The sequence below is a fragment of the Dermacentor variabilis genome, chromosome 2, assembly GCF_050947875.1.
Source record: "Dermacentor variabilis isolate Ectoservices chromosome 2, ASM5094787v1, whole genome shotgun sequence".
NCBI lineage: Eukaryota > Metazoa > Arthropoda > Arachnida > Ixodida > Ixodidae > Dermacentor > Dermacentor variabilis.
The window spans coordinates 113,711,448-113,766,466 of record NC_134569.1 but is presented as its reverse complement, the minus strand read 5'-3'; the positions used below and the strand labels follow the sequence as shown (position 1 = coordinate 113,766,466).

At 46.0% G+C, this 55,019-nt stretch overlaps 1 protein-coding gene across 3 annotated transcripts; it reads left to right on the top strand.

Moving 5' to 3' along the window:
• Positions 1-10,849: 10,849 nt before the first annotated feature.
• Positions 10,850-45,026, top strand: LOC142570944 (salivary anticoagulant protein P23-like). 3 transcript variants are annotated; one of them, XM_075679246.1, is made up of 5 exons: positions 10,850-10,978; positions 14,403-14,465; positions 24,573-24,691; positions 40,251-40,433; positions 44,371-45,026. In XM_075679246.1, exons 1-5 carry the CDS (start codon positions 10,870-10,872, stop codon positions 44,677-44,679), a joined length of 783 nt encoding a protein of 260 aa, XP_075535361.1. In that variant the 5' UTR covers positions 10,850-10,869; the 3' UTR covers positions 44,680-45,026. The 3 variants fall into 3 exon arrangements, with proteins under 3 accessions (XP_075535361.1, XP_075535363.1, XP_075535362.1); XM_075679248.1 differs by lacking the exon at positions 10,850-10,978 and adding an exon at positions 13,529-13,555; XM_075679247.1 differs by lacking the exon at positions 10,850-10,978 and adding an exon at positions 13,606-13,627.
• The last annotated feature ends 9,993 nt before the right edge of the window (positions 45,027-55,019 follow it).

Below are 55,019 nucleotides of genomic sequence, written 5' to 3'. Positions count from 1 at the left end.
TGTTTGTGGAAAGAACTGCTATGAGCAAGTGATAATGTTACACGGGGATATGTTGAACTTATTGTGGCGGACTCTAAGGGGTGGAAAAAATGGCGTTGGCTGTATTCAGATGAGCAGAATAGTTGTGTTGTGATAGTATATGTACCAAGATCAGAATCAAATTTTATTATCCCAAAATTTGGGAGGCACCCAGAGAAAAAGCTGCACAACAAGAACAATGACTGAGTCTGGGACCTCTGGCTGCATGGTATATGACATGGGAGGCAGGAAATAAAAAAAAGTACCTAACAGCAAGCGAAGATAAGCATACAAGCGCAATATCGTATTGCATTGTATTTTCACGCAGAGAAGTGCTCAAAAAGGAAAATAAACATAAAAACACATGTAAAAGATAGTAGAAACTAACGTAACACCAAGGAAGTCGTTCATTTCTGTGGCACTCTAAATTCGATTGTAATTCTACAAGATGAAGCGAATGTTGCGATTCTGCCCTGTTTCGAGGAAGGAGAAAGATTAGGAATATTATTTTATAGAAAGGGTAGTGAGGTCGGCCTGAGCTCATCCGCTCTAACTTGCTACTCTGCACGGGAGAAAGGGAATAAAGGAAAGGACGGGGGATGGAGGATGATGATGACAAGAAGAGGCGTGCGATGAACGCTGGTCATCACAGCAGTATACTTGAGTCAGACTTGAGTCCAGTCCTGTGTCAAGCAGAAATAGCACTGTGGCCCGTACTGTTAGTGCACCACGTGTAGCGTGAAACCAAATACCCAGGAAAAAGTCATCCGACAACGGTTTCGCAATGATGGCTGCCAGAGAAAAGGCTAAAGTCTGCCGCTCGACCATGTACGCTGGACAAACGTAAAATATGTCTTGTTGCGGCTTGAGGGGGTGTTTGGGCAAGGTATACACTAAGCCCATCGACGAATACATCCGGTAGCAAGAATGAAGGAGAAAGAGTTTGTTCTATCTAGAAGAGGTTGCTAATTATGTGGAAGCCAAGGTAGTGGACCGTTGTTAAAGATTGCAGTCGAAAACCTCTCAGTACTTATCTTGTAAAGGTGCTGTTAGAGCGGGGAAATTCGCATAGCTTCGCATTTGGTGACATTGAGCCCTATTTGCCAAGTGTGACAACAATAATGGTTGTTATTTACGGCACCCTGAAAGCACGTGACATCAGAAGTGTTAGTAATTTCGCGATAAATAACGCAGCCATCTGCGAGAAAACGAAGCGTGACGATATGTAAATAGCTAAGTTGTTTATGTGCCTAAAGAAAAAATTCGCAGCCATTCTACTCTGTGAATGTGGGCTACCAGCGGAGCTGTAAAAAAGACAAGGCGCACCACTGAGTGGAACAGTTTGCTTATTTTGGTACTTCTCTCTTCCGAAGAAACGCACCTTCGAAAGCCGTACACCAGGCCGGGTGGCTGCTTGGACCCGTATTAATGCCAGTAGGGGTGTGGTTGTGTAATATTAACCGCACCCTCTCTACAGCCGAGCCATGCGCCCAATACACTGGGCCAAGACCGCGGTGAAGCATACTATCTACGTATCGGAGGAGATGTGGGAAGTTGCCAGCGAGTGCAAAATTCTACCGACGAGAGCTTAGTATGTGGATCCTTCTAGAGCTTAGTATGTTTGTCGGTGGTGCCTCATTTAGTTAAATGAGACACCTTGGTACAAGGGGCGGGAAGGTGAGCTCCATACTATTCGATGTTTTATTATCAGTCGCTCTCATGACCTCAAATCCATTTCGATTGTGTAAATGTTCATGGACACGACCAAAACCATTTGGTGTTCGCTATCTTTCATAAGAAAAGTGCAGTGAGAAGTGAATTCGCGTAATTCAAAGGAGCTGCAGGACAGTACATGCAACGTAGTACGGTTCACAAATTTTTGGCAAGGCAATATGTTCATGGAAAGTGTCGCACTTCCTGCAATTATGATGCAAGCTCGCCTGCATCATCATCAAACAGTAAAATGACTCATCTGTTGAAATGAATCAACACTGTTGTAGGCGTAATGAAATCAACTGTTAAATGGCAAGAAATATAACCTGTCAGTTGTTGCCAGTGACAGTGAATTCCAGTAAATGTATAAAGACATATTGTAAGCTATAATGTATTGATTACACGACAAACATGAGAAAGTTGAATTTTGACTAACTAAAACCATATTATTTATTGGGGTTACTTACATAAAACCACAATATTTGTGCGAATAAATCAGTTAACAGGCCATTTATATCTTGCCAACTAAACCATTGAAGAGGGATAGCCGATGATGAATGGGTACAGTTAGTATTTTTGAAAGTGACCGGCAAATTCGCGGCGTTCTAGTTTTTTGATGACAAACTTGCAACAGGGCTGGGGGAGAAAACATTAAGGCGTAATTTCATGTAATATTTTGAGGCATTCTTTTTCAGAAAGGATGTGTACAAGCATGATGCTGAAGTTCTGCTTTGTATTACTAGCATCTCTCAGCTACGGTGACTTTCTGGAGCATATTTGCATGCTTTCTATTTTTTATTAGACTTTTAATGTGAGCAGCATAAAACAAACAGAACACCATTTGAGGGCCTGTCGGTCACAGAACGAGCGCCAAAAAACCTTCAAGTACGCTGAGCCAGGCATACGAATGTGCTTATCTCTGGAATACATTTCAGCCTGTCTTTTTACTTATCCGTCACTGTAGTATCTTCCCGAAATTCGCGGAGCTTTTAAATTACTGTCGAAATAATTAAATTTCAGTGAAACTCGAAACAATGACAACGTTTCTTTCATGATAAAAATGCTGGACTTAGTTTACCTACTCAACATGGAGACTGCTTCGAAGACGGCAAACAAATGTATGGTTATGTAAGGATATAGGAAAAAGCGGTCAGTCTGACCAATCACTTATTATGCAGCTCCCTCTCTTTCTCTTCCGCCTGTCACAAGGCTCACTGGCTTGACCTATTGGCACTACTCGCCGCGGTGGCTGAGCAGCTAAGGTGTTGCGTTGCTAAGCACTAGGTCGCAGGATCAAGTGTCGGCCGCGGCGGCCACATTTTGATGGGGGCGACATGCAAGAACGTCCACGTCCCGCGCATTTTTGGGCACATTAAATATCCCCAGGTGGTGAAGATCAATCCGGAGTCCCTCACTATGGCGTGTCTCCTAATCAAATCCTGGTTCTGGCTCGCAAAGTCCAAGAATTCAATTCAAACTGCCGCCCCCTCTCCTATAGCCGTCGCCGAGGGAGAGGGCGACGGGAGAAAGGAGCGATGTCCTCACCAAGCAGTCAACCACTCCATATATATATATATATATATATATATATATATATATATATATATATATATATATATATATATATATATATATATATATATACTATGTCAGACATCGTTTGCAGCGCTGCCGAAGGTACGAGGCATACATAAGCAATAGACTTGCGTAGCGGATAATAGTTGCGGACGTAACTGTCTGATCAAGATTAGTGGTGAGTTGACTGTGTTTTGTTTTTGCTTGGCCTAAGATACGTTACAGCGAAGCATGACATGTTAGGACCTTTGCGCACGCACATCGTCTACCGCGAATTCAGTACCCGCTGAGCAGACGACGCGGCGGGAAGAAAGAAATCTCGACGGACATTCGGCCTTCCTATTGGCTAAGGAGTCTTGCAGCTTCCACAGTGCTGCAAATTACCTCTGATATGGAGTATAAAGACTTCAAACGTCCCAAAAATCTCGCACAAAAACACCTGCGCCTCTGGCAACCGTGGGCTTCACGATTCCACGCTCCCTTGTCACTGGTGTCTTTGTGTCAGTGGTGAAAGCCTGACCACCAATACTCAACCGCCACGAAAGCGGGCGAAGCAGCCAAATGAACCTATTCAATTTACGCCAGAGCCCAATGACTCTTGTCGATGTCTTCTTAGAGAAGCTTATTCAAAACTTACGCATGATGTTGCGCAAGTGAACGTAACGCTACGGCTACTTCCTTGTGGCCTCACGGCCTCAATTTAAGGTATCGCTTCCTTGGCCCCACTTGTCACTTCGCAAGAAGTATAGACTGCCGACTAACCCGGTCTGCAACGTTGATTGAGTAGAATGTTGTGATCTTGCACAACTGTGTTCCACGTGAGAGCACGAAGGTGACATCATTTCTGACATGTCTGAGATACAGGCCTTCCTTGTGCAACGTACCCTGCAGCATTGTGCGACGTATCTAACCCGAGTATCCCCCCCCCCCCCTCCCGACTAATACTGGCTCAACACTCATTTCACAGGCGTGAGTGATTGACGGCGGCTGTAAATAAACTCGAGTATGAGTAAACGGAATAGCCATTCAGTTTTAGTGGACGTGAATATAAACGTTGGGGAATTTCGGTGAGAGTGAGTGGATGTGAGTGAGTTTCGGTGAGTAGAAGGCGGGGCAAGTAAGAACCAAAATGAGTGCCGACGAATGCTAGTTCAAATATGTGTGAATGAGCAGAGGGCACGGCGAAAGCATTGGTGAATGATTACGAATGAGGTACACTGCCAACTTAATGTCTGGCAGGTGTTGATGAACCGCATCACTAACCGTGGCCTGGAGGTGAGCATGACACGTGGCGAGATCGATGGCCTCGATCATGCCGTACACGGGCGAGGTGGTTGCCGTACGGCTGACTTTTATAGCGGAAATAACGCCATCTTCTGCCCCCTCACAGTGCAGGGACTCAACCTCACCTGCACTTCATTGGTATGTTTCTTGGATCTCTAACACGTTCATGCCACTGCTTGTGAAATCTGAGAAACTCATTTACAAGGGTATATCAGCTCGAAGATATTCCTCTTCACTGCCGCCTGCTGGATGACACCTGCCTCGATAACAGAGCTGGCTTCGAGATTTAACAATCGTCATCAGTTCCTGCTGTGAAGGACGTCCACTCCAGAGCAGTCGAGTAGACGCTGCATGTTAAGGTTAAGCAGATTTAAAGAGGACTCTTCTTCTTTTTCGTGTTCCCGTACTTCGCGCACGAAAAGAGCAAAAAATAATAATCAAGGGATATTGGAGTGGCGTCTTTAAATCGAAATCGGTAATTTAATCAGTTCGCTTACCTATGACGGCAACGGAATCGTTTACATGAGATAGTGGATGGATGGTGAAAAAAACCAGGACACGAGCTAATACAGCTTTTCGTTCGTATAGACTACTTGTCATCGCTTGGCCGCCATTGTTAATTATATATGCCCAACATCGAGACTGGCATGTACCTGCTCTGGACAGTAGTTCTAACGTAAGATGTCTTTTTTGTGAATATGGGCCTTAGCCCGCATAGGGTCGGTTTGATTGTGAATCATTAATTACTCGATGAGCTTATTTCTCAGTCTGGCACAATCAGGCTGCCCGAGCGCCCTCAGATCCCTATCCGCGAAGTAAACACACTGATGATAGCAGCAATTTTTACTGTACCACTGATATCTTCAACTTTCGTACCTTGAGCAACACCATATGTGAACCTTACTTTGTATAGCACCATCGATTGGCCAAGCTGACCACCTTGTCGCACTAAAGGAAGGCAAACGTAGACACTCTGTTCACCATTCGGGAAACCATCTGCGTCAATGTAGCTGTAAAAAACATGGCGTCTTTCTTCGAAGCTGGCACTTATACCGGTCGGGACAGGACTTTCTTAACGCTCCACAACGGGAGATTTCAAGTCCACGTTAGGGACGAAAGCAGCGTGAGTGTTAACGAGGGCTGCAGCCAGAAATTCAAGGACGAGATCTCTGCCAGAGTGAAGAAGGAGCTAATAAGCATTCTTGACTTCGACTACAAGGATCTGCAGAGCCATGCTCAGCAGATCCAATGGCATGCTGTAGGGTCGGTCAGGTTTCCCAAGGACCCATCGGATCACGTTCCCCAAGGCTTTCAATAAGACACGCGAGGTGGTTAGAATGAAATAACCGGCCTTTGCTTAGTCATGACACGAAGGGAGCGGTCCCGCTATCGTGCGTAATCATGCGGTCTTGGTCTTTTATCTGAAACTTTCGGCTTATTTTTTTATGAGGACACTAGTTCTATCTTTTTTACTTATCTCCAGTTTAATCATAGAGGGCAAGCCAAATACATGGCTTATGCGAGAAAACCACCTGCCGCCTTACAATTCTACCGCGATGCGCTTCAACAGCCGCAACAATTGCCATCGCCATGGAACATCCCATCAGTACACATATCGTCATAGACACCCTTAGAAATCACCTTCGTCACGCTTTCCGACTCCAGCCTGAGTGCCTTGCTTCCCTCTCAGGAAGTAGACCAGATGCAACTTTTTCGATCATTGTAGCCTCGTACGGATCCTCTCATCCGTCCGATTTCACGCGTGCAGCAAGATCGCCTTCTCCTTTGAGGTATCTCCGACAGCCACAAGTGCGGCTTTCCATCCCAGGAGCTGGAAAGAAGTCCGACTTGCGAACTTGTTCCCTGAACCAAGCCGCTCTACGTGTACTGCGTGATTCATACTCCAATCGAGTTCACGTTTATACAGATGGCTCTTCGACTCTAACCAGCTCTGCTGGTGCGGTAGTCTTTCCGTCAATGTCAATCTTCGAGAAGTTCAAGATAAGCCCCGTCACAACATCGACAGGATCCGGAATTTTCGCTCTCCGTAGCGCAGTGCTATATGGGCAGCAGCAATCACCAAATAAGTGGTATATATTAAGGGATTCAAAGACATCCCTGCAATATGATATGAGCTCTGTGCCGCAGCCCACACTTTGTAGCAGAGATACGAATACGCTACCATCAAGCGGTGGACGGAGGCAACAACATTGTATTTCAGGGGCTTCCCGGGCACTGCAGCATTACTGGCAATGCAAGTGCCGACAAAGCTGCCCGTGAGAGACATGATGTATATGAAAGAACCTCGATACCATTGTCGAGAACGGATGCAGCGTGGCACCTCAGTGGTCTTGCCCATATTATTACTGTAAGGAAATGGAACACACTGGAGTCGACCAACTGGCACCTGTATGCCACGGACCCGCTTATGATATTGCAACTTTTACTTGGTTATAACCATCGGGAAGAAACGCTACTGTGCCGCTTGCAAGTAGGAGTTTCTTTTACAAACGCCTAGTCGCTCTTAACTGAAATGGCGGAAAGTCCCAATTGCAGCAGATGTTGTGTCGAAGAAACGACCTAACATGTCCTGTGTGACTTCCCTACATACGAATACGAGAAGAGTGTCCTTCGTACAGCTTTGGAGAAGTTAGACGACCATCCTTTCACAGAGTAGATCTTGGGCCCGTGGCCTCGTGCGTCTGTTATGTGAAATGCCACAAATGCGCTGGTGCGTTTCTTGAAATGCACCAGCCTGTATGACCATCTGTGACTGGCTCAGTGATGAACGCTTGTGTGCATAACAGTGAAAAGTGTGAACTTCTTACTTCATTCTCTTCTTTCAATCCCCTTTCCCCCTTCCCCAGTGCAGGGCAGCATACCGGGCTCAGCCTGGTTAACCTCCCTGCCTTTCCCTTATGATTTCTCTCTCTCTTTCTCAGTTACTCTCTCAAGGTTTATTGTTCGTTTAAGACATACATCACCATCGGTAGATCACCATTATCAGAGTAAGTCAAGCAGCCATACATCATCTCGATTTCATGAGACGTTCGCTTCACGAGGGTGGTTTGCAGGGACCCCTACTGAGTGGGTTTACAGAATATTAGCAATAATCTGTTGAGGAAAATTCAAGACGAAGCTATAAGAGTAGGTAAGCTTTAGAAATTGACGCCCAGAAAAATATAAGGCGCCACCGACTGCTTCAATGAGCTACACACTGAAGTCTGAGCCTTTTGCGGCCTGCATGCAAAAATAATCCGTAACGAATGCGAGTGTACCTTCACATCTCTATCTCGCGCCTGAGATGCGACACCTCAGTTGGGTCGTTTACTGCATGAGACACATGACGGCCAAGTTTCTTTGGACTGTCTGCAGTGAGAAGCAGTATCGCTTCTAAGAAAGGAACCATTCGGCGTCCTCTTTGCAATAGAAAAAAAAAGAAAAACAAAGCGCTTCATCAGCGCAAACACGCCAGAACTGGAACGAAAGATAGTAGGCAGGAAATAAGGCGCAACATTCATAGAAAGAAACAGGAGAACAGGAGCTTTTAGCTACGGGGTGGGTTTAACAAGGACGATAACAAAAGGAAACAGGAACTCCGTAATTGTTCTAATGACGTCCGTCCCACGCACGTGCCTACGATTTATACTAGACTCGCGTTCGCCTACGACATCCAGCATTCCTACCAATAGGCCCGTTGTAATGACCGTGTTGTTTGTAGTTCTGTTTTATTATCGGGTAATGCGAAGCGCTTTTCTTTCTGAAGGTCATGGACTTAGAGCTACTGTAGTGGCATGAGTTGATGTCTGTGGGGACTACTGCACCTCCTCTATTTTTGGAAGCCTACCTTTAGCATAAAAAATATATAGTTATACATATGCAAACACATTTACCTGCAGGTCTTGAAAGACGAAATGGCTACACGTTGATTGTAACTGTGTTACTCAATCACCCGACTGGCTGCGTAACAGGCGCAGATCAAGAGTAGAGGTCACCGTCATCGAAACAGTTAAGGAACAGGGGGCGGCGGGGTGGGTGGAGGGGGCTGAATGCACGCTCAGTTTCGACCACTAAAGCGCTACATTCCAAGTGGTGGCCATGTGTCAGAAAAAGTGCCGGTAATAAAAGAAGAGTTTAATATCTAATGGAGTGGCACAGGTTTAGGACAAACCTTTCAAAAATGCAGAAGTTCTATACGGTTACTTCTGCATCTCTGAATAAATCACCGAAAAAAGGAAGGACGGAGGCGTGTTGTAGTCACGAAATTACGGTCAGTTGCTATCTGTCTATTTGTACTCTTACAGCGACCCAGTCACCCAAGTTGTCTACCAGCTTGGGCCTTTAGTTATGTGTTCGCGAATGTGATGCCGTCGCGGTCGATGCATCTGCGTCATTCATGCTTCGTCATTCGACTTTCGCCGTGCAGCCGTAGTCGCGCATCTACGCCAACCCAGGGACACAAGTTGCCCAATAGCTTGGACCAGTAGGTACGTGCTCGCGGTCATTGCATCGTCATCAATCGAGCTTCTTCATCCTATTCCCTTCATACCGTCGCCGTGACGCGATTATTGCAGTACAGTTATCATGTCCTCATTGTCCTTCTTTGTGCTCATAGCATTGACATGCCATCGTCACTGTGTGGTCGTGATGACGTCACGGTTGTTGCATCGTCGTTATTCTAACTTCGCCATGCGACTCTTATCATGTCGTCACCGTCGCACAGCCATCGTCATACAGCTGTTACGCCGTCGTCGTCACGCTGTCGTCTTGCCATTGCCATCACTTCAGAAAAAAATGATCTTGTTGTCGTCATACCGCTGCTATCGTACCACATTCGCCGTTCCATCAACGTCATTTTTCGTCCTTCTGTCATAGTCATGCTGTAGTCCTTCAGTCGTGATTGCGCCGTCGTTGTCAGGTCGTGGTCTTCATTGGCTAATTGTCAAGAAGTCATGGTCATGCATTGGCTGTCATACCATCGTCTTCATGCCATCGTGTTCTTTCCTTCATCTTCATTCCAGCTTCGTCATCCGGTTTTCGTCATACCTTCGTCGTCCTGCCATTGTCGTTATGCCATCTGCGTCATCTCACTGTCTTCATGCCGCCGTCCTCACGCTGTGATCATACCATCGTCATTATTTCAGAACGGCGATCTCATGGCCATATACCGGCTTCCAGGATCTCCTTTTCTAGGTCAGCCAGTGCCGCGCGAGATTCATACCAGCAAATTTTTCTTAAAATCCACTAGGTGTGTTTGTTCTTTTATGCGTAGCTTTATTGAATGCATTATAGTGCTAAAAGAAGAAAGCCTGTGAAGGAAAGAGACCGTCCAGTTTGACGCGCCGGCACGACATGTCCAATCTGCCTTGAGTTCGACTTCCAGCTTCATGCAAAACTGAGAATGTAGGCCGGGTATTATGTTTTAGAGCGCCTTTGGTGACTGTTGCCACGATTCATAATATGCAATTGTCTACCTTAAAAAAGAAATTCCATTTTACATTGGCGGCCGTGCCAGCCTTTTCTTTCACATGCGTTCAAATGCGAGTTTGTTGTTGAATATAATTAAACTATTAAATCAGATTGCCTATGACGGCTCACAAACCTACCCGAGAAATGCTACATAACACCGTATCGGGGGCCTAGGGGACGCGTATTCGCCTAGTATACGGGAAGTGCAGGGTTGGAATCCCCGTACCAAGGGAAACACACCGCACTTTCTATTGAGTGGCAATGTTCCCCAGCGTGGTGGCCTGCTTGGGGAGGTTCTCATCTCGAAAGAAGGGCCTAAGGGATTTAGAGCTACCTGAGTGTCCCTCGTCCAACCACAGGCTTAATGCTGGGCAGAGCATTCGCGTTGCTTTGGGAGGCAGATGAGAGCTGTAAGCGGGTGTCTACCAGTAATATAGGTGCAAGCGCGCTCCTGGACGGGCTCTTGGTCAATGCGGGACCTCAACATGTGTGAAATATAGGAACATGTTGGGAAATCGCCGGCACGGTACCAGCAGGCATCCTTTTGAGAGTTACGTATGGCTTTTGCACAGCAAGTGCAGCTGTGGCACAGCTACACTTGCACAACTACAAGTGTAGCTGTGGAAGTGTACATTCTGGTGGCGGTCTGTGCGAACCTCTCCCAAACAACGTCATCGTGAAAAGACGGGCGCCAGACCGGGGGACTGCGCGTGCCCGTGCGACGTAGATCTAACCACGCCTCCTCCGCAGCCAAACATTGAGGTCTACGCAATGAGCCGCGGCAGCGGTAATGGGCACTATTTGATATCCATGGAGAGGGCGAAAGTTTTAAAAGAAAGGAAAAGCCGCCCGGCGAGAGCTCTGTGTCCGTTGAGCTTGGTTTTGCCGAACGAGGCGTCTTGGTACGAGTGGCTGGAAGGTGAGCTTTATTCTTTTTATCGTTTCATGCGCAGTCACATGTATAACCTAAAATTCATTCCGATAATGTACAAGTTTGTGGACATCATTGAAAGCCCATGGTTATAGCTAAATTTGCAGAGAAAATTTTAGCGAAAAGCCTGAACTTGCCTATATTGAAGTAAGTCTATCTCGAAGCCCTTCAACCAAAGTGCATTCAAACTGGCACAGCTTTTACTTTTACTGCCAAGCTATTATTGTGACGTGGGCGCGCTGCACTGCCCAGGTGGCGCTGCTTAACACCGGTCATCAACGCCCTCCTTGCCACATTTGCCGGTTTGGGGTAGTAGAAAACGCGAAGTCCTGCTGATGCCTGCAATACGCCGCGTTATGCTTTCTCATCGGAGCTGCGCTTCGCCGGTAATTCTGGAAAATTTCGCGAATAGGAGACCCCTTCCGTCGCGAAGGAAGCAAAATTAAGTGCCCGGCCGAATGCGTACACTGTCCAGGAACAGTTTTAGACACAGTTTCACTTCACTGTCGCTTTCGAGTATGTACCGCTAAGTAGCGCGATATCATGCTGCAACGGCACATTGTCATAGTATGTCTCTATTCACTTACAACTCTGAACAAATCATTAAGAAATAAATAACCTGCTATAACGTTCTCACTGTGAAAGAGCTTGACTGCTTCTTTATGCGTGTCGACGTTGGCTGCCGTTGGACTGCCGGACACAAGCGTGCTTATGCAGAAAAAGTACATTTCTATAGAATAGCAGCTTGGGCATGTAGGTTTTCCCTCCTGGTGTTAACAGCGCGAAACGTAGACACAAAAATGTTTTATGCCTGTTTTCATGGTCTTCAGAAGAAATTGGAGCCAAGTTTTACCATACCATATAATACCCACTAAGTTAGCATATTGAGGAAATGTGCAAAATATATCGGCAATGCGCAAACAATTTTCGAAGGGTTTGAGCTAATAAGGGGCTAAATGAAAATTGTTATACTCTTGTTTTCAGCCTGTTTAAGGGCGTTATATGAAACATTTGGGACGTTTATCTGTTTCCATGAGAGAACAAAAAAATAAGAGCACTGATGCCATATTTAAACAAAATAGAGGAAATTATATGGGTGACGTTTGCTGAAAGCTTGAAGTGTGCAGGTTAATTACGTGCTTTGAAAATTTGAAAATAATTACTGAATACTCAAGCTTTACGACTTTTTATGCGTTATGTGAGGTACATAGTTATTTTCCAGGTGACCTTGCTGGACTAAACATTGCAGGTTGCTTAAAATGGGCGAAAATAAGGGGCACGTTAAGGGTGATGTATTGGCAAAGTTCTAAATACGTGGATTAATGCAGGCTTTGTCAGGGGTTACGTATGCAAATGCTCCAAAACGCTATTATTGTTTTTTACGAGTGGCGCAAGAATTTGCCCACTGCCCTGGCATCACTACAAATGCACCAAGGTCAAATTTAGCGAATACGAAGGAATCCAATGGGAAATTTGTGTCCATAGTTAAATATGTGTGGATTAAATGCAACCTTTGTGAAACATTTCTTTATGGAGCGCTCTAAAAACATTATATTGAACTATTATGCGACGTTTCCCCGTGTACTGAGGCTACTTTATGTTATACCAAGTTGATATTCGGTGAAAATGGGTGCTATGTTAGGGACAATGTGTAGCAAAACTTTAACCTTCGTCATCTAAATAAAATTGCTTAAAAGAACTTCTGAACCATCTTTTCTTATTCATCATGTACGAGGTTCGCAGTAGGTTACCCCGGTGTCCCCGGTAAATTAAGCAAGGCAACTTATTCATATGCGTTTAAAATAGGGGCAACTTAGGGGTAACATGTAAGAGAAGTTCAAAGTGTGTGGACTAGTTGCGGCCTTTGCAGTAAATTACGTACGTAAGTGATCCGGAGTGCCTTTTACGAACAACGCAGAACTTATCCTGCTGCCCTGGGAGAACTATGAACGCGACCAAGATCAAATTTAGCGTAAAAGGGCTGGGGAAGGGTGACATTATGACCAGTCTTCTGGCAAAGTAAAATGAGTGCGGATGACTTACTGCTTTTATAAAATTTCCTTACCACTTGCCCGAAAACGTTACATGAGGACAAGGTTTCAAATGAGCCAGTCATATACGGCGATTGTTTTAAAGTATATGATTTAATCACAAACAACTGAAGTTCTTTTTTAGTTTATTGCGATAAGAATAGCATGGAAAATTAAGGCTCATTTCTGCTGTCGGCGTCATGGTCCGTATAAAGCCCAAGGGCGATAACATCGTTGACGCGTGCCGTATGGTATAAGTGCGAACGAAAATGTGCGAGGTTGAGGCGAGAAATAGCGGCTCAATCTGACGCGCCCAAGGGAGGAAAGTGGGTAGGAAGCGCGCAGTCTTCCGTCGCGCGCAAGGCAGCGAGGGGAGGGGAGGGAAAGGGGGCATTCTACTCCTGCCGCCGCCGGGGCCCTATCTTGAAAGCGATCTGCGATCAGTACGGAGTCGAGGTGCACCGAGGGCTTATAGCTTCGTGTGCGCTCTTGTTCTAACCACTAAGTTCGCGTTGAAGCGAGACGCGACACGAAGGTCAGTTCGTTTGCTGCGGCTGCCGCGTTTTCTCGCTCCCGCGTTGTGACAGCGAGTGTGCCCAGTCATCGAGTAAGATGAGTTCATGTTTGCTTGCGCACGCGTTACATCATGCTTGTTAATTTAGTTAGCAAGCGAATGTTTGCAAGTTTACGGCCGATGAATCTACTATCCTTACTTCGTATAGCTGCCTACTAATTTGCTATCGCAATCGATGCTTCGTCTTTCGGTCAAAACTGCATCTATTTTTGTGACTGGTCGAAAGAAAGAAGCTTCGCTGGAAATTGGGCTGGCGATTCGGCAGCGCGCCGTAAAAGTTTCTCATTTTTTAACAAGGCTCAGTTTTTATTAGAAGTGTCACACCCTACGCGAATCTTATGCTATATTGTCTACATCTTCATAAATCAGTAAAACAACATTACTTTCAAGGCACAACCCTTGTGGCGTAATAAAATAAACTGCTGAAGGGCAAAAAATATGAATGGTATGTTGCTGCCAGTGCTAGCTTATCTAGTACATAAAGACGTATTGCAAGATATAATATATTGACCACGTGACAAGAAAGACAGAGGTAAAATTTCATTAACAACAAGCATAATATTTATTGGCGTTATTTATTTAAATTCACTATGTTCATGTGACTTTATCAATCAAGAGGGCATTTCTCGTACTGAAAAATTCAATTGCAGAAGAATAGATGGCGATGAACGCAGTTTATACCTTTGAAAGCGACCTGTTAATTCACGGCGTTCTTATTTCATAACAATATCGCAACAAGGGCGGAGGACATGGCTTCGCGGCGTGATTTGGATAATATTTTGATGTCTCTCTCTATATATTTTTTCAGATAGGATACATACAGACATCATGCTGAAGTTCTGCATTTTCGTGTTGGCATCTGTCTGTTGTGGTGAGTTTCTGAAGCATTTGCATGTTCTTCATTCTTTCACACGACTTTCATTGTATGCGAAAAATCTTGCATGCTCAAATGGATCACGGTCAGTTATAGGCTAGACACCTAAGGCAAATGCATAAACTCCAATGTCCCAATTGCTTCAGCGGTATTGTATCATGTCTTACCAGCCCCACAGAAATATAACCAATGCAATAATGTTTGCCAGATGCGCAGTGTCACAAAACGCACGCCGAAAAGTACCCTCGTACGCTGTGCGAAGCACACGAATGTGTGTGTGTGTGTGTGTGTGTGTGTGTGTGTGTGTGCGTGCGTGTGCGTGTGTGCGTGTGTGTGTGTGCGTGTGTGTGTGTGTCTGTATGTGTGTGTGTGTTCACAATATGTTTCAATTGCTCTCTTTATTAACGAGTCAATGCAGCCAGCGTTATCACGGTCTGTGAAGGGAAATTTGCAAACATCTTAAATTGGCTGACAGATCTGTCCTTATTTATTTATTTATTTATTTATTTATTTATTTAATTATTTATTTATTTATAGATACTGCGCTCTTAAACACAAGATCATTACAGGTCTGTGTACATATCTGTAAAGTAACGTATTGAGACAGAAATGAAATACATTGACGCAAAGGCTTCAGCAACACTTATACATAACAAAAAATTGTTCAGCAATGTCGTCATGCGCAAGACCCTAACAAAATAATAATTTCAATACATGATTTACAAGCACCGAATATGGCTCAACACGCATACACAAAACAACAATCAATAATTATTGAATATACGCCTCAAACACTAACAATGAATTCTTTGTTACTACATCATCAGCAAGGTTGTTCCAGTCGATTATGGTTCTAGGAAAATATGAATATTTTTGCGTTAGTTCCTGCTAATAATGGTTTTACTGAGAGAGAATGTCGCATTCGTGTAGCGTAACCACTGTAATAACTAATTATTTGCGACGTGTCAATAATGTATTGCCCATTTACCAACTGAAAAAAGAATTTCGAGCCACAAATACGATTCCTATTAGGAACAGACGGTAAACCGCTTTTTCTTAGAAGGCCCGTGATGAATACGCATCCATAGAAATTATAGATAAATTTCACTGCTTTTTTTAACCTTTTCCAATTTGGGACTGCTAAATTTAGTGAAGGTGTCCGAGATTATAACAGCATATTCTGTCTGCTCGTACAATAGCTCTATAAGCAAGTAAGCGAGTTTCAAGGGCAGCATACCATAACGCCCGCCTTAAAAGGAACAGTTTACGAAGAGAATTAGCAGCGACAGTATCAATAGGGAGTTTTAGAATAGGGGCCCCAATAGTTTGGGGCCCCAAAGAGCTTTGCGGGTGTTAGCGTTGGGGCACGTAGGAGTGAAGAGCTTTAGAATAGGGTTTGACGTTTGCGGATAGTGTCTTGCGCTGACAGCGCCACTACGGCGTCAGAGAAAAACTATTAGAAATAATTAAATAAAATATACCATTTTATGATAGGAATAATAATTTTTACTAGCGTGTATTCGCGTTTAAGCACAATTTAGAGGTTATTCTCTGTAAGCATCAAACAATTAGTTGCGCTTAGTTTTGAGCAAACCAACTTTACTAGCCTTCACCAGCCAAGCTTAGCCGTGTTAGGCCTACGAGCCATAATATCCACAATCGAATTCAAAATCAGAGGCGTCTAATGAGTCAATCTTCATAACACACGCTAGTTGAGAGAAAGCGATAACCGCACTCACTTCTCCTAGCTTGCGAACTTCACGCGTTACCGCGAATCGAACCCAGTTTTGTGCTAGGTTAGAGCCGTCGCTTCGATGGGTGCCGCCATGTTTGCCGACGCAAAGCTTTTGGGGCCGCTATTTGGGCTCCCGCTAAATCGGTGAAATAGCGTTCCCAACGCAAAACCCAAACGGAGTTTGCGTCTTGCGCATGCGCAGTGGCTTGGACGCTATTTCTTTGGGGCTCAAAAACGTTTGGGGCCCCTATTCTAAAACTCTCTAGTATGTTCTCTCCGAGAAAGGTCATTAGAAATCCAGAGGCCTAGATACTTGTAGCATGGGACTGCGGAAAGTGCGTGATTAGTAATACCATACTGGTAACAGAGAGGGTTCCTTTTAAGTGTTATTCTCATATATACTGTTTTATCAAGATTTATTACCATTTGCCACATGTCACACCAACGTTTTACTTTTTGACGGTCATTATTTAGCCGAATTTGATCCTCAGTAGAATTTATTTTTTCATGAAGAACATAGCCATCAGCCTATAACTGAACGCGGACAGAAAGATCACAGACAATATCATCTATAAAATAGGAAACAAAAGCGGTTCAAAAGCAGGTCCCTAGGGGACTCCGGACTCGATCGGAATGTTGAGGGAGTGGGCATTATTAAAAGAAACAAACTGACACCGGTTTGACAAGTGGGAAGGAAGGAAGGAAAAAGTGGAGAAGGAAAGGCAGGGAGGTTAACCAGTTTAGCTTACCCGATTTGCTACCCTACACATGGGAGGCAGATGGGGGGATGAAAGATGGGGAGGAGAGAGAGAGCACATAACACTGCACACACATTGTCAGTTACAGTCCGTCACTCTTGCGCGGTACGTGACATCACTGCCACAACCGCTTGTCCAAGCCCGTCTCTTTCAAGAACCGAAGTAGTTTCTTCGTCGCCTTCAGCTGCAATATCTTCTGTCGGCGATATGTGAAAATAATTGCAACTGACAATGGTGTATTGTCAAGGTGCGCTAGAACGGAAGCCATGGGACTGTTTCTGAACATTATATTCAGGACAATCGCACAGAATGTGTTCTAGCGTCTCCTCACAAAGACAGGCATTGCAGAGAGCATTGTCGGCCATTCTAATACGAAATGAGTAAGATTTCGTGAAGGCCACACCTAGCCATAAGCGATAAAGCAGAGTGGCCTCTCTTCGGCGGAGTCCAGTTGGCATACAGAGATGCATCAAAGAGGGCAGGTCGTATTGACGATTGCTCCGGTTGGTCTGGCTGCTTGGTGTGCACCATAGAGAGAGCGTCATCTCCTGTTCAAGCACTCGAAGTCTGCTGGCTGCGTAGGACCGTGAAAGTGGTATGGCCTCTTCGTGTGTCTTCAAGAACTGCCCGAGCTGCATTATCGGCGTCTTCGTTTCCTATGACGCCGCAGTGACTTGGCAGCCACTGAACGTCACGTCACGTGGTGTCCTTTTTCATGTGATGTATGGAGTAGGCATCTAATATCAAACTCGAGCTGTTCGAATGGCCCGCGAGGCAGAGCTGATATCACAGATTATAGGGCTGCCTTTGAGTCACTGAAGATTGACCATTGTCGAGATGGTACCCGATTGACGAAACACAGTGCAGCGCGAAGAGCAGGTAGTTCCGCAGATGCCGATGTCGTTGGGTGGTCAGTCCTAAAGCTGATGATAATAGCTCTTGCTGGGACAACCACAGCACCGGACGAACGCTGGATTTTTGTGGAACCATCAGTATAGATATATACGCTGTCCGCGTACTTCTCGCACAGAAGAAGCAGAGACAGTTGTTAAAGCACATGCACTTGTCAAACCAGCCCCACAGTCCATCTCAGTGTACCAGGAAACGGGAAAATGTCTGAACTGTCGTCGCTGGTTGACAACTAAGCCTCGATCCAGGCTATTAGATTGTTATTTGTTATTATGAAACTTAATTTATGAATAAGCTTTCTGTGCGAAACCATGTCGAAAGCCTTGCCAAACTCCAAAAATATTCCATCAATTTGTTTGCCTTTGTTACTTGCTTCTGAAAAATCGTGAATAGTTTCTGCCAGCTCTGTATATGTCGAGCATCCCCTTCTGAAGCCATGTTGGACTTTCGATATTACGTTATGTCCTTCTAGAAATTCAGTTAAATGTTTATAAATAATATGCTCAAGTAGCTTGCATGCAGTAGACGTAAGTGAGATTGGCTGATGGCTTTGTATACTTTTTTTTGTCACCACGTTTATGCAGTTTATTTCTTGTGACTTTCCAGTCACCAATATCGCACATAAATATTTGGAGCACCCTTCAGCATACTGCTTTAGAAAGGCATTTGGAATGTCATGTGGACCGGACGATTTCTTCACATCACGTTTTAACAATAGATTAAACACTCCATTTTTGTATACGATAACATCAGGGGTAGGACGTATAGAATTATTTAATGGTGGTAGATGACCATTGTCACCAGTGGAAGCAATTTTGTAAAAGGTGATTAAAGGCAATGCACGCTGTATTATCATCCCCCTACACAAGTGCCATCAATTAAAGACATGTCAGTTGAGCCAGAACTTGGAGTAATCACCTCCCAAAATGTCTCAGGCGAAATTTTAATAAATAATGGGAGTTGAGTACAAAAATAGCTTCGTTTATCAAATGCGATCTGGGGTTGTGCAAGGGACAGCTGGCTTTTCCCGTTTCTTCAGGCGTTTTAGCCTACGCTGCAAATGCAAAGTTTCTCTGTTAATCCAAGGACGGCGGTTACACGACTTCTTGGTTATCATTGGAATGAAAGGCTGAAGACATTCATGAAAAATGTTTTTGAAGACAACCACAAATCGTTCATAGTGCTTGGATTGTGTTCAAAATCTTCGTAATAAAATTCCGGTACGTCAATAATAGATTCATTATCTGCCCGTTTAAAATTTGTAAGGCTCTTAATATCAGCTAGGAGGTTTAATAAATCATCTTTTAGTGCCAATAAAACTGCCTTGTGGTCTGGTATACCTGTCACAACACCGCAGGAGGCGTTTGCTGCAATTAATTTATTTTATTTGAATAATGAATGAATGCTACCCCTTATAACAAGGAGAACGAAAATACATGCAGATTTGTGCTGGATTCTTGTAGGCTCATTTACAATCTGCATAAGATCCAAATGAAATACCAGGTCCAGCATTTTACTCTCCATCAAATTGAATGATTGGTTTGAAAAATTGGACCAATCACTGTTTGGGAAAATGAAATCACCGGCCATAATTATTCTATCTTCTGCTTTTACATGACACTGAAAATATTCTTTTAAGTGGTACAAGATAGCGACAGAAGAGCTCGGAGACCTATACACAGCTCCAAGAATAAGCTTAATATTACTCGAATAAAGTTTACAAAACGTGCCACCGATTCCAGTAATGTCAGGTAGCCTCATGAATGGCAACGATGGTTTAAATAATACAGCAACTCCTCTACATCTTCTGTCGCGATCTTTCTTAAATACCTTATAGTTATTTGGAACAAATTCGTTGTCATATACATCCTCGCTTAACCATGTCTCAGTCATCACCACAACGTCAGAGTTCTGTGCAAGTAAGAGACCCTGCAAGTGAGACTCTGCAAGTGAACGACTTTGTTCACAACACTACGACAGTCAACATTTAAAACTCGCAAACATCCTGCTTTTGGTTTGTTATATCATTTAGCTATAGAAATCTGATACCGCTTGTTTGACGCTTTGTCCCAGGTGATTAATGCCCCATCCACACTGAATTTATCAGACTAACTTTACCTTGGCCCCTTTCGCCCTTTCTTGTGCAGAACTTTCCCATAGTTTCTTCCTTATTTCACGAACGCCAAGAGAGGTCCTCGGAAACTGATATTTTAGAGCCTCTGAGTTTTGGGAGAGCCCTTCAGTAATGAGATTTTTTCACGATAATCCAGAAATCTCAAGATCGCGGGACGATAACCATAATTTTTCCTTTCCATTTTTTACTTTCCCAGCCATTTACACAATTCTATTCCAGTAACAGTTGCATGAAGCTTTTCAAGAAAAACAGATTCCTTTATCTTCGTGGCCAGACTATCAGAAGTTTCAGTGCTTTGTTCTTCAATGCCATAAATAATCAAATTATTTATTGGACCCTATTTTCTAATTCACCCACTTTGTTTAAAAAGCTTGAAACATTTTGTTCCAATTCAGCCTCAGTGGTCTTAAGGACACTTACGCCTTCCTTGAATGCTCCAAGAGAGGTCACTTTAACTTCTAAACCACTCAAACGCTCATGTAAACTTGCTACATCCTCTTCAAGCTTTCCTTGTTTAGTCAAGACAGCATTGATTGAAGTAGTAATGTTATCCTTCCCCGTTAGAAGTTTACAAGAATTTGCTCTTTTGTACGTTTGTATGAACGGATGTCAATAGCTGGATTTCACCTGCACATTGAAATGAGCGAGTCAGAGGAGCAGCTTGTTTGCGTGAAATTCTGTGTAAAATTTGGAAAATCTAATACGGTGAAATATGAAATTCTAAAAATAGCTTCCCGAACTTCAGCTTCAGGGAAAATTGCAACACAAGAGTGGCGGAAACGTGCTAAAGAAGACCGTCTATTTCAAAAAGTACTTCCCCTGTGGAGGAAGTGGACAACGCAATTCGTTACAGCGTCAACGTATATTACTCCAGCTAGATTAGGGACATATGTTATCATGCTTTACTTTTTGAACTCAACTATAACTAATTTTACAGAGTATCGACACCTACAATGTCCTTAGTACAGAAATTTCTTCAGAACTAGTAAAACTGAAGTACCTTTCTATCGATTACGGTGTTGGACACCTTCCTTAAAGTGTTATCGATACAGAGCTTCGCTGGCCTCCTCCCTACTGTGCCCATTCTGTAGAGATGAGGCAATTGATCATTTTTTCTTATGATGTCATCGACTGGCAAATGCAAGGAAAATATTTTAGAACAACATTTAGACAAACAAGAAATGAATTTTTAAATACCTGAAATTCTTTCTCTCAGAGCTTATTCTTTTGGGCAATATCGCAGGGATGCTTCCTCAGGTGTTAGACTTTAAAATTGTTTCAAATAAGATATTAAGCTCTATTGCTAATTCTATGACTTATTTTTCATTGCTTTGAATCTTCCCAATCATTTCAATTGTCTTCTTGGCATTATTATTCGCGTTATTTCAATTCCATCCAAATCTTGGCCAAACACCAGTAATGAGTATGGGCATACTCCTTTAATGTATTTTTCTGGTGTGAGCCATAAGATAAGGACAAACAAACAACCATTCTCTGACAGCTCGAGAAGTAGCTGAAGAGCCTGACATCTCAAAAGCTGCATTCGATGAGGTTCTAACCGACATCTTTGGGTACGCGCCGCTTCGCAGCAAAATTTGTGCTGTGGCACTTTCCAAACGAACAAAAACATACGATACTGTAAACATCACACATAGCTCGTGGGACGGGCTATGTGTGATGAAAAATTCGGGAGAAACACGGGCGGGACAATTTTCCCACGACCAAAGAAAGCGCGACATGTTTTTCGAAAGATGAAAATCAGTAGTTCCGAAGCTGTCAGTTACTATAAGTTTTATCCGCAAGAAAAGACCGTTAATAAAGAATGCTATCCGAAAGTTTGAAACATTCATCATCATAATCATCATCAGCCTGGTTACGCCCACTGCAGGGCAAAGGTCTCTCCCATACTTCTCCAACAACCCCGGTCATGTACTAATTGTGGCCATGCCATGCCTGCAAACTTCTTAATCTCATCCGCCCACCTAACTTTCTGCCGCCCCCTGCTACGCTTCCCTTCCCTTGGGATCCAGTCCGTAACCCTTAATGACCATCGGTTATCTTCCCTCCTCATTACATGTCCTGCCCATGCCCATTTCTTTTTCTTGATTTCAACTAAGATGTCATTAACTCGCCTTTGTTCCCTCACCCAATCTGCTCTTTTCTTATCCCTTAACGTTACACCTATCATTCTCCTTTCCATAGCTCGTTGCGTCGTCCTCAATTTGAGTAGAACCCTTTTCGTAAGCCTCCAGGTTTCTGCCCCGTAGGTGAGTACTGGTAAGACACAGCTATTATATACTTTTCTCTTGAGAGATAATGGCAACCTGCTGTTCATGATCTGAGAATGCCTGCCAAAAGCACCCCAGCCCATTCTTATTCTTCTGATTATTTCCGTATCATGATCCGGATCCGCCATCACTACCTGCCCTAAGTAGATGTATTCCCTTACGACTTCCAGTGCCTCGCTGCCTATTGTAAATTGCTGTTCTCTTCCGAGACTGTTAACAATTACTTTAGTTTTCTGCAGATTAATTTTTAGACCCCCTCTTCTGCTTTGCAGCTCCAGGTCAGTGAGCATGCATTGCAATTGGTCCCCTGAGTTACTAAGCAAGGCAATATCATCAGCGAATCGCAAGTTACTAAGGTGTTCTCCATTAACTTTTATCCCCAATTCTTCCCAATCCAGGCCTCTGAATACCTCCTGTAAACACGCTGTGAATAGCATTGGAGATATCGTATCTCCCTGCCTGACGCCTTTCTTTATTGGGATTTTGTTGCTTGCTTTATGGAGGACTACGGTGGCTGTGGAGCCGCTATAGATATCTTTCAGTATTTTTACATACGGCTCGTCTACACCCTGATTCCGTAATGCCTCTATGACTGCTGAGGTTTCGACAGAATCAAACGCTTTCTCGTAATCAATGAAAGCTATATATAAGGGTTGGTTATATTCCGCACATTTCTCTATCACCTGATTGATAGTGTGAATATGATCTATTGTTGAGTAGCCTTTACGGAATCCTGCCTGGTCCTTTGCTTGACAGAAGTCTAAGGTGTTCCTGATTATATTTGCGATTACCTTAGTAAATAGTTTGTAGGCAACGGACAGTAAGCTGATCGGTCTATAATTTTTCAAGTCTTTGGCGTCCCCTTTCTTATGGATTAGGATTATGTTAGCGTTCTTCCAAGATTCCGGTACGCTCGAGGTCATGAGGCATTGCGTATACAGGGTGGCCAGTTTCTCTAGAACAATCTGTCCACCATCCTTCAACAAATCTGTTGTTACCTGATCCTCCCCAGCTGCCTTCCCCCTTTGCATATCTCCCAAATCTTTCTTTACTTCTTCCGGCTTTACCTTTGGGATTTCGAATTCCTCTGGACTAATTTCTCTTCCATTATCGTCGCGGGTGCCACTGGTACTGTATAAATCTCTATAGAAATCCTCAGCCACTCATTGAAACGCTTGAAATTGAGGAGGGAAAGCTCGAAGGCTTCTTAAGAACTGCACCCGACGCTCTATCATGATAATGCACACGCCCCCACATATCTGTTCATAGGAGAGTTTCTTTTTTTGTTTTTTGCACACGTTTCGACGATACTTCTACCCGAACTTCCATATTCACTAGTCTTGTCCAGCAAACTTTTTAAGCTTTGAACGCTATTAGCTCCCGCTGTCAGCGACCTTCAAGTTACCGTGAGCGAAAAGCCAGAGCCGTCATCCGGGCACTGAAACGAGATCCCCCCACCCTTTTTACAGGACCGCATTAAATACTCTAGTTACTTCGAAACAGCTTACAAAAAACATTGCATCCGGTTTCTTCCTAATATTTGTTCACAATATCCCTGAAGCTATAACTTCTAGTACGCTGAAGTTTTATCTGTCACTTCCAATCCCGGCGTTTCAAAAGGCAGATACGGGACACTATACAGTTGATTGTCATCTGTTGGCACTGAAACAGAGTTACCTGCGCTCTCTTCAATGCCAGCGGTCCATGAGCCCCCGCGCGTCCTGCACGACTGCAACGCCGCCAGCACGCGGCAGCGCCCAAGTCAGTAGCGTCCGGTGCACCGCGGATGGCTGTTTGACCGAGACGAGACTTGCAATGAGCAATGAAGTTCTGTCTGCGACAGGAAACTGTTGCGTCCATATGGAGCCGTGCACAGTATGGTGTGGTGCAGTGTGGTGCGGTGGGGTGTGTCGTTGCGCACATGCACTACATCCATTTTGATTTGTGGCTAATATCATCACCACCCAATCTGCTCTTCTTTTTTGTTGCCTACGCTGAAGTGTGCTTTCAGAGGACACATTGCGGTGCTGATGCTGTTATTTACTCGGTGTACGACAACGTGGACGTTCATCGCACTAAAGCTGACGTGGACGCGAGCAATGTGGAGCACCTACCAGAGCTGCAAAGTTGCGCCACGCTCACACAGGACACATATCATCTTAAATCGGGATCAACAAAAAATCCAATTTCTTCCTTGGTCAGGAAATGACATTTCAAAAAAAAAATATTTTAAATCTATATTAAGCGACGTTTCTTTCTCTTCTTTTCATCCCATTTCAGCGTCGTCGACTGGCGTCATTGAAGCCAACACTTATGTGGACACCATTTTGAGGGAAAAGATGCCACTCCTCGTGAGGGGATCGCCGCAGCTTGCGGTCATCGGAGATTTCAGTTTCAAGGTACTTGCACGAGTGCTGCTCTAGGACAGTGTTTTTCAGTACAGATGGAAGCGAGTAACTTAAGTTAAACTGCGCGTCTCGCGGATGGGTTGTGATTTAGAAAAAGAGCAAACAAAGACGGTATACGCAGAGAGGTCAACCAGACGAATGACCAGTTCGCTCCTCTGCACTGATGCTAAGAAATAGGGAGAGCAGAAAGAGGAAAAACGGGGAAAAAAGCGAACTTGTCGTGCACAGCGGGAGAATGCACTGGTTGGTTGTAAACGGTCCCTCAGGCCGGTGCACTTCAAGAACTGATTTAGCGCGTGAAGAGCATTTTGCGGCAGCAACTGATGTGACCATGGTCCGAGTATCATTCACTTAGATAACTGACTCGAACACAGCCGATTTTAAGTTGTCCGGAAAGGCAGGCGCGCGAAGTCGTGCCGAGGAGAGGTGCACAAGAGGCACTCAGTGATTTTCTCGTATCAACGTGAGTTGTACGTCGGGCTTTCGACCGTTTCAGTACAACAGGGGCAAGCATGCGCAATCACCACTTACAGCCATAAGTGGTACAGAAACGTTGCTTCCCTGAGATTTCTCTTGGTGACTGCTGCGTCATTTCCCGCCTGGGCAGCGTGGAGCACTTCCAAATGATCACTCGTGTGTTGCAGTTTCGCCTTACAAAGATGGCGAGCCTTTTTTTAATTAAAAAGCCTTTTTGTAGTGTTGTTATAGCAAGGCGTTTGGTCATTGCGCCTTATAGGCTTATATGACACACGTGTGCTGCCTAATTTCATGCATTAACTCTTTTGGGAGTTGTCTGAGTGTGCGTAAGCATTGCGCCACTTGCTCGCCTCCGCGCTGCCTGGTGCTATTACCAATGTTATGAAACTTGATCTGACTAGTATAAACGACAGCACCGCTGCGACACGGACTGCTGCGGATGGCGCGCAAAGTGAATTGATGAGGCAAGCAGACTACTGCAGGTGGTGGCATCAGGTGTGCTGATGACGTTCCGATCATTATCAGCCGTTGTGGCACTGTGGCGCCTTATCATTCCGCGTCGAACGGTTATCAACCGTGACCAACCGTAATCCTGTGGTGGCTGCGTATGACGCAGCTGCGCGGCCGCCTACCTTGAAAGCGATCTACGATGGAGACAGTGCGGCGAGTGCTGATAGCTTCGTGCACGCTCTGTTCTTGCCGCTGATTTCGCGCTGAAGCGAGAGGCCGCACGAAGGTCAATTTGTTCGCTGATCCGGGCTCTGTATTGAAGGCGATCGCCTCACGTGACTGACTGACTGACTGACTGACAGACAGACAGACAGACAGACAGACAGACGGGCGTTTTTCCTCATTCGGTAGGCATAGAAATAGTTACGTATTTAATATTCTCCCATCTTCTGCGACATCACTCGTTTCAAACTCATTCAAATACGTGTCAGAGTAGCTGTAGAGATTTTTTTTTCATTTATGACGTTGAATTTAGCGTTCTTACAATAAGGAATGAGCTCTGATTCCGCAAAGTTACAGTGAAATGTCGAGGTCATGTTGAGGTCAAATTGCAACACCCCATGGTCACTATTCTGTCTTATCCTCTAAGTATAGAGGATAGGAATTTTCGTTGCGCTGAAAGAAACTGAATCCAGAGTATTCAAACATTGACCAGCATTGTATCTGGCTGCGTAATGTAAAGGTATCTGTCTGTGTAATGTAAACCAAGTGCACTGATATAAGAACATTTTTTCAGCATTTACAATAAAATCTATTCGTCACAGGAAAAGGCACACTCCCCGAAATACCGGAGCAAAATGCCCCAACAAAATCATAGGACACGTAGGAAAAAGGCAATTAACATGACTTACAGCGCCGTGGTAAACAAACGCTGAAGCAGAATTTGACAAGCGGTATAGGCAAGCCCCCACTACAATTCTCGTGCTTTTTCAGTTCACGCACAGTCATACTAATTATAACTTGGGGACCACATCAATGCGGAGAGACGGGATGCTCTGCGATACAGCTATCAGTATGCCGCCATCACGACTTGCTTTTCTATGATGCGGTACCTGTCGGAACTAAGAAATCGTTGCTGAGAAATTTAACGCAAATTAAGTTGATCTGGCTTGTTTATTGCACTTCTAAAGTTGTCGAAGATAACAGGGACGGACAAGTAAGGAGCGGCAGTGATAGCACTTCCCCTCGCTGATTATTATGGGGTTGTGCGTTGCGACTGCAAGTTACGGACTACTTCCTTCCTCAAGTGTGACCGAGTGTTGGTAGAGGGTACACGAGCTGGATAATGTGCTTAATTATCACAGTTATTTTAGGCGCGAGTTGTATTACCGTGAACTTCCTCTCGAAGCCCGTCATCATGTCGATGATAAAGTTACTACGCGTTACTTACAAGTAGGGGCCCTATAACGTAAAACTATTCTAATATGTTTTTATTCGTATCTCCTGAGGTCAAATTGGCGTAAACGCCGACGCAAGCATCGGGCGGTCACTCGCAGGGTTGTCTGAACGAACCAATCAAGCGTTCTCCTTGTTCAAAGGAGGTCACTTTTGTTTGCTTAAAAAACGAATAACATTGCCTGCACTGAGCGGCTCGTCTTATCTAATTGGCTCACAAGAGGCGAGGAGCACGCTCAAATGGAGAGGCATTCGATGAGGCCGAGCCACTGCACTGGCTATCGATAACAGGATGAAGAGGGTGGTGCCGGCGTCTGCGATTGGTCCGCTTTCTCTTACTTAGCTTCCGGTGTGTCGTCGAAAATCGCGTTGGCATGCAACGGAAGCTTAAGAATGACACTAAAACGGATACTCAGCAAGAAAAAGTTGGCAGAACGAGGTCTTAAACGTGCCGAAAGTTCTCGAAAACGTTACACGGCCACGCAAAAAGTTTTGTTACACGCAAATAAACCCATGCTCTCCGGCAGGGGCGAGTAGCCAGTGCCGGAGCGATCGGCGGCAGCCATCTTTTATTCCTTTCGGAACGGGGCAGCCTGCGGCTATTCAGAAGAAAATTCAGTTTTGTTCGGCATATTAATGCATCTTTAACGTGTACACGTCACTTTGACGCGTAAGCTTTTGCGGTTTTGTGACGTCGCGTAAGAGGCAGGTGAAGTGGGTGTGGCCCGAAAACTTTTGACCAATATCCGAGGGCTAACGCCAAAAAGGAGTCGAATCAGAAATAACTATTTCTTTTGTTCGGTCAAATTATGCATAGTCAGTGTGTACAGGTCATATCAGATGGGGAACTATCGCGGTTTTCGTGACGTCGCGTGACAGACAGGTCAAGTGGGGGTGGTCCAAAAAAGCTTTTGACCAATCGTGGTGGGCTGATTGCAAAATTGGAATAGAAAGTTTGGAATAGCTTTACGTTATAGCGCCCTTGAAATAGAAAAGTTTGGAATAGTTTTACGTTATAGTGCTCCAGCTTATTGGGACGTGTTCTAGAACACTGGCGAGAGAGACAACGATTTGGCATGTTGAGTTAGCTGCTTCTCAGCGTGCCTAGTAGTGAGTGAAAAGCCATCAGGTACACATACGTCACTCTCCTTTAGTGTTGAGTTGCCGACCAGGGAGAGGCGGACTTCGATAACCGAAGGCACTTGCTATGGATACCGGCACACACTGGATTGAGCACCACCAACGAAGCGGCTCACCGCGTTGCTCGAGGCCTCACTCACCGAACACCATCGGAGGAAGAGCTCCCACGGGGTACTGCAAACGTCTGGGCGTGGGAGGATCGTATGACCAGGTTTCACGACATCACGACACACTACCAGTTACAAAGACGCGTATACCCATTCCCTCACGCTAGGTTAGACAGGACGCAAGCAGCACACTTCAGACAACTACAAACGGATTCTTACAGAAACCCCAGACTCATGCACGCCATGTATTCAGGCGTGTACACTAGAAACAGATACACATCGTGTGGTGAGGTTGCCACACTTAATCCCATGTTATGAGAGTGTCAGGAGTTAACAAACAAGTCGGGCAGTGCCGACCCCTCCGTCTCTTCCACCACCAGCCTCCGTTCGCACTGGAAGACCACACTGCTCAGTTCGAACCTGACAGCACAATTCTGGGCCGTTCAGAAAGCCGAGGAAGCCGCTTCGAGACAAGGTCTCGGAACCGCGTCCGCGGCGGGTCCCCAGACCCACTAAAACAGGCCGGACTCAAATCTTATTGATTTGAAAATAAAGTTTACACTCACTCGGTATTTGAATCGGCTGAACTTTACAACTACCGGTTTGCGTTTGCCCGCGCAAAACGTCCTACGCAGGCGATGAGCGTGTTCAGTTATGTTCGGGGTCGCATTGGGATCTAAGAGTGCAGCGATAATGCTCATAATCTTTACTTCTGTTTAACGCCACGTCTCACTGCTATTCATGACGCCACGGAAGGTCAGGTTATCTCAGCGCATTTTGTCCTCGAGATCATTAAACCATAACAGCTAATCGTCTCGTTGATTCATACGGCACCAAATAGTTTTGAAGGTAGATTGAATAGAACTTTCAATATTAGGCACGACAGCAATGTTCGCCCCAACCTTGGACATAGCCTCGTTCAGGGTGACCACCTGCTTTCCAAATGATTCTTCTGCCATCTTAATTTCGTTGATGGCGGCTGACAAAACAGCAATCTGTTTTTTTTCGCTGTCCATTTTACGTCATTAGTCGAATTAGCGCAGTCAGCTCACTCGACAAGCGCGAGATTGCTCTCGATGTCCCTGCCAGCAGATTAAAAGACCCACAGTATGTACAAATTTGCTAATCGCGTTGTACCGAACATGAGGGCACAGAAACAACAATAAGTAACGGTTCCCAGAACATCTGGCGTAGATTGAATACGTTCTATTATAAACTTGAAGAACGGGAAGACGTGAAAGGCGAACCACCATGTCACCGGCATCCACGTCCAATGAACCGCGTGAGGGCGATGGACCTTTTTAAACACTGCGTTACGCTCTGTGTTTTCCACAATGAGGCTGCCGTCATGCGTCGTAAGAAGACACCACCGACGAAAACGCAGCCGTCTGCGTGCAGGCTGGAGCGGTCACCATGCGCTGCAGGACCAGCCGCAGCAGAACGACTGCAGAATCTGTCGTCCAAGCTGAGCGAAAAAAAAAAAAAACGGGCTGCGGCAGACTGTAGAATGTGAACCCCCGGAGGGTGAACCACTTTGCCACCGGCGCCGCTCAGACACCCTTTCACGCTATGTCCGAAAATCTATATATAGCTGAAAAAAGAAAGACTGAGACAACTCCGCAACTTTATACCGACTGAAGACGTCGCAGTCCTGTGAAGTGCATCTGTTAGTGCATCTGAAGCCGACAAATATGATGCACAAGTTTACAGATTACGTTAAATTCTTAGGACGTTCACGAGAGTTTTGCAAACTTCCCATGTACAAGCCAACTATAGTGTAATTTTTCAGAAAGGCGCATATTACATCAATATATTGCGCCTTAGGTGTCATGCAACATTGGTGCAATCGAAATTTTTGTGATGTCAATTTTTTTTACTCATGGTTTACAGTGCTGCAACCTCGATTCATCAGTTCTTCATGACAATTTTCTGACGTTCAACCAGTTCTGTAAAATGTTGACGGCATAAATAAAAACACAAAATGTCTGACGTTTACGATACTCCTTAATGCAAAATTTGAGCGCAGCTATACACGTGTTTCTCACTTCGCGGTATATTGAGGCAAAGAATTTGAGACCAAAATCACCGCTCCGACTGGCAGTGGGCCAGTGTCGTCAGTGCCTTCGCAGAGGAAGGGCCAGTATGGGAGCGCTGGCATGATGAGCGGCAACAGAGCCAGTTGTGGAAGAAGACGACGACGAATGTTCGAGCAGCGGCAAGCGCACTCGCCCGGTTACGCTGACGCTCAACCCAGGAATGGGCGCCTATAGGAGCTGCGCTCTAAATAAATCCAAGGACACCTAAGCCCTTCGCATGAGTTGTGAAGGCGAAAGCATTAATCTCAGCTCGAGCACCGCTGGACGGTCCTTCGCGTTATGAACTCCTCGCGGGCAAGCGAGCGCGTTGAGACGCTGGGCCAACGCCTCCTAGATAGCCCAAGGCCGGTGCGCTTCGATCCAGGCCGTCATCCCCATTAGATTCTATTGCATGAGTGCCACAGAATCTAATGGGGATGCTCCAGAGTAAGCCGCGGTGATTTTGACGTCCCCGCTTTTGCCACGCCAGGCTTGACAACGGAAATTTTGGTCCAAGTAGCATGATGTCATCGAGCAGAGTTCACAGGCTAGCTGTCTACGAGGTGCTGGTTTAGATTAGTGGGCCAGACACTCGGCTTCTTAGCGTGGGGTCGTAGGTTCGTATCTCACTAAGGCGAACTGGGTTCCTCTCGAATTTATTCCTTACTTTTATACATTTGTTTCTTTAAAGAGGTCACCGAGGCGAAGTTAGAACGGAGGCAAGGGCTTGCGCGGACAAGGAACGCACGGATAACACAGGCTTCCGAAGCGCGAGGGCAAAAGTGACGTGGCGTCGCGGCAATGCCCTTTCCCCTTACGCAACACATGGCGAGCCAGCGCTGCAGCAGGTGTTCCCCTTCACCGACTCTGCTCCGTCGAGGCGGGCACGGGATGTGGCGTTGCAGCCAATGGGAATTTTGGTGTCATTTCACTGCTACAAACGCGGCTTTTCGCTTAAAGGGCCATTTGATGCTTTCGCATCAAGAAATATAGAACATCGGTAAAGCCAAACCTTTTATCTTCTTAATATGACAAGTGTTATGAATTACGGCGCATCGGATGCCAAGAAAGACGATTTCTCCGTTTCCATATTTATTTAAATAAGCGCTCGTGAGCTAAAGCTTCTTCGCATCGAGTGACGTTGGGCACTACTCCTGCAGTAGGATTTCAGCCCAGTTATTTAAAAGAAATGACCAACCCTTCCCCTACCTGGAAATGGCTGTAATCGAAGCTTGTCCTCCTTGCACCTGACCTTCGTCACGGTTAAGTAACCCACAGGTAATGGTGCCGCATTGCTTCGGCCTCCCGCTTCCTCAGATCGGGATCTGCTTTTAGTTGCTGTTGGATTCCCTGGAATCGGGCAGCTCTAACAGCAGAATCGGCGCGCCGACGGCGAGCCCTTCCACGGACGAATTCTTACCGCCGCTCGTTGAAGGCTACCTGTTCCTAGGGGGGAACGCACAACACGTGGCCGTCATATCCCTTTTCGGAGACTGCTGAACGGAAACGCAGACGGTGCAGCGCGCGTGAAACCCTTTCCTGCCCTTTCCCTCCCGGCGGAAGCTAAACGGCTATGACTGGTTGAGCGCGTGGTGTGAGCGAGCGCCTATGCAGCTGAAATTCTTGCTAATGACTCGCGCTCCGGCGCCGACGCAGCTGTCAACTCATGAATCCGCCCTTTCCCGAATCCGCTTTGCTCTGGGAGTGACTGTTTTTGTTTTACGTGACCATGATAACGCCATCGAAACTTGTGAGCCAATACAAGCTTCGCTTGAAAGAACACGCGCTTATGAAGGCACAAGAAGAAAACAGAGGCGTGCCTTTCTTATACCCTACTTGTGGGCTTGAGGTCAAACATTAATGTTACTGAAAAACTTGTGCAGGAACCATTGACGATGACTGGCAATGAAAGTGAATAGGCAAACGCGTTTAGAAAGATATTTTGGTTAATAAGGAATGATGCACTTGAAGGCATACATTTGTTCTTGTGAAGATATTTTGTGATCATTGTTGTTTCATTTCTACGGAGAACAAAGGAGTCAAACAAACATATCCGTAACGGTAGTGTAGCTGGCTATGCATGTAACCCGTTTCCATGTGTGTGTTGGAACGAGCGGCGCGAGCACCGGCGGGTTCTGAAAGAGTACTGTTACGTTTCGCCTACGACGCGCGGTTTAGCCGGCGCGGATGCAACGGACGCCGGGGCTTCGTTCAAAGCGGCAGACATTTTGGCCCGTTCGGCGCCGCCGCTACGCCTCCCCGCCAAGCGCGTCCAGGCATGTTCCGATGCCACGTGTCTTCATGTGCGTGTGTGAGTGTATGTGCATATTGGTGCCCACGCTTGTCGAAGCGCGGCAGCCGGGGAGAGGAGCTCCCAACAACTGTGAAGCGAGGGGGTCTGACAGGCGCCGACACGACGTGTGAGCCACCTTCTCCTCCCCATTGTGCCCGACAGGCGCCGACACGACGTGTGAGCCACCTTCTCCTCCCCATTGTGCCCGAACGGCGCCGGCACGACGGCTGCGCCACCTTATCCCATTGTTCCCGAGCGGCACCGTCACGTGCTCGTCTATAGAGGGGTTCCTTCTTGCCCTCAACTGCGAGAGTATAAAAGCAGCTGCCCCCGGACGCCAAAAAAAGGGCTCCGATTTCTTCTGTTGAGTAAAGTGCACTCCCGTCTCTCTACTTCGGTCAACCTGACCGCCAACTCTTTGCGATGTTAGAATAAACAAGTTGTTTTGTTGTTACCAGTCGACTCATGCTTTGCCGGGACCTTCGGATGCTTCCAGTTGTACCCCAGGCCGCCAGGCCAACGCTACCCTTGGGGCTTGCGACCCAGGTGCAACAACGGGCGTCAGCGCCGAGTTCCCAACAACTCGTGCCAGCGGCGCGATTACAACAACTGTCTGCCAGCGGTGAGATCGCGACAACGGAGGCCAGCAGCGAAGAGATGCAGTTGACTGTATGCTGAGCAGCTCAACGACCATCCGGGAGCAGTGCAACGAGCCCTGTGTGATGACTGGTTGCCTGCAGCGGAACGACTGCGCTGAACTCTTGGCTGCGAGGTTTGGTGAGTGCGGGACTTTCTTCTTCTGAGCTTTGCCAGGCTTTTGTTAGTGTTAGAAACAGAGCTGGTAATTGTGGTTGTCGTTGCTGCCGGGTTAGTTTGCGGCAAGACAATAGTAAGCAGTAGAGAAAGCAGCATTCAGAGCAGCCATGGATTTGAAGTCGTTGCGCAAACCGAAATTGCTGGAGCTTGCAAGAGAGTTGGGTCTGGATGTCTCGGACAAACTCAGAAAACCAGAACTGCTAAGGGCTATTCTTGAGTTAGAAGCTGAGGATGACGAGCTGTCGGAATGCCTTGAGACCATTGAGGAAAGGGAGACGGCAAAAAGACAGGAGCGCGAAATTAAAGAACGGAAAGAAAAAGAAGAGCGTGAACGTAAAGAACAGAAAGAGCGAGAGCAACAAGAGCGTGACCGTCAACACGCTTTGGAAATGAAGCGTCTCGAGATAGAGATGGAACGCGCTCGTAATGGAAGTCAGGCACACGGTGCAGGAGAACGCGTATTGTTCAAAATGACTGACCTGATGCGGCCGTTTAAGCTTGGAGAGGACATTGGTTTGTTCCTGGTTAACTTTGAGCGAACGTGCGAGAAGCAGGGGTTCTCTCGGGAAACGTGGCCACAGCCCTTGCTCACTTTGTTACCCGGCGAGGCGGCCGACGTAGTCGCTCGCTTGGATAGAGAGGAGGCAGAGGATTTCGACAAAGTGAAATCGAGTCTGCTAAAAAAGTACAGGCTGTCAGCGGAGGCGTTCCGTCGGAAGTTTCGGGAAAATGAGAAAGGCAAAAGTGAGTTTGCGTACAGGCTTATGTCAAACATGCAGGAGTGGCTCAAAGAAGAGAAAGCGTTTGGTGACCACGAGAAAGTTCTGCAGTGTTTCGGGCTAGAACAGTTTTATAGTCGGTTACCGGAGAACGTGCGGTACTGGGTCTTGGATAGGCCAGACGTTAGTACAGTGGCTAAAGCCGCCGAGCTAGCCGAGGAGTTTGTGACGCGTCGGGCTCGCGGAGCTAAGGACGGTCAAAAGGGTGAATTTGGCTCCAAGTTTGAGAGGCCGAAGTTCACACCCATGAGAGCAAAGGGGAACACGCGTAGTGCGGATGCGAGTGGAAGCAGTGCGACCGAACCTAAGGAGACGGCGGCAGCCGAGGCCGAACGCAGAAAGCGGTTCGAGACGAGGCAAGCGCGCTTGTGTTATACGTGCCAGAAGCCGGGTCACTTTTCGGCGCAGTGTCCGGAAACAACACCAAAAGTTGAGTTTTTGTCATTATGCAGCACTGACGAGAACATGAAGCTTCTCGAGCCTTACATGCGAGACCTCCTCGTGAACGGGAAAGAGTGCCGAGTGCTTCGCGATTCCGCAGCTACGATGGATGTAGTTCACCCCTCCTACGTAGAACCCGATATGTTTACGGGCGAGTGCGCATGGATCAAGCAAGCCGTGGAAGCTCATAGCGTGTGTCTGCCCGTAGCAAAAGTGCTTATTGAAGGACCTTTCGGAGCGCTTGAGACGGAGGCGGCAGTGTCATCTATGCTGCCCCCCCAGTACCCGTACCTATTTTCAAACAGGTCCGATCACCTCCTGCGCGAGAAGGGGCTTTTGTTTGGTGAGGCTAGCGTTCAGGCCTTAACCAGATCGAAGGTTCGGGAGCTCGCTGCAAAGGCGGTAGTTGCGGCGCCGACGTTATCAAACAATGAAAAAGGGTCAGAGGCGCAGCAAGCTGATATTCAGAGCACGCCCGAACTGAATAAAATTGAGTCTGTAACGTTAAAGGCACCAGATACTGGAGAGGAAAATCCCGATGCAGGAAAGTTAGAAGAGCTATCTGCAGATTTGCTCATCGCGCCTACGTCAGACGGACTTGATAGGTTGCTAAAAGTCAGCCGGACGGCTTTGATAGCCGAGCAAAAGAAGGATGGCAGCCTAGAAAACGTGCGCTGCAATGTCAAGGAAGGTATCGCCAGGAAAAATGCGCGTTTTGTGGAAAGAGGTGGAGTCCTGTACCGGAAGTATCTAGACCGCAGGGGAGTGGAGTTCGATCAGCTGATCGTGCCTCAATGCTATCGTCAGGATCTGTTGCGCTTGTCGCACGGGGTTTCGTGGTCCGGACACCTAGGAATTAAGAAAACTAAGGACCGTCTCTTGCAAGAGTACTATTGGCCAGTGTGTTTTCGGGACGCAGACCACTTCGTGAGGTCATGTGACACCTGTCAGCGGGTGGGCAAACCAGGGGACAAATCGAGGGCGCCGTTGAGATTGGTACCTATCATTACGGAGCCTTTTAGACGGCTCGTTATTGATACAGTGGGACCTCTGCCGGTAACAGCCACGGGGTACAGACACATTTTGACTGTGATCTGCCCAGCGACAAAGTTCCCTGAAGCAGTGCCGCTTAAAGAGCTCAGCTCAGTTGAGATAGTCAATGCACTACTGTCCATATTTGCGCGAGTTGGTTTTCCTGCGGAAATCCAATCAGATCAGGGCACAGTGTTTACTAGCGCTTTGACGACAACTTTTCTCGAAAGGTGTGGGGTAAAGCTGTTACACAGCTCAGTGTACCACCCACAGTCGAATTCCGTTGAAAAGCTCCACTCCGTCATGAAGCGCGTGTTGAGAGCATTGTGTTTTGAACATCAAACTGACTGGGAGCTGTGTCTGCCTGGGGTGATGTTTGCATTAAGGACCGCGCCGCATGCAGCTACGGGGTTTTCGCCAGCTGAGCTGGTGTACGGTCGCTCGCTGCGATCTCCGCTTCGCATGCTTCGAGAATCGTGGGAAGGCAGGGGCGACGACCCAGTCGTGGTGGAGTACGTGCTTAAGCTCCTCGAACGCTTAAGAAGGGCACAGGAGTTGTCAGGTGAAGCAATGGCAAAGGCCCAGCAGAGGGCCAAGGTTTATTATGATCGGACCGCCAGGGCCCGTCGTTTTGAGGTGGGCGATGAGGTCATGATATTGCGCACATCGCTAAACAACAAACTAGACGTGCAGTGGGAGGGCCCAGCACGAATTGTTCAGAAACTGTCGGACGTTAACTACGTGGTGAGTCTGCCAGGAAAGCGGAAAACACAGCAAGTTTACCACTGTAATCTGCTCAAACCTTATAGACAAAGGGAAGCAGTGGTGTGCATGATGGTAAACGTTCCTGAAGAGCTTCCGGTCGAGCTTCCGGGACTAGGCTCAGTGACGAACAGGAAAGACACCGATCAGGTCATTAGTGACTTAGTCAGTGGAGCATCGCTGTCGCCTGAGCAGAAAACCGAACTACACCAGCTCTTACAAGAGTTTCAAGGTCTGTTCTCTGAGAGGCCTGGTAGGACTTCTGTACTTACTCATGATATAGAACTTACCTCCCCAGAGCCAGTACGATCCAAGGCGTATCGGGTGTCACCCCGCCAGAACGATATTATGGAGGCTGAGGTAAAGAAAATGCTACAGCTCGGTGTTATTGAGGCAGGTGAGAGTGCTTATACCTCCCCTTTGATTTTAGTTGAGGTACCGGGCAAGGAACCTCGTCCTTGCGTCGACTACCGCAGGCTTAATTCCATCACTAAGGATCAAATTTATCCGATCCCTAACATCGAGGAGCGCCTTGAGAAAGTTAGTAGCGCTCAGTTTATTTCCACCCTAGATCTTGTCAGGGGTTATTGGCAGGTTCCACTTACAGAAGAGGCTAGTAGGTATGCGGCGTTCATTTCACCAATGGGAACATTCCGTCCTAAAGTGTTGAGTTTTGGTTTGAAGAACGCGCCATACTGTTTTTCAAGCCTCATGGATAAAGTGTTGCGGGGACAGCAAGAATTCGCTTTACCGTATTTAGACGACGTAGCGATATTCTCCGCATCCTGGTCTGAGCATATGGCACACTTGCGGGCAGTATTAACCCGCCTGCGCGAAGCGGGCTTGACAGTCAAGGCTCCCAAGTGCCAGTTAGCACAGGCCGAGGTTGTCTACCTCGGTCACGTGATTGGTCAGGGTCGTCGCCGCCCCTCTGAAATAAAGGTGGCCGCTGTGCGAGACTTCCCGCAACCGCGCACGAAGACCGATATTCGGTCGTTCTTAGGTGTAGCCGGCTACTATCAGAGGTACATCCCCAGGTACTCTGATATCGCGGCTCCCCTGACGGATGCTCTAAGAAAAACAGAGCCTCAAACAGTCGTCTGGGACGAGACAAAGGAAAGAGCTTTTAGCGCCCTAAAGAGTGCCCTAACAAGCCAGCCTGTGCTACGATCGCCAGACTATACAAAAGGGTTCGTTGTTCAGTGCGATGCTAGTGAGCGAGGCATGGGCGTTGTACTGTGCCAACGGGAAAATGGAGAAGTAGAACACCCCGTCCCGTATGCTAGTCGTAAGCTGACCAGTCGTGAGCAGGCGTATAGCGCCACCGAGAAAGAGTGTGCATGTCTCGTGTGGGCCGTTCAGAAATTGTCATGCTATCTAGCCGGCTCGAGGTTTATCATTGAGACGGATCACTGCCCTCTCCAATGGCTGCAGACCATCTCTCCCAAAAATGGCCGCCTCCTGCGCTGGAGCCTCGCTTTGCAACAATATTCCTTTGAGGTGCGTTACAAAAAGGGGAGTCTCAACGGTAACGCCGATGGCTTGAGTCGAAGCCCCTAACGTAGGAATCGGCCTCAAAATTGTTTGTTACTGATGTTTTTCTTCCTGAGGCAGTATTTTTAACATATTGCTTTTGTTTAGTGTTTCAAAGTGATGACATGCTTTCTAGTGCAATTTTCCAATTTGTGGACGCGTTCTGAGTGCTGCTAGACTACTGTAAGGAACTAGGCAGTGGTATAAAAGGGGAAAGAGCCTGGCAGGGCTTAGTGAGGGTTGTGCCGTGCTTGCTGACTGAGCGGTTGAGTTTCAGCGTAGTTCTAACGCTGGCCGGGAACGAGAACAAAAGTGTGAACTCTCCCGAAGTCACTTTGCAGTGTCCTGTGCGAACCTGAACGAGAGAACGAGGCCTTCTCTGTGCGCTGCGCTCAAGAAACGTCGAGGGACGCCCGACTTCGGTTATGAGCATCATCGAGCGACATCCCTCCGGACAGCGGATGCAGTCCCCTGACCATCGGGATCTCCTTCCCCCGGCGGGGCGGTCTGTTACGTTTCGCCTACGACGCGCGGTTTAGCCGGCGCGGATGCAACGGACGCCGGGGCTTCGTTCAAAGCGGCAGACATTTTGGCCCGTTCGGCGCCGCCGCTACGCCTCCCCGCCAAGCGCGTCCAGGCATGTTCCGATGCCACGTGTCTTCATGTGCGTGTGTGAGTGTATGTGCATATTGGTGCCCACGCTTGTCGAAGCGCGGCAGCCGGGGAGAGGAGCTCCCAACAACTGTGAAGCGAGGGGGTCTGACAGGCGCCGACACGACGTGTGAGCCACCTTCTCCTCCCCATTGTGCCCGACAGGCACCGACACGACGTGTGAGCCACCTTCTCCTCCCCATTGTGCCCGAACGGCGCCGGCACGACGGCTGCGCCACCTTATCCCATTGTGTCCGAGCGGCACCGTCACGTGCTCGTCTATAGAGGGGTTCCTTCTTGCCCTCAACTGCGAGAGTATAAAAGCAGCTGCCCCCGGACGCCAAAAAAAGGGCTCCGATTTCTTCTGTTGAGTAAAGTGCACTCCCGTCTCTCTACTTCGGTCAACCTGACCGCCAACTCTTTGCGATGTTAGAATAAACAAGTTGTTTTGTTGTTACCAGTCGACTCATGCTTTGCCGGGACCTTCGGATGCTTCCAGTTGTACCCCAGGCCGCCAGGCCAACGCTACCCTTGGGGCTTGCGACCCAGGTGCAACAACGGGCGTCAGCGCCGAGTTCCCAACAACTCGTGCCAGCGGCGCGATTACAACAGTACTTTACGCTGCTGGTATTTCTTGCGTCCACGCCGCGTCGCTCTAACGTATGGCTTCTTTGCCTCACTCCCCACCCCTTTCGCACCCCATAGCTCTGCAACGAATAGGAACATTCAGCTAGGCCGATATGCCACAATGACCGTGAATTGCCCAACTGCGTCTCACCTGTCAGTGTGACGGTGATATTATTTATGGCATGTGACACGTATACGTGTTTCTCGAGGAGAATAGATCGAACAGCTGGCAGAATAGATCGGGATTCACAGGTGTGAGGTACAGAGTTAATGATCGACGAAAGGGGTAAGTGGACCTCAGTATGAAGAACAGTGAGAACCAATGACATTGAGTAGGCTTGCGTTTGAACAGGAGTGAGATTCCGGTTAAAGTGAGCATGGACGCGAGAGACTGAAGAGTGTGGGCAGACATGTGTATATGAGTGAGTGCCGGGGAATAGGAGCAAATTTGAGCAGAGCGTGAGTGGGGGTGCTGGTGAGTGCTATTGTAATGAATGAATTAATTCTGGAGTTGTGGAATGAAACTGTGGGGCCAAAACCACGATTTGATTATGAAACACCCCCTAGTGGTGTACCCCGCATTAAGTTTGACTGCCAGGGGATCTTTAACGTGTCCGTAATGCACGGGACACTGGCATTTTTTTCTTTTCTTGCATTTCGTCTCCGTCAAATTTGACCGCCTCGGCCGGGATTTGATCCCGTGACCTCGTGCTTAGCAGCGCACTACCGTATATCCGCTAAGCCACTGCGGTGGGTAGTGCCGTTCTGGACTATGAACGCGCGTTGAGAGTTTCTGAGTAGAAATGGCTTCAGTAGGAACGCGAGTGAGTGCCGACAAGTGTGCGTGCACATGAGCGCGAAGGGCATGCGAAAGTAGTGGCGGGTATTATATATGAGGTATTTTGCCGGCAGGTGTCAAGGGACCGCACCATCAACCGCGACATGGAGGTGAACATGACACGTGGCACGATCGATCGCCTCGATAACGCCCTGCAGCGGCTGAGTGACTGCCAGGCGCCCGAAGATTATGAAGGACAGACCATCATCTATTGTTACCTCACCGTGCAGGGACTCAACGTAACCTTCACTGCGTTGGTACGTCGCTGCCATCTAGAGCGTCGCCGTGCCACTGCTTGCGAAATCTCGAAAACATATTTATCAGTTCGAAGTTTTTCCTTGACATTGCTGTGAGTTGGATGGCACCTGCCCCGAGAGCGGAGCTGTCCTCGAGATTTGACAATAATTGTTCTCAATTCCTGCGATGAAAGGGTATTTACTCCAGAGCATTCGAGTAGGCGCTGCAAGTGCACGGCAAAACCTATTTTAAAAGGAAGTTGAAAGGAACAATTTACTGGATCTTCGTATTTTTTTTCGTTTCTTGTGTTTCCTTATACAGAGTGTCCCATGTAACTTTAGCCAAACATTAAGAATATCCAAATGCAACGTAGCTGGAAAGAACCAAAGTAATGTTGTTTGCCGTTGCTTGGAGATACTGAGAATTCTTTTTCATTTTACCTAATTGCATCATTAGTCATAATTAATTAATTAACTTCTCAAATATAATAATTAGACAAAAAGTGCCAATGACAACATTGTAGAGCAACATGAAAAACTCCCGATACAGCTCTCTGTTGCTCAATACGTGCTACATAAACGTGTTTTACCGAGCGTGGAAGAAGCCCGCGAATAAACGCAAAGCGCCTCGACCGGCCAGTTGCGCGGCAATTTTGTGTGCATTTGCAGGCTTCTTTCGGGCACGGGCAAACACTTTTATGTAGCACGTATTGAGCAACAGAAAGCTGTATCGGGACTTTTTCATGTCGCTCTACAATTTTGTCATTGACACTTTGTCTAATTATAATATTTGAGAAATTGATTAATTAATAATGACTAATAATCTAATTAGGTAGAACGAAAACAATAATTGGAATATATCCAAGCGACGGCAAACAACATTACCTTTGTTCTGTCCAGCTACGTGGCGTTCGCATATTTTTAATGTTTGGCTAACGTTACCTGGGACACCCTGGAGTATAACCAACCCTTATATATAGCCTTCATTGATTACGAGAAACCATCTGATTCAGTCGAAACCTCAGCAGTCATAGAAGCATTACGGAATCGGAGAGAAGATGAGCCGTATGGAAAAATACTAAAAGATATCTATAGCGGCTCCACAGCCAACGTAGTCCTCCATAAAGAAAGCAACAAAATCCCAATAAAGAAAGGAGTCAGGCAGGGAGATACGATTTCTCCAATGCTATTCACGGCGTGTTTACAGGAGGTATTCAGAGACCTGGATTGGGAAGAATTGGGGATAAGACTTGATGGAGAATACCTTAGTAACTTGCGATTCGCTGATGATATTGCCTTGCTTAGTAACTCAGGAGACCAATTGCAATGCATGCTGACTCACCTGGAGAAGCAAAGCAGAAGGGTGGGTCTAAAAATTAATCTGCAGAAAACTAATGTAATGTTTAATAGTCTCGGAAGAGAACAGCAGTTTACAATAGGTAGCGAGGCACTGGAAGTGGTAAGGGAATACATCTACTTAGGGCAGGTAGTGACCACGGTTCCGGATCATGCGACTGAAATAATCAGAGTGCACGTTAAAGAACCCCAGGTGGTCAAAATTTCCGGAGTCCTCCCCTACGGCGTGCCTCATAATCAGAAAGTGGTTTTGGCACGTAAAACCCATAATTTAATTTTTTTAAATAATCAGAAGAATAAGAATGGCCTGGGGTACGTTTGGCAGGCATTCTCAGGTCATGAACAGCAGGTTGCCATTATCCCTCAAGAGAAAAGTGTATAATAGCTGTGTCTTACCAGTAGTCACCTACGGGGCAGAAACCTGGAGGCTTACGAAAAGGGTTCTACTTAAATTGAGGACAACGCAACGAGCTATGGAAAGAAGAACGATGGGTGTAACGTTTGTGGATAAGAAAAGAGCAGATTGCGTGAGGGAACAAACGCGGGTTAATGACGTCTTAGATGAAATCAAGAAAAAGAAATGGGCATAGGCAGGACATGTAATGAGGAGGGAAGATAACCAACGGCCATTAAGGGTTAGGGACTGGATTTCAAGAGAAGGGAAGCGTAGCAGGGGGAGGCAGAACGTTAGTAGGGCGGATGAGATTAAGAAGTTTGCAGGGACGACATGGCCACAATTAGTACATGACCAGGGTAGTTGGAGAAGTATGGAAGAGGCCTTTGCCCTGCAGTGGGCGTAACCAGGCTGGTGATGATGATGATGACGTGGGACACCGAGTATAGGGCAACTATAAGATATAAAGAAAATAATGGAGGAATACCGGAGAAGCGTAACTAAAACGATATTGCAAATTTAATCTATTCGCTTGCATACGACGTTCACGAACTGGGGTACATGATATAGCTGATGGATGGAAGCGGAAGACCAGGAGACGAACTGATGCAGCTTTTCGTTCGTAAGAGCCACGTGTCATCGGTCGGCCGCAATTGCTAATTATATTTTTTTTATTTACAAATACTGCAGCCCGGAAGGGCTATTGCAGGAGTGGGTGAATACAATATGTGGAAAAAACAAAACAAATCACTATGCAAAAGAAGCATATGTAACATGGCTAAGGAGAGCACTCAATAGCATCCCCCAATTCTCTATTTGGTAAACAACGGATGGAACCAGGCAGGTCATTCCAGAGTTCAATTGTCCTAGGAAAAAAACTGTATTCAAACGTGTTGGTGCGAGCAAAAATGACAGATAAGTTTAAGTCATTGCTGTTTCTCGTGATTAGGGGCATTGCACGGGTCAGATATCTGTTAGGGGAAGCATAATGTGGAGAATAAAATAGAGAGTGTATATGTCCAACAACGAGACTGGCATGTACACCTGTGAGCAAAAGTATCCGAACTATGGATTGCGCCCTAAATATAATTTTCTTCTCTGTCCGTGAATGCAACTTCAAAGTAATGTTGCAGTCCAAACTTGGCATTACAAATTTTCTAGTGCACTCGTCAGTGTCCGTTTATGCGTGTTAATTACAAATAACTTTTGTTTTTTTTTGGTGCCCCTGTGGTCCGTATATTTTTGCTCACGGGTGTACCTGATCTTGGCAACGGTTCTAGCATAAGGACGCTTTTGTGAATACGGGGCCAAGATCGCATAGGGTAGCTTTGATTCTAGAATGATTCTTGACCGAGGCGCTCATTTCGCAGTCCATCACTGACAGGCCACTTGAACGCCCTTACGTGGTCATCCCGCGAAGTGAAGGAGTGTGCTGGACTGGGCTGGTTGGTACGTCATTATGACGGGAATAAACAGCGCTTGAACGGGACTACGCGAGGACGACAGAATAGGCGCTGAACTAACAACCACTGATTTGCTGCGGGGAATGTAATATATAAAAAACACAGGCTCAGAGCAGAAGACCAACAAAAACACGAAATCTCGCAGCTATGCAGGGAAACAGAGGGTACACTGACACAGGAGTTTCCATGCGAGTGGATACAAAACACTTCGCAAATCTCACATGCTCTTTGCTCTTTGTATCTACGTAATATTATGCATTTGTCCAAGATAGGCTGGTAGCGGCATTCTTTGCAGTGTACAGCTGAATGACTCGGTACTGTCCTTTTTGAACAACCAGCTGAGAGAGCATGTGAAATCACTAAAAAGGTGTGTATCCACGTGACGTGACGTGATGCGCGTGAGTACTGGCGCACGCACGTGACATGGTGATTTCAATCCTATCCCTGCGCCGATAATCTGGTTTTGTTGGTCTTCTACGCTGAGCCTGTGTTCTGCATATATATTGAATTCCCAACAATAAACCAGTGGTCTTTAGTTTAGTGCCTAGACTGGCGTCATCAGTTCGTCCCGTCCGAGCGCTGTTTATTCCCGTCCCGCGAAGTAAGCACACTGACGCTAACCGCAATTTTTACGGTGCCACTTGTATTCTCGACTTCCTTATCTCGAGCAACATCGCACGTAAACACATGCTTTGGATGGCACTACCTACTGGCCAAGGTAATAACTTTGTCGTACTAAACGCAGGTGAAAGACGACCCCCTGGCCGCTGCTTGGACGATCGCTTGGGTGAATGTAGCTGTTAGAAACGCCACGGCTCACTTTGAAGCCAGCGCTCCTCCCGGTCGGGACGGGACTCTCCGCACCTTCCTCATCCATGACATCCGTCTCGACGTGACTTACGACAGCAACCTGAGCCTTAACGTGCACCGCAGCTGGAAGTTCAAGGAGGAGATAAATGACAGGGTCAAGAAGGAGCTGATGGACATTTTTCAGTACGATTACAAAGACCTGCTGAGCCGTGCTGTAGAGTCAGTGCCGTTTCCCAGGCTCTAACCTGACTTTGAGTGCGATGAGCCAGACGGTTACAACGACAGAAGCGGTCGGCCTTGAATGAGTCGTGCCACGAAGCGTGCAGTCCCGTGGTCCCTTGTAATTAATCATGCTGTTTGAGTCAATTATGTGAATTCTGGGGTTGTTTCTTTTTCACTTTCGAGGACTCTTGTGCTGCCGCCTTTACTATACTGATTATAGTTTTCTCATGAAAGTCAAGCCCGATCCATTGCTCGTGCGATAAAGCTACATGTAGCGTTAAAATTACAAGCCCATTTTTGTGTATGTGCTAGAATAACAAAAGTGACGCTGTGTTTGTGCATTCCCAAAATAATAAAAACTTTTCTCTATACTTTTTTGACGTACGGTTCTCACGTGTCCTATATTTCTACAGTACGATCTAGCTAAAGCAAGACATTGCGTGCCTCGGCAACTTCACGTTCTCTGGAACGGCGTGGCATGAACTGTTAAAGCGCCGACTTTGATGCATGCAGTGTTTAGAAAATATGCGCACTTGTTTTCAAAGAGAAAAGTAGGCCGTTTCATATATTGGTCAAATTATTTTGTTCTTTGAGGCTATATACCCCGCGTGTTTGCCTGAAATGAGAGCAGATGCCGCAAGTGGACATGTGTTCTGCGAAATCGGTGAAATCGAGAGCTTTACGTGGAAGCCCAGTGGCATGCCTGTCCCTGATGCCTGTCACAGGCCTGTCATGCGAGTCTGAGAAAAATGAAACAAAAGGACCTCAAGAAATGCACGCCCACGTCTGTTAACACTGCCACGACGTATCTTCGAATCAAAAACAACGTTAGAAATGTCTTCGTTTTACAAAACGTGCTATGTGGTCCAAGTATGCAGCACAGCCCAAAAGAGTGGCTTGATAACTGATCAGGATGCACTGTTGGTAGAAATACTGTGAGGCAAGAAGTGGGGCGCATATGTATAAATCGTGCTACTTACGGCTTGTGGTACATTGCATGTTGGGGAAACTGGTTTGTTGAAGTGCTGAATTTTAGCAGGAAATAATTTCGCCCAGTGCACCGAACAGGATCGCATTGAAGACATGTTTGTTCATGCAGCATGTGAAAGCGAACATTGCTATACGCTATAAATAGTTTCAGAAGACTTGTATGCGTGTTCCCTAAGACCGAACCAGAAACTCCGAAGGAGCTCTTATGGCCGTGGTTGCTGCAACTGACCAGACATTATGTACTGACAGAAAGGATGCATGAACAACAATGTTTTCATCTCACAGCAAAAAAATACTTCTGCCGCAAAGGTTGTATTTGAGTGGTGCATTTTAGATTGAAGGAGCTTTTTCGTATCTTATTCCACGCGGGGCTACAAGCTTTCTCTTTGCGCAAAAGTCAGTGCCGAGAAATCAGCGGATGAAACGAAATGCACAAAGGCAAATTGTGCTCACACGGCACACGCAGATCTAACCTAAGTCTAGGTGTCAATGACAAATTCAGATAGTTTTTTTGGAAGTTTATTCTGCGTTTATGAGATATAGCGTGGGTACCTAAAGAGTAAGCCTAAGCGCAGGCAGTCGTACAAAGTGCCAAAGCCCAATTTTTTGCTTTCAGGATTTTTCTTTGTTCAACTCCGAAGCGAGAAAAAAAATAACGGTTTGAGACGGTTCGACAGTTCTAACCAGTCCATGTTCGCTTGTATAACCGAAAAACATTTACACGAAAACAGCATAAACTTATCTTGTAGAGGAATTCAACCGTGTTCATGAGCTGCATAAAAAGAATACAAAAAAGTATGCGTGATTTTCAAGGCACCGGTGGATCTAAAAAAAGTTATATTGGAATCTGTTTGAAGCGAAATACGAAATAAGCTGCTCAATAAGGGCTTTACAGCTAAATGTGATGTCAACAGTTTCTTTTAACGTGGTACAAGCGTTGTCGCGAGGAGTAAGGCGATCTATAATGTTCGCCAACAAAACAGTGGGGAGCAAAGGTTTATAGGCACAGAGTAGTACCACACAAATATAGTTATCCAGGGAAAACACGGAGAAGGCGGGAGAGGGTATTCCAAGACGATGAGCAAAACGAGAACAAGGTGAAAGCAGGAGCCAACGTTTCGACAAGTGGACTTGTCTTCTTCAAGGCGACATATGCTTTCCTCGCCACAGTATATATAGGTCATAACTTGATGAACCAACCAGGTCATAACTTTGATGAACTTAAACTCTACATCTTACAGTAAAATTTCCGTTCTGAACGAGAAATAAAATACAGAGAATCATACCTTATCCATAAATTCAAGGCATTGCAACCAATCGGCATAAACATTTCAAAATTAGAATCTATTCGCTATGCTAAATTTCAAGCTATAGGCAACAACACTTAGTTTGGTTTCTTAGCGTATTTTTTTCTTTTTGTTTTTCGTTTTCTTTCGTTTTTTTCAGCCGGCTTGTCAGACGCCGTTGACACGCCGGCTAACACGCGTGCGCTGACACGTGATTGACAGATGGCCGTGCAGCTGGCCATATGCACCATCATTCCTTTATGCTCAATTCAACACGCTAACACACCTTCGCTCGTTGCCGCACTCACCCGTCTTACACCCTCTCCTCTTTAGAAGAACCCCACCTATATATACTGTGGCGAGGAAAGCATATGTCGCCTTGAAGAAGACAAGTCCACTTGTCGAAACGTTGGCTCCTGCTTTCACCCTGTTCTCGTTTTGCTCACCGTCGCAAATATAGTTAAGCATTTATACCTACTGTGTCAGACACATGCCCGTTTTGGAGGCATGGCCAAGACTGGGCATATACACAAAGGGCCAAGAATCGGTAATACAAATATAACACGTTTAAGCAACTTAAATAAGCCGTTACAAGAATTAAGAGACACGTGCGTTAAGAGCCACAATTGCGGTTTAAAGCTTTATGTCGGGATTTATTTTTTATTACGCAGAACAGAGATGCGCTCATTGGCACAAATTCTGCAGTAAAACACGTTGTGGGGCTAGTTGGTGCATAGCTTTCAATAGGTGAAGCGCCAATAGCGACGGCACACAAGAAGAAATACAGACAGGACAAGGCGCTTCCTGTCCTGTCGCCTTGTCCTGTCTGTATTTCTTCTTGTGTGCCGTCACTATTGGTGCTTCACCTACTGAAAGGCACTAATTCATCCATCCAAATTTCTTAATTATAAGTGAGAGCACCTCGTGGCACATACATAGCTGCTCAAGAATAGCGCAGGTGAAATGTAGGAAAAAAGTCAAAGAAATTGAATATCATGCCTTCTTCTTCCACTAAGAGATCAGTGTGCTTTGAAGATTGATAGAAGCCAACATAACATAAAGTATATTTTTGTCAGTATTTCATGTTTCAGTATGCAAAATATGGATGTTCTCTTTCATTCTTTTTGTCGACGTTTAGTTTTGGTATTCTTCAGCACGAAAACCTGTAAAGAAGCGTCATACTGACACGCAGGTCAGCACCAGGGGTCATGGCAGATGAAATCGAGTAATAAGATTACGAATAACTTTATGATATGGCTGCAGCAGCAACGATAACTTGTAGAAACGCAATGGTAGCTTAATCAAGGAGTCACTGGAAAACAATCTGCCAGAAGATCCGGATCACGTTCAGCGAAAATATGTACAAGTGGGCAAAATGTGCTGACGAAGATCCAGAACGGGCTTGGCATTGATACCTACGAGGCTGGCACCCATATAAAAAAAGTTTAGTTATATCGTATGATTAGATGCATCGAGAAATCGCTCTTGAGGGGCAGCACCGGAAAGCAAGTCGACGTCGTCCATCTTGCGTGGGCATGAGCGGTGTTTACCTAGCACATACTCAAGATTATAAGTTTTCAGCAATGGGCAAGGCCTCGAGGAGAGCTGCCGCTTCCCTCGCTTCAGGACATTCTCCTAGAGTACCCCTGAACGAAGCCTTTCTTTTCGCACAATTTTACCTTGCCCTGTCAAATTTTCCTTTCATTCTCCCATTTCTTCCGAACGATGTCCATGTTCCAATCATGGAGGTCACACCCCTTTATTATAACGGAAAACTTTTCAGCACCAATTCCAGATAGCAGGCATAACAAGCAAAGAAGCCTTCGTTTTCAAACAGACGTTGATGAAACACAGCTTAAAAGCATTAGGTCGTTTCCATCTCACCTACTTAAGCTTAAATACCAGTGTGACCGAAAGCCACTGCACAGCTTGAAAGCGCTTCTTAACGGGAAACTATTTAACGCTGATCAAATTCAAACGTCCACGAGCTTAATATTACGGCGCTTGCCTTCCGACGCGACACATTGAAAATCGTCCTCTAACGGTACCCTTTAAAAACAGCTCGAAGTTCGTTTGTGTTTACAACTGAGGCGGCATAGTTGAGCCACAGGTACTTCATATCTTGAAGGGCAGCGCAATAAGACAATGACAGAAGGCAGGAACATACAGGACAGGTCCTGTGCGTTCCTGCCTTCTGTCGTCGTCTTATTGCGCTGCCCCTTCAAGATGTTCAACCTTTACCAACTCGCCCAAATGTCGATCCTTCTAAAGTACTTCATAGTTGAGCTTCAGAGTTTAACAAATCATAACGTTCTCGTTCAGTTCCGTTTCAATCAAGACAATATGTGTATCCTCGTTTCAGTTCCATACCGGTTCGAGGCCCAGGTCACACATTCCCTTCGTTTCACGAGACACCCTTTTCACGAAAGTGATTTGCAAGGACTACTCTTGCATCGAGAGAATGGAGAAAAAGCTAAAACTGCTCTAATGCCTCTGGAATACACGCCCACGGGACCCTGGTGCACCAGTGGCGGCGATAAGAAGTTATATTGAAGCCAGAGATCACTGCTATATATATATATATATATATATATATATATATATATATATATATGTAAAAATAATCTCCAAGAGATACGCGCGAGCCTTCCCATCTTTCTACCCAGCGCCTGACATGCGAAACCACATTTAGCTGGTGTACTGTATGCGACCCATTAAACCTAAACTTGTTCGCTCTCTCTGCAGTGAGCAAATGTGTCGCTTAGTGAAAAGCAAGCTTTCAACGCACCCATTCGATAATAAAAATGAAAGAGAAAGCGATTCCTCGCTACGAACACACCATCCTTGCGACGAAAGATTGCAGACACGAAGGAGGGAAACACTGCAGGAAACGTCATGCAAGAAAAAGAAAAAAAACAAGGAAATGAGAAACAAGAGCTCTGAGCCAAAATGAGCGTTTACGAGTCGCGACAACAAAAGGAAACAGGAACTCCGCGTATGCTATAATTACTTCCGGCACGCACACGCAGCTACCGTACATGTCGGGCACACACTCCCCCGAGACATCCAGCTCAATCTATACCAATAGGTCCACCGTAATGAGAGTGTGGATGGCAGAGATTGTGTTTTTCCGTCGGATAATGACAAGCCTTTCTCTTTTTTGAAGGTCACGGCACCTTAAAACCACTCCAATGACACGACTTGGGGTCTGTGGTGGCTATAATGCTCTTGAAACAATTAAATGGCCACGCACTGCGCAGTAAAAAAGAACTTGCGATTTGAGTGTAACAGTGGCAGTCGACCACCGGTGTGAAGACTTGCTACGTGAAAGCGGTATCCACAATGTTTAATCTAAATGAGGAGGCCGGTAAACTCAGTTGCTTTGCGGTGCCTAGATTTTACAGCAGCGGCAGCAGCTAAGGTTTCGAAACTAGGCTTGCCTTGCCTGCTCATCGTGTCCAGGTCCGTCCGTTCGTACCGTCACCTCGATGAGGACCGTTAGCGTCCTCGGAGCAAATTTTCGTCGTCAGGGCGCCTCATCTCCCCGCGCTTCAACAGCGCTTACTCACGAAGGAAAAAAAAAACCTTGTCTACGACGGCCACCACGTCAATTCAAACCCATGTCAGCGCAGCAACGCTCATTTCAGCGTAGGTGGACTTCCCATTGCGCTATTGTACGATATTTTTTAAATGATTTATTACAATGAATAAAACGGTGTATGTACAATATTGTGAGCACGAGATGGTCATAACCAATGAAAGGAAAACAAGCAGTACATAGGAAGGAAACGTTATACAAACGTCATGCTAAAATCTAGAAAGCGCAGGCTAAACACCAAATAAAAAATATACAACTCCGGCTGACATTCATTTTTATTGTAAAAGCCATTCAGGTGCTTTATCACTTGAGTGAAACGCTATTTTTTAAATAAACGATATTTTTTAAATGATTTATTACAATGAATAAAACGGTGTATGTACAATATTGTGAGCACGAGATGGTCATAACCAATGAAAGGAAAACAAGCAGTACATAGGAAGGAAACGTTATACAAACGTCATGCTAAAATCTAGAAAGCGCAGGCTAAACACCAAATAAAAAATATACAACTCCGGCTGACATTCATTTTTATTGTAAAAGCCATTCAGGTGCTTTATCACTTGAGTGAAACGTGGTGCTGAAGAAACAATTCTTTCTGCATTTCGGTCTTACATACGAGTTCTTCGTAGGCTGCACGCCTATAAGTAAGAACTATGAAATAGTACGTCCTCGGCACGATACAAAAGGATAGCGGATACTGTGAAACCTTAGAAACAACTCTTTTTTGAAACCTTTATGGAGAACATCCGAAACAAAATCGCATATCTACAGACAATAAAGCAGCAGTGCTCAAAAGATTTAGGCCCATTGCATAGTTACAAAAGCGACAGTCAATGACCGAAACTAAACTATCCTTTTCTGAAGCAATGTTGTTACTTGCAAGGTTTCAGGGTGTACTTTGTAAAAAAAAAAAGAGCATTGCTGAGAGTTCATCTGGAATTTTGTGAGCCATCATGTTTTGTTTTAATGACTTATATGAATCAACAAAAAATCGGTGGGAACAGCATCTATGTCAATTTCTTGTAAAATATTTTTTTCGCGACACAGAGAATAAATATTACAAACATCTAAAAAATAAGGAACCACGTAATTAATTGCACATAAAAATGAAGCAAACCTAGCCATCCATCAATAACTAGTCCAAAAGAAGCGAAATCTCCCTAAACGGGAACTGTGCAAGATAAGCGTAGCTATATATCGCGAGCGGCGTGGTGCGGAATGTGTTGTGCGTGGCAACGATGTGTGTGGGATTTATGGTGATATACTACGCGTTATACATGCGTGAGGAGTACGATTAGACAGATGCACATATTCACACTGCCGAACATGTGCACTCCGCACCACGCCTGGCACCATATAATGATAAGCATAACCTTCGGCAGTTCCTATTCATGCATGGAGGTTCCACTTAATTTGGTTGCGCGATGGCCGGCTTGGCGTCACCAACACGTTAATGCCCTCATAAGCAGCGGAGGGGGATGGCAGCGCGTGCATGCGTGATTAGTGCCCGAGTCGCGCATTCTCTCGCTTTGGGTCCCCTTTAGACACCTTCCATCCTGGCTAGCCGGGTGTTTACCAGGGCGTCGTATACTGCTTGCTGTACCCCTTTTATAACATAGGCTTACGCATTTCCGTCCTTGGTCTGACGCCTACTTCGTACACATTGCCCGTGGGGAACGTCGAAAGGAGGACGCGCTCGTACAATATTTTGCGCCAGTGCGCCTTTTGTTATCGCGGGGAGTGGGTCGTTCGTCACTGTATTCCGGATGGCAGCTATCAACCGCTCACACAATGGGCCTAAAGTGCGAATTCTCGATTTGTATCGACTTTTCGACTGACCAGCTATATAATGCTACGCTTTAAAATATTTCCACGTCTTGTAGGTTAAAAACCGGAAACTCAGATAAATTTTGGAAGAAATTCTGTGAAACATTGAATGTGAAGCCTCGCGCAGTGAAGAACCTTAGAGGAATAGGAAATTGTGTTCGCCAGAAACACGTTGTTGGCTTCTTCTCTGCCCAATATTGAAAGGCAGTGCTGGACAAAGCTATGTGTGTAGCGATCAAGGGCTGTAACGCGCTGTCTCCAATAGGGCACACTTAATCTGTAGACATGCAGCGGAACACCTAGATACTTAGGTGGAACACAAGACCATTTGATGCCGGCACAATGCGATCGTGTAGGCCCATGATATAAACCACAGGCCTGAACACTCGCGCGATAACTGCACTGGGGAAATACTGTAAGGTATTGCACTGCACAAAAACTCTGAAAGCGGCGGCTTCTGTGGATATGCTCATTTCAGAGGTGAGAACGAACTCTACTGTAGTGGGCTAGGATTACACTATGTGACATTGCAAATAGACAATTCTTGACAAGATGGCGGTGTGTTTGCGTGCAATTCTACATTGACATGCTCATGAAAACAGCGTCAGCGGCACTAAGGAGGCGTACACGACAAGGATAAGGATCACCATCAAACATGGCTCATACCTATAAAAGGGAATATGCCGGCATTCAGGCGGTTTGGGAAGTGAACGTTTAAACTAATGACTACGTCGATTCCAACAATGACATCGCATCGGTTATGGTACCTAGTTTTTTAAGTAGTAGCTCACATGATTTATGGCGGATAAATGCCCGCTGTTACAGCAGTACGACTGATGGAGCCTTAAAAGCAAGTTAACACAGAAACTACTTCATTACCGTCAGCTTAAACAGTGACTTACACAAAAACTGAGTTTAGAAAAAGTTGTAAGGAAGTGTATTTAAAGGTAATCTAAAATGTTACAACTGAGGAAGTCGGGACACGTGAGGATATTGTGAAGGAGTTTGAAGAGAAACAGAAGGTCAGCGCGATTACGTCGGGAGCGATGTAAGGGCAATGACAATAATCGAACATTGCTGGAACAAGGTCAAATGTCAGTGTTTGCAAAGCGGTGCTGATATATGCTTAGAAGTGTTTACTGGGCCCGATCTATAATGTCACTATTGGATCTGGAAAAGCCATTCCAGACGATCGACGCACATTCAAGCTGAGGAAGACAGTTGTGCACGACTTGTGGAACGGTATAGGAGACGAACTCCCTCGATAGTCTGCAAAGAGAGCCAAGAGAGCCCATATCCCGCATAGCATCGCGCTTAGTGTGAGCATAACAGTGTGAGGTTGCCTCGGAAAGTACACTGAGATCAATGATTTGTGCCTTGCACAACGGCATAGAATCCGCAGATTAAGAAAAAGAAACGTTTACTGCTATGCATGTGAAAGTCGCAAATTTTGTCTTAGCTAGCTGCGTTCATGGAGAGGTTATGATTTTTTCACCCTTTAGAAAAGGAAAGCCGGTCTGACTGCAGGGTGCGACAGTCACCAACAGTCTGAATTTTCTTCAAAATTTTGATCTCATCGGTTCATAGAAGGAAAGAAGAGTTCCGAATAACGAAATAAACATCCGTAATAAAAATTATGAAACGGAGCGGTCCTAATACCGATCCTTGAGGGACACTGCTAGTTGCCATGTAAAAAGACGTTTGGCCATTGACGTTAACGTAATATGATCTATCACGAAGATAGCTGCGCAAGAGATTGTCAGCTGACGAGTCAACGTGACAGTGCGTAAGCTTGGTTAGGATCAGTGAGTGGCAGACTACATCAAAGGCTTTGCTCAGGTCACAGTAAACGGTGTCAACTTGTCCCCTTAGGAGTACAGGTGCGGAGATCTGTATCATGAAACTTGCGACATTTGTCATAGTGGAGCGCCCGATAAGAAATCCATGCTGATTCGAAATGAGCGAGTTCTTCTCAGTAAAAGACAATATGTTGTGAAGAGCAAGCTCAAAAATCTTAGATGTGACACCGAGAAGAGAAATCGAACGATAATTCGGGACATCGGTTTTACAGCCGGATTCAAGTAGAGGAAAAAGACGAGTAGTTTTTCACATGTGAGGGAAAGTGGAAGCATTCAGAGAGTTACTAAATATATATGTCAATACTGGGGCAAATATACTACCGTATAAGCCTTTGGAAGTGCGGAGGAGATGCCATCAGAGCCGCAGGATAGGAAAGGCTTCAAGCGCCTAAGGCATTCGCTGATGAGCTTTTCATTACGCAACACGGCACCAGATGTAGGAACCGTCGTGTGCTGCCAACTGACTCCAGCGCTGAGACCTGCAGCTTTACATAAGAACGAGAAATGGGCAGCAAGAGAATCTGCGACTGCCTGGACTATAGGCGAAAGCACTCGTCACGTTTAGTAGAGCGCTTGCGGATTTATTCCAAAATTCCACCCGCCGATCGGAGGCGTTCTTTTTCAAGAACGCAATATGCGAGAATGCAAATGCAAAAAGCTATTTCGCAATGCATAACCAGCTCGCTCAAGTCGCCACTCGGTTTTCAAACCTTCTGCAGTATGTCTGACTGTACAATAGGCGGATATTTATTTGCTCTGTAATTTTGAACACTCAGTAGAAAATTTGTAACGCGCCATC

Excerpts from the sequence above, each read along its gene's own strand:
- LOC142570944 (XM_075679246.1), top strand. The coding sequence starts at position 10,870 with ATGGAGAGGGCGAAAGTTTTAAAAGAAAGGAAAAGCCGCCCGGCGAGA. Across the intron at positions 14,466-24,572 it reads GTTGGCATCTGTCTGTTGTG|CGTCGTCGACTGGCGTCATT; the intron begins GTGAGTTTCTGA and ends ATCCCATTTCAG. Across the intron at positions 40,434-44,370 it reads ACGTAACCTTCACTGCGTTG|GTGAAAGACGACCCCCTGGC; the intron begins GTACGTCGCTGC and ends TACTAAACGCAG.